General features: G+C 44.4%; 1 long non-coding RNA gene across 1 annotated transcript; it reads right to left on the bottom strand.

The window, feature by feature from the left end:
- Positions 1–40,656: 40,656 nt before the first annotated feature.
- Positions 40,657–51,309, bottom strand: LOC120997854. The gene is made up of 3 exons (XR_005778238.1): positions 51,176–51,309; positions 50,648–50,653; positions 40,657–40,667 (listed from the first exon to the last, which is right to left on the bottom strand). It is a non-coding gene; the product is annotated as an uncharacterized LOC120997854 (long non-coding RNA).
- Positions 51,310–72,089: the final 20,780 nt, after the last annotated feature.

The raw sequence follows: 72,089 nt of genomic DNA, 5'->3' as shown, positions 1-72,089 counted from the left end.
GAGGTCCCGTAACAGAGAATCTGGCTTCATGTCAGCACAGAATCAGTCTTCATGTCATAGCAGAGAATCAGGCTTCACGTCACCCACCACTGGAACAGGCCACTGTCACATATTTAGGCCCCAGCACCCAGACAGAGGAGAGAGGTCCCGTAACAGAGAATCTGGCTTCATGTCAGCACAGAATCAGTCTTCATGTCATAGCAGAGAATCAGGCTTCACGTCACCCACCACTGGAAGAGGCCACTGTCGCACATTTAGGCCCTGGCACCCAGACAGAGGAGAGAGGTCCCATAACAGAGAATCTGGCTTCATGTCAGCACAGAATCAGTCTTCATGTCATAGCAGAGAATCAGGCTTCACGTCACCCACCACTGGAAGAGGCCACTGTCACACATTTAGGCCCTCGCACCCAGACAGAGGAGAGAGGTCCCGTAACAGAGAATCTGGCTTCATGTCAGCACAGAATCAGTCTTCATGTCATAGCAGAGAATCAGGCTTTACGTCACCCACCACTGGAAGAGGCCACTGTCACACATTTAGGCCCTGGCACCCAGACAGAGAGAGAGGTCCCGTAACAGAGAATCTGGCTTCATGTCAGCACAGAATCAGTCTTCATGTCACAGCAGAGAATCAGGCTTCACGTCACCCACCACTGGAAGAGGCCACTGTCACATATTTAGGCCCCAGGACCCAGACAGAGGAGAGAGGTCCCGTAACAGAGAATCTGGCTTCATGTCAGCAGAGAATCAGTCTTCATGTCATAGCAGAGAATCAGGCTTCACATCACCACCACTGGAAGAGGCCACTGTCACATATTTAGGCCCAGGCACCCAGGCAGAGGACAGAGGTCCCGTAACAGAGAATCAGGCTTCATGTCAGCACAGAATAAGTCTTCATGTCATAGCAGAGAATCAGGCTTCACGTCACCCACCACTGGAACAGGCCACTGTCACATATTTAGTCCCGGCACCCAGACAGAGGAAAGAGGTCCCGTAACAGAGAATCTGGCCTTATGTCAGCGCAGAATCAGTCTTCATGTCATAGCAGAGAATCAGGCCTTACGTCACCCACCACTGGAACAGGCCACTGTCACATATTTAGGCCCCGGCACCCAGACAGAGGAGAGAGGTCCCGTAACAGAGAATCTGGCTTCATGTCAGCACAGAATCAGTCTTCATGTCAAAACAGAGAATCAGGCTTCACGTCACCCACCACTGGAAGAGGCCACTGTCACACATTTAGGCCCTGGCACCCAGACAGAGGAGAGAGGTCCCGTAACAGAGAATCTGGCTTCATGTCAGCACAGAATCAGTCTTCATGTCATAGCAGAGAATCAGGCTTCACGTCACCCACCACTGGAAGAGGCCACTGTCACACATTTAGGCCCTCGCACCCAGACAGAGGAGAGAGGTCCCGTAACAGAGAATCTGGCTTCATGTCAGCTCAGAATCAGTCTTCATGTCATAGCAGAGAATCAGGCTTTACGTCACCCACCACTGGAAGAGGCCACTGTCACACATTTAGGCCCTGGCACCCAGACAGAGGAGAGAGGTCCCGTAACAGAGAATCTGGCTTCATGTCAGCACAGAATCAGTCTTCATGTCATAGCAGAGAATCAGGCTTCACGTCACCCACCACTGGAACAGGCCACTGTCACATATTTAGGCCCCAGCACCCAGACAGAGGAGAGAGGTCCCGTAACAGAGAATCTGGCTTCATGTCAGCACAGAATCAGTCTTCATGTCATAGCAGAGAATCAGGCTTCACGTCACCCACCACTGGAAGAGGCCACTGTCGCACATTTAGGCCCTGGCACCCAGACAGAGGAGAGAGGTCCCGTAACAGAGAATCTGGCTTCATGTCAGCACAGAATCAGTCTTCATGTCATAGCAGAGAATCAGGCTTCACGTCACCACCACTGGAAGAGGCCACTGTCACACATTTAGGCCCTCGCACCCAGACAGAGGAGAGAGGTCACGTAACAGAGAATCTGGCTTCATGTCAGCACAGAATCAGTCTTCATGTCATAGCAGAGAATCAGGCTTTACGTCACCCACCACTGGAACAGGCCACTGTCACACATTTAGGCCCTGGCACCCAGACAGAGGAGAGAGGTCCCGTAACAGAGAATCTGGCTTCATGTCAGCACAGAATCAGTCTTCATGTCATAGCAGAGAATCAGGCTTCACGTCACCCACCACTGGAACAGGCCACTGTCACATATTTAGGCCCCAGCACCCAGACAGAGGAGAGAGGTCCCGTAACAGAGAATCTGGCTTCATGTCAGCACAGAATCAGTCTTCATGTCATAGCAGAGAATCAGGCTTCACGTCACCCACCACTGGAAGAGGCCACTGTCGCACATTTAGGCCCTGGCACCCAGACAGAGGAGAGAGGTCCCATAACAGAGAATCTGGCTTCATGTCAGCACAGAATCAGTCTTCATGTCATAGCAGAGAATCAGGCTTCACGTCACCCACCACTGGAAGAGGCCACTGTCACACATTTAGGCCCTCGCACCCAGACAGAGGAGAGAGGTCCCGTAACAGAGAATCTGGCTTCATGTCAGCACAGAATCAGTCTTCATGTCATAGCAGAGAATCAGGCTTTACGTCACCCACCACTGGAAGAGGCCACTGTCACACATTTAGGCCCTGGCACCCAGACAGAGGAGAGAGGTCCCGTAACAGAGAATCTGGCTTCATGTCAGCACAGAATCAGTCTTCATGTCACAGCAGAGAATCAGGCTTCACGTCACCCACCACTGGAAGAGGCCACTGTCACATATTTAGGCCCCAGGACCCAGACAGAGGAGAGAGGTCCCGTAACAGAGAATCTGGCTTCATGTCAGCAGAGAATCAGTCTTCATGTCATAGCAGAGAATCAGGCTTCACATCACCACCACTGGAAGAGGCCACTGTCACATATTTAGGCCCAGGCACCCAGGCAGAGGACAGAGGTCCCGTAACAGAGAATCAGGCTTCATGTCAGCACAGAATCAGTCTTCATGTTATAGCAGAGAATCAGGCTTCACGTCACCCACCACTGGAACAGGCCACTGTCACATATTTAGGCCCCGGCACCCAGACAGAGGAAAGAGGTCCCGTAACAGAGAATCTGGCCTTATGTCAGCACAGAATCAGTCTTCATGTCATAGCAGAGAATCAGGCCTTACGTCACCCACCACTGGAACAGGCCACTGTCACATATTTAGGCCCCGGCACCCAGACAGAGGAGAGAGGTCCCGTAACAGAGAATCTGGCTTCATGTCAGCACAGAATCAGTCTTCATGTCAAAACAGAGAATCAGGCTTCACGTCACCCACCACTGGAAGAGGCCACTGTCACACATTTAGGCCCTGGCACCCAGACAGAGGAGAGAGGTCCCGTAACAGAGAATCTGGCTTCATGTCAGCACAGAATCAGTCTTCATGTCATAGCAGAGAATCAGGCTTCACGTCACCCACCACTGGAAGAGGCCACTGTCACACATTTAGGCCCTCGCACCCAGACAGAGGAGAGAGGTCCCGTAACAGAGAATCTGGCTTCATGTCAGCTCAGAATCAGTCTTCATGTCATAGCAGAGAATCAGGCTTTACGTCACCCACCACTGGAAGAGGCCACTGTCACACATTTAGGCCCTGGCACCCAGACAGAGGAGAGAGGTCCCGTAACAGAGAATCTGGCTTCATGTCAGCACAGAATCAGTCTTCATGTCATAGCAGAGAATCAGGCTTCACGTCACCCACCACTGGAACAGGCCACTGTCACATATTTAGGCCCCAGCACCCAGACAGAGGAGAGAGGTCCCGTAACAGAGAATCTGGCTTCATGTCAGCACAGAATCAGTTTTCATGTCATAGCAGAGAATCAGGCTTCACGTCACCCACCACTGGAAGAGGCCACTGTCGCACATTTAGGCCCTGGCACCCAGACAGAGGAGAGAGGTCCCGTAACAGAGAATCTGGCTTCATGTCAGCACAGAATCAGTCTTCATGTCATAGCAGAGAATCAGGCTTCACGTCACCCACCACTGGAAGAGGCCACTGTCACACATTTAGGCCCTCGCACCCAGACAGAGGAGAGAGGTCACGTAACAGAGAATCTGGCTTCATGTCAGCACAGAATCAGTCTTCATGTCATAGCAGAGATTCAGGCTTTACGTCACCCACCACTGGAAGAGGCCACTGTCACACATTTAGGCCCTGGCACCCAGACAGAGGAGAGAGGTCCCGTAACAGAGAATCTGGCTTCATGTCAGCACAGAATCAGTCTTCATGTCATAGCAGAGAATCAGGCTTCACGTCACCCACCACTGGAAGAAGCCACTGTCACATATTTAGGCCCCGGCACCCAGACAGAGGAGAGAGGTCCCGTAACAGAGAATGTGGCTTCATGTCAGCACAGAATCAGTCTTCATGTCATAGCAGAGATTCAGGTTTCATGTCACCCACCACTGGAAGAGGCCACTGTGTCACGGAACCATGAACCAGACGTACAACAAGAGATAAGTGAAAATAAGAAGGCTTTATTGAAGATAAAGCTGTAAAGCAAAAGTCCAAACGGATGGTGAAACCGAGCAGAGTCTTTGCGAAGCCAGAGGTCAGGAACCAGAAGGGTAGTCAGACGAAGCCAGGATCAGGAACCAGCAGGGTAGTCAGACGAAGCCAGGATCAGGAACCAGCAGGGTAGTCAGACGAAGCCAGGATCAGGAACCAGAAGCAGCAGCAGTCTTAGAAGCATGTGAACACAAGAGGACCAAGCAAGGAACTGAAGCCACAGACCTCCTATATATATGAGCTAGGCATCCAGCTCCTCCCAGTGGGAAGGAGGAGCCGCAGGGTGGAAGGCTACAAGAAACCCAGAAACCAAGATGGCCGCCAGCACATGTCAAACGAAGGAGAACAGCAAGAAGGTAAGACCATGACAGTACCTCCCCCTCAAGGGCCCCTCCTCCGCGGAGCACAAAACGGTTTCTGAGGGAAGCGTGCGTGGAAGGCTCGGAGCAAGGCAGGAGCATGGACATCTGCGGAGGGAACCCAGGAACGCTCCTCTGGACCATAACCACGCCAATGGACCAAAAACTGCAACCGACCGCGGACCAGGCGTGAGTCCAGGATATTGCTCACCTCATATTCCTCACGATTGCCCACTTGGACCGGACGAGGCCGAGGAACCGAGGAAGTGAAACGATTACACACCAGTGGCTTCAACAGGGAGACATGAAACACGTTGGAGATCCGCATGCCAGGAGGAAGCGCAAGGGCATAGGCTACCGGGTTTACCCTGCGAAGCACTCGGAAGGGACCAACAAAGCGAGGCGCCAGCTTGGGAGTGGGCACTCGAAGGTTGAGGTTGCGGGTGGACAACCATACACGGTCTCCGACCTGGTAGGAAGGAGCAGGCGCTCGTCTGCGATCAGCCTGGAGTCTCTGGCGCTGCGCAGAGACCTCAAGGGACTTCTGGATCTGTACCCAAGAAGCACGTAGGACGGAAAGGTGATACTCCACAGCCGGAATATCCTGGGGAGAGAATACCTCCGGTAACACGGCAGGTTGGAACCCATAATTGGCCATGAAGGGAGACGTCCCAGAGGAAGAGTTCACCGCCGTGTTCCTGGCAAACTCAGCCCAAGGCAGGAGGTCAACCCAATTGTCTTGGTGATCGGAGACATAGCAACGAAGGAATTGCTCCAAGGCCTGATTGGATCGTTCTGCGGCCCCATTGGACTGAGGGTGGTAGGCCGAGGAGAAGGAGAGATGAATACCCAACTGGGAGCAAAAGGCGCGCCAGAACCTGGACACAAACTGACTCCCCCGATCCGACACAATCTCCTTGGGCAAACCGTGCAACCGGAAGACCTCCCTGGCAAAAATCGTGGCCAACTCTTGTGCAGAGGGTAACTTCTTGAGAGGAACACAGTGGCACATTTTGGAAAACCGATCCACAATCATGAGAATGACCGTATGGCCTCGGGATGCAGGGAGGTCCACAATGAAATCCATCCCCAGGTGTGACCATGGGCGCTCCCCGGTGGCTATGGGTTGCAGAAGGCCCAACGGAAGGTGCCGAGGGGACTTACTCTGGGCACAAACGGAGCATGCCGCCACATATGCGGCGATGTCGGAACGTAGGGAAGGCCACCAGAACAGACGTGAAACAGCCCAGGACAGCTGATTCTTTCCAGGATGCCCCGCGGTCTTGGCGTTATGGTAGGTTCGCAACAACCGAGTGCGCAACTCCTCAGGCACAAAACATCTGCCGTTGGGTCTCCCAGAGGGAGCACCAGATTAAACCGCCAAAATCTGCTCACCCAGGGGAGAGGTCAGGCTGGTGCGAATGGCGGCCAGGATCTGATTCGGAGGTATGACCGAAGTCGGAATCGACTCCTCCCTGGACAGCTCGGAGTACTGCCGTGATAAGGCATCCGCCCTGATGTTCTTGGAACCGGGTAGGTAGGAGACCACGTAATTAAAACGTGACAAGAACAGAGCCCATCTGGCCTGACGTGGTGTCAATCTCTTGGCCTCAGAAAGGTAGGTCAGATTCTTGTGGTCCGTCAGGATGAGAACCGGAACCACCGAACCCTCGAGCAAGTGCCTCCATTCTTTAAGGGCCTGCACGATGGCCAATAACTCCCTGTCACCAATCTGATAGTTGCACTCCGCGGAAGACAGTTTCCGGGAGTAAAACCCACAAGGAAGCAGAGGACCCTCTGGTGTTCTACGCTGAGACAGAAGGGCGCCTACTCCCGTCTCAGACGCGTCCACCTCGAGGACAAAGGGCAACCCAGGGTTGGGATGCGACAGAATCGGAGCCGACACAAAGGCGGACTTTAGGGCCTCAAAAGCTCGGATGGCCTCGAGCGGCCAGACCTGGGAATTACTGCCCTTCCTGGTCAGATCCGTGAGAGGCTTGGCCAGCATGGAAAAGTCCCTGATGAACTTCCGATAATAATTGGCGAAGCCCAAAAAGGGCTGCAGGGAACGAAGACCACTGGGCTGGGGCCACTGTAAGACAGCCGAAACCTTCTCAGGATCCATGGAGAACCCCTCAGCGGAAATGATGTAACCTAAGAAGGTTACCTGGGATCGGTGAAATTCGCATTTCTCAAGCTTACCGAACAGCTTGTTCTCTCGTAACCGTTGCAAACACTCGTCTGACATCCAGAATGTGGGCCTCCATGGATTCAGAATATACCAAGATGTCATCCAAATAGACCACCACACACTGCTGCAACAGGTCACGGAAAACATCGTTGATGAATTCCTGAAAGACTGCGGGCGCATTGCACAACCCAAAGGGCATAACCAAGGATTCGTAATGACCGATCCTGGTGTTAAACGCGGTCTTCCACTCATCGCCCGCCTTGATCCTTACCAGGTTATATGCCGCCCTTAGGTCGAGTTTGGTAAAGACTGTGGCCCCTTTAAGGCGATCGAACAGCTCGGAAATCAAGGGTATCGGGTAAGCGTTCTTGATCGTGATGCGATTGAGACCCCTGTAATCGATGCAAGGCCTCAACTCACCGCCCTTCTTTTTCACAAAGAAAAATCCAGCCCCTGCCGGGGACGAAGATTTGCGAATGTGTCCGCGTGAAAGCGCCTCCCTCACGTACTCCTCCATGGCCTCATTCTCCGCTACCGACAGTGGATAGACTTTGCCACGAGGAGGAACGGCACCAGATTGTAACTCTATGGCACAATCGTATGGGCGGTGCGGAGGTAGGGCAACCGCGCGCACCTTATCGAATACATCCCGGTACTCCTCGTATTCAGGAGGCAACAGAGAGTCCGAGGAAGTACACAGCAACTTGACAGACCCATGGATGCAACTAGCCCCACACTGCGGTGACCACGAGAGGATCTCGACTGATCTCCAATCGAAAGTCGGATTATGCTTCTGGAGCCAGGGGTACCCCAAGACCACCGAGTAGTGTGGAGACGAAATAACCTGGAGGCAGACCGACTCTCTGTGAACGGCACCAATGGCTATCCCCACTGGAAGGGTCTCATGAGTCACGTGTGGCGGCAGAAGGGGTCTGCCGTCTATCGCCTCAAGAGCCAGTGGGGAACCTCGAGCCTGCAGAGGAATGGAATTGGCGGCAGCGAACACACTATCAATGAACAAACCACCAGCACCAGAGTCCACCAACGCCTGGGTCGTCACCGAGCCCCCGACCCAGGAGAGGACAACAGTGATCAGTGGTTTGTCAACACGGGAAACCGGGGACGAGGAGACTCCACCCAAGATCTGCCCCCGACAGGATCTCAGGTACGAGCGTTTTCCCAGACGGTTCGGACATGCCAACCGAAAATGCCCACCGAGACCACAGTACATGCATCGGCCCTCACGTCTCCGGAGTGCCCTCTCCCCCTCGGACAGGCGAGCAAACCCCAGCTGCATGGGTTCACCCCCAGACAAGTCATCCCCAGGAGGCGTGGGAGGAGAGGGAGGCACGGGTGGGACAGCAAACGTAGGCACCAATCTGTTAGAAGACCTCCGCAGGTTCTCCTTAAAGGAAGGTCTCTCCCTGAGTCTGGTGTCAATCAAAATCAGGAAAGAAATAAGAGACTCGAGCTCAACTGGTAGGTCCTTAGCTGCAACCTCATCCTTCAAGGCATCCGAGAGACCATGAGAGAAAGCAGCGACCAGAGCCTCATTATTCCAGCCCACCTCTGCTGCCAGGGTACGAAACTCAATGGCGTATTCAGCTACGGATCGTGAACCCTGTCTGATGGACATAAGGAGCTTCGCAGCAGAGGCAGCACGAGCCGGCACATCGAATACCTTCCGAAGAGAAGCAACAAAACCGGAAAACTCGGCAACCACCGGATTGTTGTTCTCCCATAAAGGGCTGGCCCAGGCCAAGGCCTTGTCCGAGAGCAGCGAGATCAAGAAGCCCACCTTTGATCTCTCAGTGGGAAAGGCATGTGGCAGCAACTCGAAATAAATGCCCACCTGGTTAAGGAAACCTCGGCACTGAGTTGGCTCTCCCCCAAAGCGCTGTGGAAGAGGGGCAGAACCGGTCATACCCCGAAACACCGCAGGCGCAACAACAGGTGTCGGGGTAGACTCTGGCGCAACAACCGGAGCGGCAGTAGGAGCGAGCCCAGGAGCGACAACCGACCCATCGGCAACGGGAGCGAAATGAGCCGTGCGTTCAAGCAGGGTTTGCAACGCCACAGCGAACCGACCCAACAGGTGATCCTGCTGATCAAGTCTGGCAACCAGCGTGGGTAGCGAGGATGGCCCTGTACCGTCAGAATTCATGGCTTGGTCCTAATGTCACGGAACCATGAACCAGACGTACAACAAGAGATAAGTGAAAATAAGAAGGCTTTATTGAAGATAAAGCTGTAAAGCAAAAGTCCAAACGGATGGTGAAACCGAGCAGAGTCTTTGCGAAGCCAGAGGTCAGGAACCAGAAGGGTAGTCAGACGAAGCCAGGATCAGGAACCAGCAGGGTAGTCAGACGAAGCCAGGATCAGGAACCAGCAGGGTAGTCAGACGAAGCCAGGATCAGGAACCAGAAGCAGCAGCAGTCTTAGAAGCATGTGAACACAAGAGGACCAAGCAAGGAACTGAAGCCACAGACCTCCTATATATATGAGCTAGGCATCCAGCTCCTCCCAGTGGGAAGGAGGAGCCGCAGGGTGGAAGGCTACAAGAAACCCAGAAACCAAGATGGCCGCCAGCACATGTCAAATGAAGGAGAACAGCAAGAAGGTAAGACCATGACACACTGTCACACATTTAGGCCCTGGCATCCAGACAGAGGAGAGAGGTGCCGTAACAGAGAATCTGTCTTCATGTCAGCACAGAATCAGTCTTCATGTCATAGCAGAGAATCAGGCTTCACGTCACCCACCACTGGAACAGGCCACTGTCACACATTTAGGCCCTGGCACCCAGACAGAGGAGAGAGGTCCCGTAACAGAGAATCTGGCTTCATGTCAGCACAGAATCAGTCTTCATGTCATAGCAGAGAATCAGGCTTCACGTCACCCACCACTGGAAGAGGCCACTGTCACACATTTAGGCCCTGGCACCCAGACAGAGGAGAGAGGTCCCGTAACAGAGAATCTGGCTTCATGTCAGCACAGAATCAGACTTCATGTTATAGCAGAGAATCAGGCTTCACGTCACCCACCACTGGAACAGGCCACTGTCACATATTTAGGCCCCGGCACCCAGACAGAGGAGAGGTTCATTCAACTTTGGGTTGCCCCGCAATATAATGGTAAAATGAAAATAGAATTGAATGAGGAAGTGCCCTGGAGTACAATAATATATTGTTAAGGGGAGGTAGTTAATGTCTAATCTGCACAAGGGATGGACAGGTCCTGTGGGATCCATGCCTGGTTCATTTTTATGAACGTCAGCTTGTCCACATTGGCTGTAGACAGGCGGCTGCGTTTGTCTGTAATAACGCCCCCTGCCGTGCTGAATACACGTTCAGACAAAACGCTGGCCGCCGGGCAGGCCAGCACCTCCAAGGCATAAAAGGCTAGCTCTGGCCACGTGGACAATTTGGAGACCCAGAAGTTGAATGGGACCAAACCATCAGTCAGTACGTGGAGGGGTGTGCACAGGTACTGTTCCACCATGTTAGTGAAATGCTGCCTCCTGCTAACACGTTCCGTATCAGGTGGTGGTGCAGTTAGCTGTGGCGTGGTGACAAAACTTTTCCACATCTCTGCCATGCTAACCCTGCCCTCAGAGGAGCTGGCCGTGACACAGCTGCGTTGGCGACCTCTGCCTTCGCCTTGGGCTTCCACTGGTTCCCCTGTGACATTTGGGAATGCTCTCAGTAACGCGTCTACCAACATGCGCTTGTACTCGCGCATCTTCCTATCACACTCCAGTGTAGGAAGTAAGGTGGGCACATTGTCTTTGTACCGGGGATCCAGCAGGGTGGCAACCCAGTAGTCCGCACACGTTAAAATGTGGGCTACTCTGCTGTCGTTGCGCAGGCACTGCAGCATGTAGTCGCTCATGTGTGCCAGGCTGCCCAGAGGTAAGGACAAGCTGTCCTCTGTGGGAGGCGTATCGTCATCGTCCTGTGTTTCCCCCCAGCCACGCACCAGTGATGGGCCCGAGCTGCTTTGGGTGCCACCCCGCTGTGAACATGCTTCATCCTCGTCCTCATCCTCCTCCACCTCCTCCTCATCCTCGTCCTCCTCGTCCTCCAGTAGTGGGCCCTGTCTGGCCACATTTGTACCTGGCCTCTGCTGTTGCAAAAAAACTCCCTCTGAGTCACTTCGAAGAGACTGGCCTGAAAGTGCTAAAAATGACCCCTCTTCCTCCTCTTCCTCCTCCTGGGCCACCTCCTCTTCCATCATCGCCCTAAGTGTTTTCTCAAGGAGACATAGAAGTGGTATTGTAATGCTGATAACGGCGTCATCGCCACTGGCCATGTTGGTGGAGTACTCGAAACAGCGCAACAGGGCACACAGGTCTCGCATGGAGGCCCAGTCATTGGTGGTGAAGTGGTGCTGTTCCGCAGTGCGACTGACCAGTGCGTGCTGCAGCTGAAACTCCACTATGGCCTGCTGCTGCTCGCACAGTCTGTCCAGCATGTGCAAGGTGGAGTTCCACCTGGTGGGCACGTCGCATATGAGGCGGTGACCGGGAAGGCCGAAGTTTCGCTGTAGCGCAGACAGGCGAGCAGCGGCAGGGTGTGAACGCCGGAAGCGCGAACAGATGGCCCGCACTTTATGCAGCAGCTCTGACATGTCGGGGTAGTTGCGAATGAACTTCTGCACCACCAAATTCAGCACATGCGCCAGGCAAGGGATGTGCGTCAAACCGGCTAGTCCCAGAGCTGCAACGAGATTTCGCCCATTATCGCACACCACCAGGCCACTCGTCGGTCTGTTGTTCTATACCCCGCCACAACTCCTGTGCGGTGTGGGGCCTGTCCCCCAAACATATGAGTTTCAGAACGGCCTGCTGACCATTACCCCGGGCTGTGCTGAAGTTGGTGGTGAAGGTGTGTGGCTGACTGGATGAGCAGGTGGAAGAAGAGGAGGAGGAAGCTGAGTAGGAGGAGGAGGAGACAGGAGGCAAAGAATGTTGCCCTGTGATCCTTGGCGGCGGAAGGACGTGCGCCAAACAGCTCTCCACCTGGGGCCCAGCCGCCACTACATTTACCCAGTGTGCAGTTAGGGAGATATAGCGTCCCTGGCCGTGCTTACTGGTCCACATTGTTCCCGTTCACCACAATTTTGAAAATGGAAAATTTGGGAATAGTTTTTCAACCCAGAACAAAAACTGTGCTTTTACGGTCACTACAAATAATTTGACCAGCTAAAACAGTACTGATTTAGAGGAATATAAATGTCAGGGCTATTTTTTAGGCGCTGTGTGACAGGTATACCTTTAATCACAGAATTAGACTTGTATCTGCACTGTAGCGTGTGTGTTAAGTTTTTCAGAATGACACTATCAGCACCTTGAATCTAATATATTCTTTTTGGGATAGATTTAAAGTAGGCCTGATATAGCAGAAACTACTAATATAGAAAATGGCAAATTTGGGAATACTTTTTCAACCCAGAACAAAAACTGTGCTTTTACGGTCACTACAAATAATTTGACCAGCTAAAACAGTACTGATTTAGAGGAATATAAATGTCAGGGCTATTTTTCAGGCGCTGTGTGACAGGTATACCTTTAATCACAGAATTAGACTTGTATCTGTACTGTAGCGTGTGTGTTAAGTTTTTCAGAATGACACTATCAGCACCTTGAATCTAATATACCCTTTTTGGGATAGATTTAAAGTAGGCCTGATATAGCAGAAACTACTAATTTTGAGAATGGCAAATTTGGGAATACTTTTTCAACCCAGAACAAAAACTGTGCTTTTACGTCACTACAAATAATTTGACCAGCTAAAACCGTACTGATTTAGAGGAATATAAATGTCAGGGCTATTTTTTAGGCGCTGTGTGACAGGTATACCTTTAATCACAGAATTAGACTTGTATCTGCACTGTAGCGTGTGTGTTAAGTTTTTCAGAATGACACTATCAGCACCTTGAATCTAATATACCCTTTTTGGGATAGATTTAAAGTAGGCCTGATATAGCAGAAACTACTAATTTAGAAAATGGCAAATTTGGGAATAGTTTTTCAACCCAGAACAAAAACTGTGCTTTTACGGTCACTACAAATAATTTGACCAGCTAAAACAGTACTGATTTAGAGGAATATAAATGTCAGGGCTATTTTTTAGGCGCTGTTTGACAGGTATACCTTTAATCACAGAATTAGACTTGTATCTGCACTGTAGCGTGTGTGTTAAGTTTTTCAGAATGACACTATCAGCACCTTGAATCTAATATACCCTTTTTGGGATAGATTTAAAGTAGGCCTGATATAGCAGAAACTACTAATTTAGAAAATGGCAAATTTTGGAATACTTTTTCAACCCAGAACAAAAACTGTGCTTTTACAGTCACTACAAAAAACTTGACCAGCTAAAACAGTACTGATTTGGAGGAATATAAATGTCAGGGCTATTTTTTATGCGCTGGGTGACAGGTATACCTTTAATCACAGAATTAGACTTGTATCTGCACTGTAGCGTGTGTGTTAAGTTTTTCAGAATGACACTATCAGCACCTTGAATCTAATATACCCTTTTTGGGATAGATTTAAAGTAGGCCTGATGTAGCAGAAACTACTAATTTTGAGAATGGCAAATTTGGGAATAGTTTTTTAACCCAGAACAAAAACTGTGCTTTTACGGTCACAACAAATAACTTGACCAGCTAAAACAGTACTGATTTGGAGGAATATAAATGTCAGGGCTATTTTTTAGGCGCTGGGTGACAGGTACACCTTTAATCACAGAATTAGACTTGTATCTGCACTGTAGCGTGTGTGTTAAGTTTTTCAGAATGACACTATCAGCACCTTGAATCTAATATACCCTTTTTGGGATAGATTTAAAGTAGGCCTGATATAGCAGAAACTACTAATTTTGAAAATGGAAAATTTGGGAATAGTTTTTCAACCCAGAACAAAAACTGTGCTTTTACGGTCACTACAAATAACTTGACCAGCTAAAACAGTACTGATTTGGAGGAATATAAATGTCAGGGCTATTTTTTAGGCGCTGGGTGACAGGTATACCTTTAATCACAGAATTAGACTTGTATCTGCACTGTAGCGTGTGTGTTAAGTTTTTCAGAATGACACTATCAGCACCTTGAATCTAATATACCCTTTTTGGGATAGATTTAAAGTAGGCCTGATGTAGCAGAAACTACTAATTTTGAGAATGGCCAATTTGGGAATACTTTTTCAACCCAGAACAAAAACTGTGCTTTTACGGTCACAACAAATAACTTGACCAGCTAAAACAGTACTGATTTGGAGGAATATAAATGTCAGGGCTATTTTTTAGGCGCTGGGTGACAGGCTCAACTTGCTCCTGATGTAGTATATGGCCAAAAATAACCACACTATTGATGGTTAAATGCACTTGGGTGACACAGGCTCTGCCTGCACCTGATGTAGTATATGGCCAAAAAATAACCACACTGTTGATGGTTAAATGCACTTGGGTGACACAGGCTCAGCCTCCACCTGATGTAGTATATGGCCAAAAAATAACCACACTGTTGATGGTTAAATGCACTTGGGTGACACAGGCTCAGCCTGCAGCTGATGTAGGATATAGCAAAAAATAACCACACTGTTGATGGTTAAATGCACTTGGGTGACACAGGCTCAGCCTGCACCTGATGTAGTATATGGCCAAAAAATAACCACACTGTTGATGGTTAAATGCACTTGGGTGACACAGGCTCAGCCTGCAGCTGATGTAGGATATAGCAAAAAATAACCACACTATTGATGGTTAAATGCACTTGGTGGTAGCTTGTGCTGGCGCACCACAAGCCACAAAATGGCCGCCGATCACCCCAGAAAAAAGTGATATAAAAACGCTCTGGGCAGCCTAAAAAAAGTGAGCAATTCAATATCAGCACTTCAATGATCCACAGCTGGAGATCGATCACTGAATTAAGTCTTTTGGAGGAGTTAATCTGCCTAATCTCGCCCTAACGTTGCAGCAGCAACCTCTCCCTATGCTTGAATCAGCAGAGTGACGTGCAGCGCTACGTGACCCAAGCTTATATAGAGGCTGGGTCACATGCTGCACTGGCCAATCACAGCCATGCCAATAGTAGGCAAGGCTGTGATGGCCTCTTGGGGCAAGTAGTATGACGCTTGTTGATTGGCTGCTTCGCAGCCTTTCAAAAAGCGCCAAGAAAGCACCGAACACCGAACCCGAACCCGGACTTTTACGAAAATGTTCGGGTTCGGGTCTGTGTCACGGACACTCCAAAATTCGGTACGAACCCGAACTATACAGTTCGGGTTCGCTCATCCCTAGTCACTACCTAAATAAATACTGCAATGCAGAAAAAATATATAAACAGGAATGGAATCCTAGCTAATCTGAAACTAAAACTATAATGTCAGTTATAGGTCTAAGATAAATTTTGGAAGTCCCATTTTTTGCAATCGTGACCTCCACCTGCCTAACATTGCCATCCCTGCTTGGTAGAGTATTGACAATAAGTCCTACAGGCCACTCGTTCCTGCTCTCTTGGCTGTCTTTCAACAGAACAACATCACCCACTTTTACGTTTGGGCGATCCTCAGTCCATTTCCTACAGTGTTGCAGATTTGACAGATACTCTCTCTTCCATATTTTCCAAAAGGTGTCTGCCAAGCATTGTACTTGCTTCCATTGTTTAGCATGAACTTGTGCTGTACTTATGGTTCCAGATGGAGCAGACAAAGAGTTCACCTTTTGAGTCAACAACATTGCTGGGGTAAGGACCATAGGTGTATCTGGGTCTGAGGACACAGGAACTATAGGCCTGGCATTCATAATATCTGTAACCTCTGCCATAAAGGTGCTTAAAGTCTCATGGGTCAACTGAGCAGTTTTAGTATGTAGCAACATAGCATCCAAGATTCGCCTGGCAATACCTATAAGTCTCTCCCAGACACCACCCATGTGTGAAGAGTGTGGAGGATTAAAGACCCATGTCCATCCTCTGTCTTGGAGAAAGTCTTGCAATTGTAATTCGCTGGCACAAATGTTAAGTTCCTTGCAGGCTCCTACAAAGTTTGTTCCTCTGTCAGAACGGAGCATTTTTGCTGGGCCACGAATTGAGAAGAATCTCCTTAAGGCATTAATAAAGCTTGATGTTGACATGGTTTCAAGTAGCTCTACATATGTGTACAGCTCGGGTGGACAAACAAGTGAAAAGGAGTGCCCATCGTTTACTGTCTGCGCTGCCTCCTCTAGTGCGACGGGTTAAAACAGACCACGGACCAAATACATCTAAGCCCACATTGGTGAAAGGTGGATGAGCAATTACTCTGTCCTCTGGTAGCTCTGCCATCTTTTGACTTTGTAACCTTCCTCGCAGCTTGCGACAGATGACGCATTTGTGTATAACAGCTGATACCAAGCGTTTGCCACCAAGAATCCAGAAACCTGCGGATCTGATTGCACCCTCTGTGATGTGTCGCCCTTGGTGAACTACTTGTTCATGATAGTACCTAACAAGCAGTCTCGCAATGTGGTGATCATAAGGTATAATGACAGGCTGTTTCTCTTCCTCTGAAAGTTCTGCAAGAGACAAACGTCCATCTACTCTCAACAACCCATTTTTGTCTAAAAAGGGGCTAAGCTTCCTAAGATGGCTTTGTTTTGGGAATGTCTTTAGTTTTTTGATGCAGTCAATTTCCTTCTGGAAATGTTTGTTCTGAACAGAAGAAATTATAACAGACTTTTCCTGAGCAAGTTCTTCTAGATTGACCTGTTCATGGAAACTTCCCCACCTTCTGACCTGATTGCTGCTGGTTTCCCTCTGGTAGGTTTTAGCGACATGGATGAGTCTGGCTAGGGTCTTAACTAATATCTTCCAACAAGAAAGCAATGTGAGTGAAGTGTGGCTTTAGAAGCTTTGGTGCTGAAGCTTGTAATTACTGATCTGATTTCAGGGTCAGCTTCAGGCTCTATGAGTGGATAAACATTAGCAGTGTCTATCTTCTCACAGTGTGGTTGGTACAGAAAGGATGGGCCTGAGAACCAAATAGAGTTCTGAAGGCATGCTGTTTGAGTAGGCCTAGTGGCATAATCTGCAGGGTTTTGATCCTCTATAGAGAGGGCCTGTTTATCATCATCTTTAGTTTTCTGAAATACTGTCATCCCTAGATTGTCTGTCTCAATGTTGGAATTGACTTCTTCTTTACCATATAGTGTAGAAGAGTCACAGTGTTGTGTTGACCTGCCAAAGCTTTCCTTTACAATGAAGTTATTGTGACAGGGACTGAGAAGGGATGTGCGTCCATTTGTTAACACAGACGTCTTCAAAGTGCTAATGTTGTCAGGCTGGTGCACTGTCCCCAGGAAAACTTCTCCTACAATGACCCACCCCAGGTCCAGTCTCTGTGCATCGGGGGCATTATAAGGTCCATTGATTTGCTGGCGTACCTTGTGGACCTGAAGGATATCTCTTCCAAGAAGTAGAAGGATAGAAACATCTGGCTCAACAGCTGGGATAAGGTGAGCAATTGAGTGGAGGTGAGGGTGGTGATAAGCTACTTCTGGAGATGGAATCTCAGTTTTGTCGTCAGGTATCATGCCACACTCTATTAGGGTAGGAAGTGGGAACTGCTTTTTCTTATTGAAGGATTCAATGGTAAAGTCAGTAGCTCTTCTCCCTGTGGTTTCAATTGTCCCTGCACATGTCCTTAGAGTGTATGGAACTGCACTTGCCTTAAGGTTAAAGATATCAAAGAAATCTGACTTTGCAAGGGATCTGTTGCTCTGTTCATCTAGCACTGCATACATTTTCACTGCCCTTTCTCTATTGCCAGTGGGATACACAGTCACTAGACAGATTTTAGAACATGATCGTGCACTCTTGCCTTGTCCACATACTTCGGTGCAATTAGACATTACAGAGGAGAGTGAGGTCTCTTGTGGCTCCCTGCCCTGATTTTTCCTGGGTTATACAGTCTCTAGTGGGGCAGGAGAAGGGCCAGGGTGCAAAGCTGCAATATGTCTCTCACTGCCACATTCAGTACATTCTACTGGTATTTTGCAGTCTTTGGCAATGTGATAAGTAGATCCGCAGCACTTGAAACAGATGCCGTTTTATTTAAGGAAGGACATCCGTTCTGCAATGGGTTTGCTTCTAAAGCCTTTGCATTTCTTTAATGGATGTGTTTTTTTGTGTATTGGGCAATGTCTATCAGGGTTTTCTATGGTGTGTACCTTGTGGGTGCTTTGGTAGTCTGTGACTTCTGAAGGTACAGCTGTTTTGTGTGTGGATACATAAGTCTTACTGTGAGGTCTGTGAGGTTTCTCAGGTCTGTGTGATTGATTGCCTCTGGTGGTGAAGGCGAAACTGGGATCACTTCAGATTTTCGCTTGCTGTCGGACAAACCTAGAAAACACAGAGAAAGGGGGAAAGGCGACTCCATAATCTTCTTTGAATTTACCTCCTACAGACATCCACTTGTCTTGCAGATTTGAGGGTAGTTTCTCTACTATTGGATTAGTGCCTCTAGCTGTATCTAGATACGAAAGTCCTTGCAAGTAGCCATCCTCTTTGGCATATTCTATCTCTAGTAGAAGATCACTTAGTTCTTGTAGCCGCACGTTGTCTCTGTAGCTCACCTTGGGAAAGACTTCAAGTTTTTTCTACAGTGCTCCTTCTATTACCTTTGGGGAGCCATACGTTTCTTCTAGTCTTTTCCAGGTCATGTTGAGTCCTGCTGCAGGGTTGAACAGGTTTGCTCTTCTCATCCTCTTAGCATGCTCTGCTGACTCGGTGCCAAGCCATTTTATCATTAAATTAAGCATTTCTGCTGGTGATAAGTTCAGACCTTCAGTGGCATTCAGAAAGGAAGATTTCCATGCCCAATAGTTTTCAGGACAGTCATCAAATTGGAGAAAGCCTGAGCTAACCATTTCTTTGCGGATGAGATATTTGGTGACATCCACTGCACATTGTTGTTCGCGTATGTAATCTATAGGTTGAGGTGATGGGAACACTTGTTTTTTGTTTCTGGTGCTTCATTCTTGGTTTGCTGGCAGCCGCTGACCTCATGTGGTTGATTGGGCCTGCTCAGGGGGTACGTTTATCTCGGCCTGAATTCCTTTGCTTCAGGTTTAAGAGGCTGTTCCTTTGTATGCGCATCAGTAAGGTTCTGGACGTACTCACTTGTACGATCTGCAGAGAATAGAGGTTTTTCTGGAACCTCTGAGTCTTTATATGATTTTTCACTTCCTGACTGACTTGTTCCCATGTAGGCAGCGGCCTCTGCTTCAGAAGCTGCAGTCTGTCGCTGCAGGATGAGCAATTTTGATTCTAAAACCGCTTCTTCTTGTGCTATGGCAGCTTCCCTCGCTGCTCTCTCTTGTGCCAGGGCAGCTTTCTTTGATGCTAACTCCTGCATCATCATGGGTTCTTTTTCTGCGTACTGTAGCTGGACGCGGGCAGTATCTGCCTTGGCACGAGCTCTAACTGCTGAGGAACTTGCTGAGGACATCTTGCTAACCCGTGAAGTTCTGGACACATGCGACTTTGCATCGTCTTGCTGGGCACTGGGAATGTTCTCCCTGCCTTGCTGTGTCGGCGGTACCGTGGCATCAGCCTGGTACTTTGTCCCTGATCTTAGACTCATGCTGCAGTAATGGCGTCTCAGTTTATTCCAGACCACCACGTGGGTTGTCTTTTTACTGGCTATTCCAGACCGCCAAGTGGATTGTCTTTTTACTGTTCTGCTTCGCGTTATTGAACTGTTGTATAACACTAGTCAGAAAGCTTAACAATAATTCAGAAGTCAAGAAACGTCAGACATCAGATCTGTATGTATTTTCTTTTCTGAATAACTTTGTAAAACTACAATATAAACATAAACAAACCATATGTGTCAGTACATTACACATAATACAGCAGCCTCACTCCATCAGTGAGAGTACTCACAGACAATTCCATCATTAGTCCAGGAATAGATCAAGAGCTCCTCTGCATGTAGCCTGCTAGATCCAGGAGCAGTGATGAAATGGAGGAAATACAGTTCCAGGTTAAAGGTTACTGCCTTTGACTCTGAGAACAATACACTTCCTGTAAAGTTCTGGTGAAGTAGAAGCTAACTTTGACCACTAGATGGCAGCAACGTCAAACATAACATTTCACTATAATCTTTACAGCACATTACACCCATTTATTATGCCCAAAATGGGCACCTCCTCTTCCACTTCCTCACTTTGATCATCCTCCTGATTTGTTGACCTAACCACAACCTCAGTGATTGACAACTGTGTGTCATCCTCTTTCTCAACCTCTTGAGACAGTAATTGCGGTTGAGTCATTGGCAACTGTGTCTCATCATCATCCACCTCATTGCACACTAATTGCCGTTCCCCAGCGTCATGTTCTTGTGACTCTGGATGCTCAAGAGGTTGGGAATCGGGGCACAAGATCTCAGGTCCCTCTTCAAGCATGCTTGGCGAGAGGGCCAAATCAATTAATGGCGATGTAAAGAGGTCCTCGGAATATACGAGTGTGGGATCACTTATTTGGCCAGACTGTAAATGGTGGGAGGAAGAAGGATCAGGGTGAGGATTTTGTTGACCAGACTCCTGGCTCCTGAGACTGGACTTGGTGGAAGACAGGGTGATGCTTAACCGACTGGAAGCACTATCTGCTGCAATCCAACCGACCACCTGCTCGCACTGGGCTGACTTCAAGAGTGGTGTCCTGCGCCACCCTGCAAACTGGGACATGAAGATAGGTATCTTGGATGATTGTTTTTCTTGTGCTCTTGCAGCAGGGACAGTTTCACCGCGCCCAGGGCCACGGCCTCTGCGTGCACCATCAGCATCATGGCCACTTCCCTGTCCCTTAATGCTCGCCTTCTTCATATTAAATGTTATATGTTATAAGGGACCATTTATAGGCAAAGTGTGGATAAATTATGGAAAATATATATTTTTTGTCAGTAATATTTTTCCCAATATCTGGCCCTGACACACACACACACGCTTGCAGCGCAGATGTGACGATTCGCTGCAGACACCGTTTATAGGTAAAGTGTGGATAAATTATGTAAAAAATATATATATATTTGTTGTTAGTAATATTTTTCCCAATATCTGGCCCTGACACACAGAAGGTATTGCAGCACAAATGTCACAAGTCACTGCAGACACCCTCTATCAAAAAAGTATTGTAAAGTATTGAAAAAAACAATTGCTAGCTAAATTATATTGCTGCCAAAGGACTTTTGGGTCTTTGAAACGTTTTTCTATCGAATATATTGCGATCACACTCCCGAAACTATCTGTCCCTTCCTAAGCACAGCTCTCCCTGACTCACAATGAGCCGAACCCGTGTCATCGGGTGCTATATAGCACCCGATGACGCGTTCCGGCCAGCCAATCACTGTAATGCCAGTAGCCAACAGTGATGGCAGCACTTACCTGCACGTTTATTGGCTGCTTAGCAGCCGCAAAACGTGCGGGAAGGAAACTCAAGCATGGCGCTCGAGCACATGCGGTACTCGGCCCAGTACCGCCATGTGCCGAGCATAGCAATGCTCGAGCCGAACAGGTATTCGGCTGAGCATATGTCACACCGGTGACGGGTTTTAGAAGATCTGAAAGATTATCTGCACATTTGTGATCTGACAGCCTCTTTTGATTTTGGTTTCACTTTGTCTGTGTGTTGCTTGTATGTCCACACCTCCTGTTCAGGTGTGGATCATGTGACCTTTACCTCCCCCTATTTAGTTTAACTTTACCCATCACTCCTTGCTCTGGATAGCTTCATTTGGTGTTTGGAAGAGCTGGAGTGTGGGTCTAGTTGAAGTCCTGTTCATCCATCATCCATCATCCATCAGCCTCAGAAGTTAAGTGTTCTGCTTGTTGTATTTTGTATTCCCCCCACCTTTGTTGTTTACTAGGCCTCAGCAAGATGCTGGTTACTTCACCAGGGAAGGCGCGGGTTGTCTCTGCCCTGTCATTACCATTAGGGCATCCGAGGGCCAACAGGGTTTTCTAGGTTCCTGTGTATGGGCATCTCTACCATCGAGAGGTGCCCATACGGATAGAAGTTAGGGCCAGGAGCAGGGTTTTATAGGTGGTGACCCTTTTCCTTCCCTAGCGGTGAGGCCTAGTGTCTTTTCCCTTTCTTCTTGTTGTCTTTTGGTGTTTTTCCCCTACTACATCCGTGACAGCATGCTCACTCAACACTAGTGTTTACTCCACTGCAGCTCATGCTTTGCATTTAGATGCCTGTTCATGCAAGTGGTGTATGCAAAGAGAAAAAAAAAGTTTTGGAGACGGAATATTCTGCACGGATGTACAAAAATAGGGGGGTTGAGGGAGAGGGAAATGAATAAGGCGCCAAGGGATAACCACAAATTGGTGGGACGAAAGAACAGGATTGAGAGGAGTGTATATAGGATGGAGAGAAATAGGCAGCTCCCCAAGGGCCCCCTAGAAAAAAGGGGGGAAAATTCTGTACCAACTGGTGGACTGAAATTAGAATAAGGTTGCTGGTGAGCCGGTATCACAGGTGTCCCGATGATACCCAGGGGGCGCCACAAAAACTTCAGTGCTATTGATAAAATTGTGCAGTTATAGTGGAATACACTATTGTTATCTTAATAAAAAGTTGTACTTACTTCACCGGGGAGGAGGGCATAGGATAAAGCTCAAGACACCTATACCTCAACCTCCCCCGCCGAGGTCGCTTCAAATGATGTAGTAATAGCTTCCTGGTCCCCAAAAGGATGACACCGGGGCTCCAATGTATATAGGAAGTCGTTTATTCAGCTCGACGCGTTTCGGGAATATATCCCGTTTTCAAGAGCATATACATATACATATGTATATGCTCTTGAAAAAGGAATATATTCCCGAAATGAGGTGAAGGTGAAAGAAAGATGCCCATGGGCTGCAGGTGCCAATTCTGCGCTTTCAGCAGGGGACCGGGTGGGAGACAATGTGAAGGTACTGGAGGAACTGTCAGCTACCCAATCTACTACCGCCTCTACTTGTTCTGGCCTCACCATTCATACACCGGTATTTGGGCCTACAAAATAACGCTGAACGTTCTGTCGCCTACGTGCACCTGAGGAAGGCGATTCATTTGGTTGTGTAGCTGGCACAGATCGACCACGTCCTCTCCCTGCAACAGGAGCTCCACCAACCCCAGCAGCACCACGACCAGGGCCACGTCCCTTATTTGATGCTCTTCTCATTCTTTGAGGTCACCCATTGAACTAACAGACAGATTAACTATATTATTTTTCCTGTCACATATGCAATGCAGGTGTACTTCACGCAATAAATGGGTATATGACGTGCACCTAACTAACAGTCGGATTAACGATTATATTTGTGTGTCAGGGGTACAAAGTACAAGGCTGCATTGCACCCACAAAAAAAATTGCTGTAGGTCACCCACAGAATTAACAGCCAGTCTTATGATTATCTTTCTGTGTCAGGGGTGCAAGATGGTGTCTTGCACCCACAAAAAAATTGCACTAACACTGTCCCTCACTTCAGCTGCCTGCTTTCTGTCCCTTCACTACTGAGAGCTGATGGGCTACACGTGATCCAGCTTATATATAGGCTGGGTCACATGATGCACCGGCCAATCACAGCCATGCCATTAGTAGTCATGGCTGTGATGGCTTCTAAGGGCACACAGCTTAAAAGCTTGTTGATTGGCTGCCTTGCAGCATTTAAACAAGCTTTATTAAATGCCCAAACACAGAACTCGAACCCAAATTTTTCCAGCAAAGTTTGGGTTCGGGTAAGGGTACCAAAAATCGTAAATTTCGGTACGGACCCAAACTTTACAGTTCGGGTTCGCTCAACACTGGTTGCTATGGCAGACCCGATGCCTTACACAGGCATCGGAGCCTGCCATCTATCGCTGGGTCTCCTAGGCAATTGTCAGCTTCTTACACTGTAATACAATGACAGTTCAATACAGCACAATACAGCATTTATTGTATTACATTCAAACAGGGATTAAACTCTATTTATCTAAATTTATCTGCTGTTCAAAATCCATATGGCGCTCTTTCCTTTCTTCACCCTGCAGTGTGCCCATACTGCAGTTTATGACCGCATATGGGGTGTTTCTGTAAACTGTAGAATCAGGGAAATATATATTGAGTTTTGTTTAACTGTTATACCTTGCTGTGTTACGGGGAAAAAATGATAAAAATAAAGGATGGATCTGCAAAAAAGTGAAATTTTTGAAATTTCATTTACATTTTCTTTCAATGCTTTTGGAAGACTAAAAGGGTTAACAACAGTTTTGAATAATTTGGGGGGGATAGGTTCTAAAATTGAGTCATGTATGGATAATTTCTACTATGTAAGCCCTACAAAATGACTTCATAACTGAATTAGTACTTAAAAAAGTGGGTTTGGAAATTTTCTTTAAAAATGTCAAAATTGTTTTTAAATTCAAAGCCTTCAAACATCCTAAGAAAAAAAATTACACCAACGTAAAGTAGACAGATTGGTAATATTAGGTAATAACTATTTTATGAGTTATCACTGTTAGTCTTAAAAGCAAAGAAATTCAAATTTAGAAAACAGTGAATTTGTCATGAACCAGCGGATGTGAACCCAATGTGCCATGTGTCCCACCTCCACTAAGGGTATTGTCTAAGTGTACTCCTTGATTCTTTACAGTACCCCTGATGGTGGGGATAGACTTTTGTAAGGGGAACACCAGGTCGCTTTCTCTTGAGGAGGGTAGGCACATGAGGCAGCTGGTCCAGGTGCACCAGGAGGTACCTGAGTAGGTACCAGAAGTACAGGCATAGTCAGGCAGGCGGGGTTGTTACCAGGAGCAACAGCACAGGACTGAACGATGAGGCAGAGGCGTAGTCAGACAGGCAAAAGGTCAGGGCAGGTGGTACCGAAACAGGTCAGGCAATCTGGGTCGGCAACAGGAGAGTCAAGGTAAGCAGATAGGGATCAGATGAGAAGCAGAATACAGGAACAAGGTATAAGTCAGGAGCACACGTAAGTATCTGAAACTTAGCAAACATAAGGACCTTGACACTAAGGCATCTGGGAAGGGGGCCACTTTAGTACCTGCAGGAGAGCCTAGGTTGGTCAGCGAGGTCACATGACCCAACCCATGCAGCCCAGGGAGTGATGCACGCCACCCCTAGGGCAGTTGTACAAGAAACCAACAGCAAGCATGCTGTGGCCAGGGCTCAGTGGAGCCTGTGAAGCTGAATCCTCAGCACCACTGCACGTACAGCGACAGAGCCCAGGACTGCATCGGTGGATGTAAGGATCACCACTGAGCACGGCACCCAGGACCATGGTGGTAAGCAGGGGTATATGCTTCCTGGCTGAAGTTTTGGTCACTTTTGATTGCTGGCGGTGCTTTCACTCTAGTGGTAGCATGAGACAGAGTCTACAACCCACACAAGTGGCTCAGGTAGTGCAGCTTATCCAGGATGGCACATCAATGCGAGCTGTGGCAAGAAGGTTTGCTGTGTCTGTCAGCGTAGTGTCCAGAGCATGGAGGCGCTACCAGGAGACAGGCCAGTACATCAGGAGACGTGGAGGAGGCCGTAGGAGGGCAACAACCCAGCAGCAGGACCGCTACCTCTGCCTTTGTGCAAGGAGGAACAGGAGGAGCACTGCCAGAGCCCTGCAAAATGACCTCCAGCAGGCCACAAATGTGCATGTGTCTGCTCAAACGGTCAGAAACAGACTCCATGAGGGTGATATGAGGGCCTGATGTCCACAGGTGGGGGTTGTGCTTACAGCCCAACACCGTGCAGGACGTTTGGCATTTGCCAGAGAACACCAAGATTGGCAAATTCGCCACTGGCGCCCTGTGCTCTTCACAGATGAAAGCAGGTTCACACTGAGCACATGTGACAGATGTGACAGAGTCTGGAGACGCCGTGGAGAACGTTCTGCTGCCTGCAACATCCTCCAGCATGACTGGTTTGGCATTGGGTCAGTAATGGTGTGGGGTGGCATTTCTTTGGAGGGCCGCACAGCCCTCCATGTGCTCGCCAGAGGTAGCCTGACTGCCATTAGGTATCGAGATGAGATCCTCAGACCTCTTGTGAGACCATATGCTGGTGCGGTTGGCCCTGGGTTCCTCCTAATGCAAGACAATGCTAGACCTCATGTGGCTGGAGTGTGTCAGCAGTTCCTGCAAGACAAAGGCATTGATGCTATGGACTGGCCCGCCCGTTCCCCAGACCTGAATCCAATTGAGCACATCTGGGATATCATGTCTTGCTCTATCCACCAACGTCACGTTGCACCACAGACTGTCCAGGAGTTGGCAGATGCTTTAGTCCAGGTCTGGGAGGAGATCCCTCAGGAGACCGTCCGCCACCTCATCAGGAGCATGCACAGGCGTTGTAGGGAGGTCATACAGGCACGTGGAGGCCACACACACTACTGAGCCTCATATTGACTTGTTTTAAGGACATTACATCAAAGTTGAATCAGCCTGTAGTGTGTTTTTCCACTTTAATTTTGAGTGTGACTTCAAATCCAGACCCATGGGTTGAAAAATTTGATTTCCATTTTTTTTTTTTTGTGTGATTTTGTTGTCAGCACATTCAACTATGTAAAGAACAAAGTATTTCAGAAGAATATTTAATTAATTCAGATCTAGGATGTGTTATTTTTGTGTTCCCTTTATTTTTTTGAGCAGTGTAGTATTTGGTATCCCTGCAATCATAATAACCTATACAATATAGTGAACTCATTATTTATTATAATCAGTAAACAGAGTAAATACAATTGTCCAGTTGTTGTTCCCTTCATTTTTAAACATCCGCGTGGGTGCAATGTGTGAGGTGAACGCATTGCACCCGGACTGAATCCGGACCCATTCACTTCAATGGGGCTGTTCAGATGAGCAGTGATTTTCACGCATCACTTGTGCATTGCGTGAAAATCGCAGCATGTTCTATATTCTGCATTTTTCACGCAACGCAGGCCTTATCAAAATAAATGGGGATGCGTGAAAATCGCAAGCATCTGCAAGCAAGTGCAGATGCAATGCGATTTTCATGCATGGTTGCTAAGGAGATGAGGTATGAGTTACCCGGCACCCCATTTATTTTATTATTTTCCATTTTGACATGGTTATAATGGAAAATAATAGCATTCTTTAATTCAGAATGCTAAGTAAAAGGTCCATTGTGGGGTTAAAAATAGAAAAAAATGTAACTCACCTCATCTTCTATCTTCATTCAGCAGGACCTGCGCTGACGTCATCGCGCTCACTACGTGGTGAGCACGATGACGACACCGAAGGTCCTTTTCCATCCAGGTCCTGCAAGAAGAAGAAGAAAGAAAACCAGCCCGGCTGCACGATCAAATGAATGGCATTAGTTACATTATTATTTTTTTTAACCCCACAATGGACCTTTTATTTAGCATTTTGAATTAAAGAATGCTATTATTTTCCATTATAACCATGTTATAAGGGAAAATAATAAAATATACAGAACACCTAACCCGAACTTCAGTGAAGAAGTCCGGGTTCGGGTCTTGGTACCACAGTCAGTTTTTTATCACGTGCGTGCAAAACGCATTGCACCCACGCGGTAAAAACTGAACATCGGAACGCAATCGCAGTCAAAACTGACTGCAATTGCGTACCTACTTGCACGATTTTCCCTGATCGCAGACACAACACATCCGGACCTAATCCAGACACGCTCATCTACAAGGGGCCTAATAAAGACTATGGTATACTAAAGTACAATTATAAGCTTTCATAAATTTTTATATATTGTCCAATACATCAAGTTTATGTTAACTTGATTTATTGGATAATAACATTTACAGTGTTGATGCTTCTTTACAAGACTTCTGCAATTTACTCTGGCTTGCTCGAAATCAGCTTCTGGCCCAAATCCTGATGGTAACGTATTCTTGCCTAATCAGTGTTTGGAGTTTATCACAATTTCTGTCTTTTTGTTTCTCCAAACACTTTTTGAGGATTGACCACAGATTCTCGATGGGATTTAAATCTAGGTAGTTTCTTGGCCATAGGCCCAAAATTTTACTGTTTTGTTTACTGAGCCACTTAGTTATTAATTTTGCCTTGTGACATGGTGCTCTATCATGCTTTAAAAAGTATTGAGCATAACCAAATTACTCCTGGATCGTTGGGAGAAGTTTGTCTTTGAAGATGTTTTGATACCATTCTTTATTCATGGCAGTATTCTTAGGCAAAATTGTAAGGAAGCCCACTCCCTTGAATGAGAAGCAACCCCACACATGATTGGTGACAGGATGCTTTACTGTTGGCATGACACAGGACACATGGTAACACTCACATTTTCTTCTCCAATCATTTTTTCTGATGCTTCAGTCAAAGAAAATAACTTTACCTGAGTCATCTACAGTCCAATGCCTGTACTTCTTGCAGAATGTCAGTTAGTCCTTGATGTTTTTCTTGGAGAGAGGTGACTTCTCGCTGCACTTCTTGACACCAGGCCATCCTCCAAAAGGCAGTGTCTGCAGATACACTCACACCTGCCATTCCTGAGCAAACTCTGCAATGATGGTGGTGGCCTGATCTCATAGATGAACCGTCTATAAAAGATGGTGCTGGCAATAGTTGGACTTTCTTGGGCATCCTTCATAGCAATTGTACGACTATTCAATATATAGGGCTCTTACCTTGTTCTGTGGCTTAGTTTTATTAAAAATCGAACTTTTAAAATATGCAAATTACTTCACTACTTGCTGGTAGCTGCCACATCCTCCTTTTAAAAAAACACCCCCTCCTCCAGTTGATTTACAGGGCCAGCGAGAGCTCTCCTCCTCCGTCTGGCCCTGTCTGCAATTCAAATCCCGCGCCTGCGGCTTACGTGTCTTCATTCGGCGCAGGCGCTCTGAGAGAAGGACGCTCACTTCCTCAGCACTCCCTCAGTGCGCCTGCGCCGATGACATCACCTCTAAACCCGAAAGAGAAGACGTCGTCGGCGCAGGCGCACTGAGGAAGTGCTGAGGAAGCCAGCGTCCTTCTCTCAAAGCGCCTGCGCCGAATGAAGACAAGTAAGGCGCAGGCGCAGGATTTGAATTGCAGACAGGGCCAGCTGGGGAAGGAGAGTGCTCGCTGGCCCTGTCAATCAACTAGAGGAGGGGGTGTTTTTTTAAAAGGAGGATGCGGCGGCTACCAGCAAGTAGGCGCCCTACTTGCTGGTAGTGAAGTAATTTGCATATTTTAAAAGCTCGATTTTTTATGTAAAGAAGCCACAGAACAAGGTAAGAGCCCTATATATTGAATAGTCATACAATTAGGATTTTAATATGCCCAAAAATGAAAAATTAGTTTTGGGGGGTGACAGAAGCCCTTTAATCTCCTGCCTGCCAAACAGAAGGCCTGAGATTTGATTCCAACCAAAGACCTGTAAAATACTTTATTTAGTAAAGTCCATGTGCTAGCAGGGCCCCTTCCCTAACTCATATGAAAGGGAAGGGCCCGACAGCTACAATATTATTCACTACACTGAAGGGAATATTGATGCGGATTATAAAAGGCCAGGGCCTATGACTTTGGTACTGACATGATAGTGGCCCTGTTTGGGTTGTGTCTCTACACAGTTTGTTACTATCCAATCAATGCTCACAGTTTCATATTTTTTAGGAAAACACTCCGTTGGCACTTGTAAGTTATATACTTCATGAGGGAACAACAGTAATTTTTGCATAGGGAATACAAATCTTTAGCTAAAATTCAGACATGCCAGGAGAACTGACAGGCCCTATTAACCTAGTCTTACAAACCAGAATTATGCAAGCCATTGACAATTATGCAACATATTCAGGAGATCATTGAATATATTACACCCTTCCTCATAAAATAAAAAGTAACTCACCACTAAAATTTTGCATCTAGACAATTGTAATTGCCAAATTTGAAAGGGTCTGGAGGACATATATTGATATAAGCAGTGATACAGTTTTCTATAACCCTCTCCAAACATGCATATTTGGCTATATGTTGGTTTTACAATAGTTTTGAGTGCTTTATCACAATAAAGCAATTTAAAATAACTATCCAATAGTGCATAGAACTTAGCAATGTGATCAATACTTCAATATCTACCTCCTAGAGATACTGTAGGAACAGAATTGATGTCAGTAATCCTGTTCCATCTCCCATTGTTGTAAATTCATTAAGGTCTACAGAGGTTTAACACATCTTTAGTATGACATTACCTTCTATTGACTAAGTGATCATTCCTGTGTTATGGCCAGCATTGTCCATAACATTGAATTTTCCCAGTGGTGTTCTTTTAACATTGTCATGTAATTGCTGTGTCTTATTGACACATATAATTGCCACATAAATTTAGATCCTAGGGAGAGAATAATCAGATTTCACACAAAAATGAAAGACTATAAGAAATGGTAACATTGCGAGAAAACCTCAAATAAAAAACAAGTGTATGCTTAGCAAGCATGACTACATGCATTGTATGAGGTCACTTCTCCACTTCTCCACTTCAGACAATGATTCCTGATGAAAATACAGCAGGAGATTTTTTATTTCTTTGTCTAGCTCTCCCGAAAAGAAATAAAAACACATAGAAAAAAATGAGGGAAATTACCAAATAGGCTAACAATATTCTAGATTGGTAATGTATTAAATGACAAGGCCTGAAAAGATATTAACTCATTAAGGACCGGGCTCATTTTTACCATAAGGACCAGGCCATTTTTTGCAAATCTGACTAGTGTCATTTTATGTGGTGATAACTTTAAAACGCTTTGACTTATCCAGGCCATTCTGAGATTGTTTTTTCGTCACATATTGTACTTCATGACACTGATAAAATGGAGTAAAAAAAAATTCATTTTTATTAATAAAAAAATACCAAATTTACAAACATTTTGGAAAAGCTGCAAATTTCTCTACTTCAACAATACATAGTAATACCTACAAAAATAGTTATTACTTTACATTCCCCATATGTCTACTTCCTTTTTTGATCATTTTGGGAATGACATTTTATTTTTTGGTGATGTTACAAGGCTTAATTCTTGTTTCACACTAAACAAGCTAATAAATTCTTCAGGCTATTATGGTTGTGTGGATACCTAATATGCAGCTTTTTATCCCACTTAACTGCATTGATGCCAAAAGATGTCACTGCAGACTAAGGACCTACACTGCCCACTATCAAAAGACATTGAGCTGTTGTTAAAGGGGTTGTCCGGGAACTAAGAAAATGAAAATACTTAAATATTACTTTATTATAAATATATTCCCAAAATACCTTTCATTAGATAGAATGGCTTGTTTTGTCTGGGGAGCAATAATTAGGAGAAATAAAATGGCCGCCATCCTTTTAGAACAGACAGAACCTGTCCTAATCACACAACAGGACAAGTTACTTCACAACACTGAGCTAAAGAGCTGCCTGATCCTCCTCTCTGCTCTGCGTGTCAGGGATTATAATCCTGAATACAGCTGATAAAATGGAGTTCATGAGGAGACATGAAGTACAGAGAGGACAGAACTGCTCATTACTCCCATCCTCCTCTCTGTACTCTATGTCCCTTCATGAACTCCATTTCTACAGAGATTCAGCTGAAGATCATATTAAACTGTATTCAGGATCATAATCCTTGACAAGCAGAGCAGAAAGGAGGATGAGGCAGCTCTTTAGCTCAGTGTTGTTAAGTAACTTGTCCTGCTATGTCATTAGGACAGGTTTTGTGTGTACTAATAGGACGACGGACATTTTATTTTTCTTAATGACTGCATCCTAGACAAAACAAGCCATTCTAACTAATGAAAGGTATTTGGGAATATATTTATAATTAAGTAATATTTAAGTATTTTCTTTTTCTTAATTCCCGGAGAACCCCTTTAAGGAGTTAGACCTATGACTTATGTAGATATCGCAGAATTTGATTCTCCAGGTTTTAGATTGGCATTTTGAAGATTCAGTAGAGAATATTCAGTCATCTCGTGATAATGTGATTTACATTGTAAATAGAGTTGAGCGAACACCTAGATGTTTGGGTTCGGTGAGTTCGGCCGAACTTGATCCGAACTTGGACCCGAACCCCATTAAAGTCAATGGGGACCCGAACTTCACTTTATTATTTTCTGTTATAACTTGGTTATAACGGAAAATAATAGTATTAGCTTTTTCAGATCTGAGTTTTCACAATCATGAAAACTCAGATCCGACAGTATATTCTAACACAGAGGCGTTCCCATGGTGATGGGGACGCTTCAAGTTAGAATATACTAAGAACTGTGTACATAACTGCCCACTGCTGCCTGGCAGCCCCCGATCTCTTACAGCATCTGATCAGGAGGTGTGTCCTGTACCTGATTGTGATCACCTGTTCTCAGTGGTTCACTATTTAGTCTCGACTTCACCTCCTACTGATGCACATCATGACTAAGGATCCACATCTATAGTGATCCGAAACCGGTCGATTTTCTGCATTGCTGTATGTTGGTTTTTATCTGCACGGGATTAAATAAAGCCTCAAGTATTTTTCAGTGAAGCTGGACCGTCTTTCTTTTTATTGGAATTTCCTATATTAGGTCCAAACTACCCCGATCTGATACTGATGATGTCCACTATAAAACAAAAAAATCCCAAATTAGCAAAATTATAGTGTTGTGATCAGCACATTTATTGATCACCAAATACAATCTTAAATTTACTAATTTCTTAATGAAAGACATGTCAATAGGATGAGAATCCAGTATATTTCCATTGATAAAATATGTCTTATCTAGAAGGCAATGGTCTAATATAGTTTAGTTATGATTTGCATTGCTTTTATATTATTATGATTATCCTACCAGTATGCACAGTGTATAACCTTTACTTCTATGCCTTATTACTGACCAGCAAGTCAGCATTCCTTGAATTTACTAAGCTGACAAATGCCACATAAAGAGTAAAATGCAGCTACATTTATACAGGCCATTTGTCATTTATGGTTCATGAACTGCCTACATTATGCTTAACCCATCATTCTTGTCAAGTGTATAGTTTATGTTTTTTCTCACGTTGACCAAAAGTATAATAAGATAGATAGATAAATAATTAGATCATATATACATAGATAGATTACAGATAGATAGATAGATAGATAGATAGATAGATAGATAGATAGATATGAGAGAACTGATTATAAACATCTGATTTGCATTCGAATATTTTGTGATTCAATTTGAGTAGAAAATGACCTGAATCTAATCGGTCGACCCATTCAGCTGAATCAGACCAATAGATACACAGATATGAAAGTTTTTTTAATCAGTGTGAACAAAAATGTAATTCCAACATTTCTTAAACATTTCATTTTTAAAGTGTTCACTACACAGTAATAATTACATTTTAACTTTATTCTGCTGGTCAGTACGATTTTCAAGACAGCAAATTGACATGTTTTTTCTTACATTTTACTACTCAGATTTTATAGGATGAGCAATAGATTTTATTTATATTATTTTTAGATACATTGGACCTTTTAGATAATTTTTTGTTTATTTTTTAAGGAGGCAAGGTGCGCAATCATCTTATTGGTTAAATAATAAGGTTTAATTGATTAGGTCATTGTGGATGTGGCAATACCGGGTTTGCTTATTTTTTTTGATTTATCTATGAGAAATAGGAAAAGTTTTTTTTTTTTTTTTTCAATATTCTTAAAAACTTTATAAAATTTGCTTGTTGTATACACTGTAATACTGTCACGGCTGAGGATGGGGGAAATCCTCAGCCGTGCGTTCCGGGTGATGTTATGGCTGCTCAGCCAGGAGAACAGGATAGGGAGCAGGTCACCTCCTACAGCGTCCCTACCCTGACCCTAACTCCTAACTGCATGGGCCGACCTTAAAGGTAGGAGGACCCATGCGCCGGTACCTCGGATCCCTAACTCACCCTCCGTCCGGTCCCTGCGCTAGGAGTCAGGGTAAGACGACCTACTCCTCCTAGGCACGGAGGAGCAGGAGTCTCACTGGCCAAGCTGTTGGGAAAAGGGGAACAAATGCAAGCCGATGTATATGGCAGGTGCTGCACTAGTTCCAGTCACCTGCCACAGCCCTGCTGACTGGATCCGTGTGCAGGAAAGCTGAAGTCCACAAATAGCAAACAGAAGTCAGCACAAACTCATCCACACACCGGAACCCAGATACATGGCAGCACTGAATAATACAGGAAAACATAAACCGAACATCATACAGACTTAGCTAAACTTAAACTTAAACTTATGACCACAGTGGTGGCTCTCACAGGCAGATAGAAAAGACAGGAGGCTGCTCCAGATAGCAAGACTGAAACAACCTACTGAGCTCTGCTAAAGAGAGGGTCTATATAGGCCCAAGTGGCCACACCCAAGGGTTGGACACACCCAGTGACATCACACACACACTGGGAAGGAAGTTAACCCTTCCAGTACCACAGAAGGGAAAGACACATAAAGGGGAAGTGCACACAATACAAAATACACCATGCACACAACACACACACCTAACATAAAGAAAGTCAGGTGAGACCGCATGCCAGGGCAGCAAGCTGCCTAGCGATGCTCAGGCTGCTCTGCTGCTAAATACAACACTAGTTGCCCGCGGAAACCACAAGTGAGGCCACAAACAAGCGGCCCTCACCCGTGGTAGAACACCCATACAAAACCGCAGGCAACTGCATGCGGTAAAGAAGTCACAGTCATGGGCATGGCCGTGACAAATACTTCTAAGGCAGGATGTGTTAGTTGCCAGGACATAGCAGGTCTGGGGCCCTTCAGAAGGCCTCTGCCTGTCATGCCAAGTACTCAGCATCCCATGATTGTGTTTGTGGGGTGCCAATCTGAGGATAGAGAGAGCTCCCTCCCACTGTCTAACCGCTCATATGCTATTGACCACAGCATCTCAGAGGTTAAACTGCTGGGATCAGAGTTTTGTCCACTCCAGGTAGTGAATCCAATCCAGTCGGCATCAGAAAGTGATGTTATGTTGCAGGCCCATCTCCTGAGTCCATGCCATCTATGGCACACAATTTTAACTCAGCACACTTTGATGTTATAGTACATCAGTGAGAGGGAATGAGTTAAGGATGAGGTCTATATTGGACTGCCACCATTGTGGGGTAAATTTAATGTACTGTATAACTTTTATACATTTTTTGAGGTGATAGCATGAAATTCTGCTTTTCTGCAATTGATTTTAGGACTTTATTTTCATGACAGTCACAGTGCAATATAAGTTCTAGTAAAAGCAGGGCGGCACTACCTTCTTGAATTCGCGGTGCACGTGTCCGTGGAATGGCGTCCAGACAAACGTTTCAAAGAAGAGGACCGGCACTTCGCAGATGTAGATCACAATGTAGATTTATTCAGTCACATATTCAAGTGGCATAGTGACGCGTTTCAGCACAAGTGTGCTTTCATCAGCAGTCTGATGAAAGCACACTTGTGCTGAAACGCGTCACTATGCCACTTAATTATGTGACTGAATAAATCTACATTGTGATCTACATCTGCGAAGTGCCGGTCCTCTTCTTTGAAAAATGCAATATAAGTGACATGAAAACCTTTTTATAGTTTTTATGCTTTTCTACTTATTTTTATTTATTACAGCAACAGCTGCCAACCACAAGTGAGTCCAAGTACAGCAAGGTACTATCACGGCACAGAGTGTTAAATAAGTACTTGCAGCAATGTAATAGTATGGCACTGCAGGATTTTATGGTTTTTGTTTAAAAATATATTGACATGGGGGGCGTGGTCTGCCAGGCATGTGAGCGGACGTGATCTCCGGAGCTCCTGCACTACCCCGAACTTTTATCCGCCTAATATACCTGTGTATCGATATTATATCGGGATCTCAGCGCTCACAGCATAGGCAACACTGCCGGAACAGAATCCGGCCCTTTCAGTGTCTTTTCAGCGGCCACCATGTCCAGACGGGGGACCGGGAAAGGAAACAGCAAGGCCTCACAAGATGGCGCCAGGAGCGCCACACCGCGACGCAAAGACAGAGTGACGGATATGCAGCAAGAGGTGGCAGAGCGGCTGAGTCAGTTTGCGCACACACCGGAGCCTCTCAGGGAGAGTTGCACCTCTGGCACCGGTCACAGTGAGTCCTCCTTGACTGGAGCGGGACGGGAGTCTGAAGGGGAAGGGCCTGAGGAAGTGATGGGCCTGAAACAGCACCCTAACAGATTCGCTGCCATTCAAGACCCAGATGGCGCTGGGGACTCTGATGCAATGTACTCAGATGTAGAGGAGCCCACTATAAAAGACGTTCTCCAGGCCATTTCTAAGTGGGGCAAGTCACTTACTATCCTGACCATGCAGGTGGGGGCTATTAAAGAGGACATCTCTATTGTCAGGCATGATATTAGAAAGCTGGCGGACCGCACTACATCCCTGGAGGATCGCATGGGAGACATGGAGGATGAGGTGCAGCCGCTAAAAAGAGCAGCAGCGGAACATTCTCGCCGGCTTGACATTATTTCTGCCAAACAAGATGACATGGAAAATCGCCTGAGGCGTAATAATGTGCGGTTAGTGGGTGTACCTGAAAAAGTGGAAGGCCCAAATCCCACCGAGTATTTTGAGAAATGGCTCAAAGATCAGTTTGGAGAGGGCGTATTGTCTCCCTTATTTGCTATTGAAAGGGCGCACAGAGTTCCGTCGCGGCCATTGCCACCAGGAGCGCCACCAAGACCTGTCCTGATGAAAGTACTGCACTATAGGGATAGAGACTCTATTCTACGCAAGGCCAGAGATATGCCTGATCTCTCCATAGATGGTCGCAGAGTCTCGTTCTTTCCTGATTTTTCTATGGAGGTCCAGAAAAGGCGCGCCCGTTTCCTGGATGTAAAGCGACGTCTGCGGGTACTTGGAACATCGTACTCAATGCTATATCCGGCGAAGATCAGAATAGTGGCTCTTGGAACCACAAGCTTCTTTGAAGACCCGAAAGAGGCATCCAGATGGTTAGATCAACATGAGCGGCAGCTCCGGGCGGAAGGGAATCAAGGCGACTGAGAGGCCCATTTGGAAGAAGGGACAATGCACCCACTGTAGGGTGAATATGTTCTGTGTAACAGCGAAGTTTTGAATCTTGCTAAATTTTCATATTTGTTTTACATGTTTTTATATGATTTAGTAAGAGGTCCAGCTGCATATACGTGATACTAGGTTGGTGAGCAATGCTAACATAGTCTATTATGTTCAACTATACTTGGGGTTAGTGCAGGAAGGTACACAGTTTTATACGTTCCAGTTACTTGATAGGGTGTGAGTGTACCTGGCGTGATACAACAGTTTGAGATTACGCCAGACGTCACGGGTTTGGGAGGCCAGCTTTGCTGACAGATTTTAGGAATACCCACGGGCCTTAATATTAAGGTATATTAGTGGGGTCTGTTAGAAGGCGAGACTTCCAGGGTTAGGTAATGAGGGAGGGAATGTTTGGGGATGGGGGGGGAAGGGGGGAGTTAGGGAAAGGGGATCTTAGGTCCATGATGATGATCCAGGGAAGACCGACACTGAAGAAGTATGTTTTACAGCATCCGGTACATATATGGGTTTGCATGTTTGAATATGGCTAGTCCAGTGAATTTCCTGAGCTGGAATATTAGAGGGGTTAAAGACGCCATCAAAAGAAAGGCAGTAATGGAAACGATAAAGTCATATTATCCCATAATTTGTTGTCTACAGGAGACGCATCTCCTTCCGGAGCAATCCCACTTATTGTCCCCTAGTTGGACATCTCAATGTTATCATTCTACTTACTCCTCATATGCAAGGGGGGTAAGTATTTTGATTCATAGACAGCTAAGTTTTAACTGTATAGATAAGAGGATGGATCCGAATGGGGGCTATGTCTTCCTATATGGAACACTTTTTAATGTTCAATGTATTATTTGTGGGATTTATATACCGCCACCATATTCCCCGACTGCCCTTAAAAAGCTGATAGCCTTTATGTCAGACTATCCGAGTGTACCTGCATTGATCTTGGGGGACTTTAATAATGTGATCTGTACGGAATGGAACAGGTTGCAGACCTCTGATGTTCATTCAGGGGGGCAAATTACGCCATTTGGGAGACTTCTGGAGGAGGCATCATTATTGGATTTCTGGAGGCTGCGTAATCCCTCTGTACGGCAGTATTCTTGCTGTTCTAGTACCTATCAGACACTGTCGAGAATAGATCTAGCGCTGGGGAATGAGGCGATGGGGTGTCGTATCTGCAACATTGAATATTTACCTAGGAAAATTTCTGACCACTCCCTCATTTTGGTGTCAGCTAACTTCCTTACCCCCTTGAACAGTGGGAGACCACTGTGGAAATTTAATCCATTCTGGTTGTCAGTGATACCTACAGTATCATATATTGGGACAGTGCTGACAGAATTTTTTACCATTAATCTTGTGGGATCTTCTCCATTGATAGTATGGGATGCCATGAAGGCATTTCTGCGGGGAATACTAATTGCAGAGGTCAATAAAAAACGGAATGAGTCTCGAATAACAATTAGGAATTTGGAGCGCCTGTTGGTGGATGCGGAGACCCAATACGTTCGACAGCCCACGGAATTGCTCAGGGAGCAGTGGCAAGAAACACAGCGTAAACTAAATGATAAGATTCTCCTCAGGGCAAAGAATAAACGTTTCTTTCAGAAACAATCATTTTATGAAGAAGGGGAAAGAACAGGTAGATTGCTATCACTGCTTTCTAAAGCACAGCAGCCTTCTGCATATGTCGCTGCTCTTTGCGACAATGAGGGGACTGTCTGTACTGCTCAGGATAGGGTAGTGGAAATTATGCATACGTTTTATTCATCCCTTTATGAGTCCAAGACCAGTGCAGGAGTGCCAGAAATTGTAGGATTCCTGGATGGGATACAACTCCCCACGTTAGGGGCAGATCAGGTGTCAGCCTTGGACGGACCCATTACAATTACAGAGCTGGAAAGGGCCCTGAGTGAAATGTCAAATACCAAGGCGACAGGGAGTGATGGATTACCTGCCGAAATATTTAAAACATTTGCCCCTATTCTGCTCCCCCAGTTGCTGGAAGTGTTCAAGGAGGCACAATGTCAGGATGGGTTGCCTCTTAGCATGAATGAGGCGATCATAGTCGTTATCCCTAAGCAGGGTAAAGATCCTCTGTTAGCTGAATCATATCGGCCTATTTCATTATTGCAGGTCGATGTGAAGATATTGGCTAAAGTATTAGCGAATAGGCTCAATACTGTGATCACATCACTAATACATACGGATCAGGCCGGATTCATGCCCAACATGTCAACGGCTGTTAATATTAGACGCCTCTTCCTGAATATACAGGTGGGCCGATTCCACGGGTTGAATGCGGCGGTCGCGTCTCTGGACGTGGCCAATGCATTTGATAGTGTGGAATGGGATTACCTGTGGGCCGCACTCAGGAGGATGGGCTTTGGATCTGTCTTTATCCAATGGATCAAGCTTTTATATAAAATCCCCACTGCTAGGATTAGGGTTAATGGAGTTCTTTCTCACTCCTTTCCGTTACACAGAGGGACAAGGCAGGGGTGTCCATTATCGCCCTTGCTTTTTGCAATAGCTATTGAGCCGTTGGCAGCGGCATTGAGGGAGGCGCGGGAGGTTCAAGGTTTTAAATATGGAGGGATAACTGAAAAGGTGGCCCTCTATGCTGATGATATGCTTCTATTCCTTGATGATTGGAACTCCTCCCTTCCGGCAGCCATGAGCATCATAAATGGGTTCAGTAGGTTATCGGGACTGTGCATTAACTGGTCCAAGTCTGCACTTATGACGCTTTCGACTGAGGAGGGGCGAAGTGGAGGCTCTACGGAGGGCTTGCAACTAGTCAAATCCTTTAAATACCTGGGTGTTCAGGTCACCATTGATGTAGCGGACTATGAAAAATTAAACCTGACTCCGTTAATACAGCGATTTCGACAGAAGGTGCAGACGTGGACTAAGTTGCCACTCTCAGTAATAGGAAGAGTTAACCTTATAAAAATGATTTTAATGCCACAGCTCCTATATTTGCTACATAATGCACCTGTATGGGTGCCTGCCAGATTTTTTGTCACAGTTAATGCTATATTCAGGGACCTGATTTGGAAGAGAGGAGTTCCACGTATTAAACTAGCAACGCTGTGCAGATCAAAAACGGATGGGGGACTCGGGGCTCCGGATCCGTGGATTTATTATTTAGCTGCCTAACTTCAACAATTGCGGGGATGGGGAGTGGAGGAAGGAATTGATAAAGCAGGAAGAATAGTGGGTCACTATCTTAAAGGCAAGAATCTGATGACGGCACTGGAAGATGGATCATTGGATAAAATGGGAAGCGACATCCCGCTACTACGGGTGATTCATAAAGTCTAGTGGAAAGGCAAGTCAATAGCTGGGGTACAGGGTTATACTAGGTTCACCGCAATTTGGCCTAACCTTCTGTATGCAGAATTACATAAAGTGCCTGGTGTCCAGGTTTGGGGTAGGTACGGACTCACTTACATGCACCAGTATATGAGGGGAATACTCTGAAAGAATATGCCCAACTTCAAAAGGAATTTATGCTCCCACACTCCCAATTTTATTTATACTTGCAGATGCGACACGCTATACGTGCTCAGGATGCAGCAGGGGGGGGGGTTGCTCCGGCCTCCAGAAATCTGATGATTGATTTAGCTAGTTCCGGGGGTTCCACCAGAGGGGTCATATCATTGCACTATAGCAGCCTTATGGAAATGAAGTTTAAAAAGCAACCTCTTCGGTTGTATGATAAGTGGCGGGAGGATATTGACGACCTGACAGAAGAGCAATGGCGTGCAGTATTGGAAGGGTTCACAGATGTTGCGGTTAGCGAAACGCATAGAATGTCGCAATTACTGTTGCTGCATAGAGTTTATCAAACACCTGTCCTTTTGAGGAGAATGGGGTACAGGTCGGATGACATGTGTCCTAGATGCGGTGCACCCAATGCTACGTTGATGCACCTTATGTGGAACTGCCCTAGGTTGAGGAGATATTGGGAAGGCATAATAGATCTAATACGGAAAGTGTTCGAGATAAGAGTGGAGGCAGATGCCAGATTATGTGTATTAGGTTGCACTGAGTCCGTACAACTAGCTGCTGAGCAAAAATTAGCGGTAACCCGCATATTGTATCAAGCAAGAAAGGTGATTGCGTTCCATTGGGTGGATCATGATCCTCCGGAGGTGGGGGAGCTTGTTCGTAAGGTTCATACACTGTTACAAATGGAAAACTTTGTATACCAGAAGAGAAACAACAGTAAAAAGTATGAGAAGATTTGGGGAAGGTGGAGGCAATACTACAATATTGTAGACTAATGTTGCTTAAAATAGATACTGGAATCCACATTGTCCCGGATCCACTCATATTTTTAGAGGTCACACATAGGAGACAGCGGTGTCATAGATTACTGGGAGCAGGTACGGGAGGTGTGCTGCCAAAGGGTATGGGGTATAGTCTACTGGAATGTGGAATGGTATATACGTTCTACTATGCTGTAATGTAATGTACTGATATATTTGAATTAATGACATGCAAAATGTGTCTGAGGTGTATGTGCCGGATGTCCAGCTAAACTGTATAACTGATGCATTTCTATATTGAACGCTTTCTGGAATAGACTTTTGGAGGGTCTCTACCTGGATCCAGGACGTTGGGGTATGGGGGGGGGGGGGGGGACTGTTTCGTTTGTCTTATAAAATGTTTTGAAAATCCCAATAAAAACAATCTGATTTAAAAAAAATATATATATTGACATGAGAAATTAAATTTTTTTTAAAATATGTTAAACATAATGTGATTTTAAAAAATTGGTCATTTTCTGATGAGACATTACCTTTAACCATATACAAGCTAAGGTAAGGGTAGACACATTTGTAGAAGATATATAAGAAGGTAAGGTTAGAATTAGAGTGAATAGTTCACAAACCTAAGGTCTGAAGGTTCGGTTAGATAACCTGGATAAAAAGTTGTACTGAGGTGGTCGCACATGTACAATTCCATCCTTCAGCTACCACCAGTCATATCTACTGTTAATAGCTGTGAGAGTTAGACTACTTTTACATATGAGTACAGCCATTCACCAAGCTGTTCTGGAACAGAATACTGGTAATCGGCCAGACAAAAACTGATGCCTGCAGCTTGTTTTTTTCTGCTGAATCCTGGCAATTTGGTGGGTATCAGCTGGATCTCTATAGTTAATGGGGCCGGTGGGCATTCCAGTACCCTCCGGCAATGCAGAACCCAGAGATCTCTTACCATATATGTGAAACTACCTTTACAGGACGAGAGCTGCTACAGAAAGGACAAACCCCCTAAAAAAGGATATGCCCACTGAAAATGACATGCCCTTCGAGCTGCCAACCTGAATAAAATCTAGCAGAGGAACTAAAGCAATAAATGAGGAGTGCTCTGTATCTATTTGTGGTAAGAAGTTTAAAAAAATGCATCCCACTATCTTAACTTCAGTTTCCGTAGAGGATAAAGGGGCTGTATGAAATCGGATAAGAAAGGGTCTGTCCTTTTTCCAGCAACAGTACCATGTTGTGTTTAACCTAACTCAAGTGAATAGGGCTAAGTGGCAATACTAATGAGACTATGGACAAAAGCAGCTATGTTTTTCTATGACTAACCACTTAAGTACTGGGCCCATTTTTTTTTAATTTACCATGTCTGTTATGGGAAAACAGGATAAAATTCTCTGTGGGGCTAAATAAAAAAATAAAAAAATTGCAATGGCCAGGATACGGGTTGTTAATATTCTGTATTTGTCATGACGCCAATTGCAGCGTGTGCAGGGTACTATCCCAGGGCCCTTCCAAGGTGATATAACGCACGTCCCAGATTAGGAATGCCAGAGTAGTGTAATGGCTTATAGTGTCTCTGTAGAGTAGTGATAATTGTGTCACGGTGTCTAACTGAGGAGGAATTTGCTTCTCCTAGGACTCTGGACTTATCTCACAGATGGATTCTCAGGGGATGCTTTCTTCCTGGAATTCTGTAGTTTGTCTTTAGTTTTCTGTTTTCTTCTTCCAGCTGAGCTGAAGGTGCTCAGACTGGGTATATGGCCAAGTCTCAGTTGAGACTAGGTCCTTGCTGTCTTCCCTATACAGGGGAACTCCTCACACACACACCCTACCCCTAGCAGGGTGTGGGCTACACTCACTCTAACTTTCTACTCCACCCATGCTGCAGGATGTGGAAACTGCTCATTTCTCTCACAGAGGGGATACACTAAACTGGGACTTGTACTTGCCAATGAGTTGCTGCCACCTACTGGTAACCAGGCAAATTACATGAACAATTACATTAAACATAGTTTATATGCACATTTGTGAAAAACATAAGCAAAATCACATCAAATAGAGGCATGTAGTAACACAACTCTGGGGTAAACAACAAAATGAGCCCTAGGTTGGAGGATGAAAATTCACTTATTATACAAAAGGTCATCCAGACCAAAAAATCCCTTTAGGGGTCCCAACAAAAAAGTTTAATGTATATAAAACAAATTCTTTAATTGTACCTTTAAAATTAAACCTACAGACGACAGATCATGAACAAATAAAACTATTAGGGACTGGCAATATGTCACTTATAGTCTTGGAATTGCTGGGAGGACTGAGTGGGTGCTTTATTTATCTGTGTGTTTATGGATATTATTACCACATTGTGTAATATGGAACAGACTCACTTCCATCTGTCACCATCCACAGTAGCCACTGGGGACGGTTAGGACTTATCACAAATTGTTCATGATCGTTATTTAATTTTAAAGGTACAATTAAAGAATTAGTTTTATATACATTAAACTTTTTTGTTGGGACCCCTAAAGGGATTTTTTGGTCTGGATGACCTTATGTATAATAAACAACTCTGGGGTGTTACACATTCCACCAAGGTTTTTGTTTTGGGGGTTTTACATATTGGAATCCATGGTGCACTACAAATGACATGAAGGTCTTGTTTTGTGGCTCAATAAGAATACAGCAAAACTAACTTGTATATATTTTTTTTGTTTTACTACTTAAAAAAGAAAATTCTTTGCATTGCCATTTTCTGCCATAACTTGTATAAATGTATAAGGGCTTGTTTTTTGTGTGTCGAACTGTAGTTTTTGATCACTGTTATTCATTTTTTTGGGGGGTAAAGGTGACTAGAAAATGGCAAATTGTGTGGATTTTTTTCCATTATGGCATTCACTACACAGGTGAATTTTAATTAAAACATTTTTTATTGGTCAGACATTTTTGGATGAACACCATACCTATATCCCCACCTATAATCAACCCATATACACCATAGAATAGAATAGAAGTATATGTGGTTCAATAATAAACACAAGCTAGTCATACATCCATCATGATTATAGTATCAAATTTTTATTTAACATATATTACAGATTGGAATACAGAAATAAATTAAAACGGTTAAATACACCAACACAGTGGTGGTGACCACACAGCTGGAAAAATGCAATAAAGTGCAAGTACATTTTCAGATGTGACAATACCTGATATGTTTATTTTTTTTAAATATATATTTTATATGTAAAATTAGGAAAAGGGGAGTGATTTAAACTTTTTAACTTTTTTTTTACTTTTGCATTAAAAACTTTTAACTCCCCCCCAATAAATATCTGTTAGGGTGAATAGGATTTTGACACTCTCCCTACTGAGCTATGCTTCATGCACAGCTTAGCAGGGAGCTTCCCATGGCAGCCTGGTAAGCCTCAGAAGTGTCAAGGCTGCCATAGTAACCGATCGGAGCCCACAATTTCACTGCAGGGGCTTCAATCCGAAGGTAGAGAAATCCGCATCCGACTGTCTTGCCTCACAGATGCCGTAATCGGTGTAAAATGATGGGGTTAGGCGTGATCACCATTCTCTGTTATTGCGCCGGGTGTCTACTCCATACATTACCTCAGTCAAGGTGATATACTGGTATGTCATGGGGTTGAAGGGGTTAATAATATCCTCACTTATCTAATTTAATAAAATCCTTTAAGGAATTGCCAAATAACAGTTTTAGCATCAGTCATGAAAAAGGGTTATTCCATGATTGATGTAAAAAGAACCAGTCTTAAACCTCACATGAGCTCTCCTCATTCATTGCTCCAATTGCTCCAAATCTGTGAGATTTATTTCAAGTTGGCAGCTCAGAGGGCACGTCCTTTCTGCTGCTCTCCCTGTAACTGTCATAGCTTCTAACAGTAAATATGACTGGTGGCAGGGTGAAACTGAACATATGCATCCAACTTAGCAGGTGATGTGGAAATTAAACTATTACTATTCATATTGAATTATATTAAAATAACATTTACAGGTGGCACAACCCCTTTAAGTGTGAAATTGCTTGTAGTTTTAAAAGTAAATGACCATATTACAGGCATAGTCATGGTTCACTTTTACTACTGAATATTATAAAGACACATCTGAAAAAAATGCTTAAGTTTCAGCTTTTGTCAAATTGATTCAAATTAACAGAGCATGACAATAGAGAATATCATTAGAAAGAAAAATCTGAGTAGAGCTGTTTATCAGTAAGTATGTGATAGTTAGTGAAGCATAATTACAGTGAAATAACTGACAGTGATGCACTCTCTTTTTATTACTGGGTTCAAAAGAGCAAATCAACATAATGTAATGACTTTATTACTTTTTACTGTTCTAATATTGAGGAACTAACCAAATATGCATTCTTTTTATCATGATGAATTACCTAGACATCGCTATATTAAGCGGCACTGAAAATAGTGGTTCGGAGAACCTTTGATGGTTTTTTTAACCAATTTTGAGGTAGTTTAAAAACCAATTCAACATATGTACAATATGAGATTGCCTATATAATTTTTTTTAATTTGGCATCTTTGTAACATTTTTGGGGATTAGTGATGAGCGGCAGGGGTCATATTCAAATTCATGATATTTTGCAAATATTTTGTAGAATATTCATTGCATATTCGTGAATTCGTATATTCTTTATATTCTACATTCTTTTTTTTTTTACGCGAAAATTGGCAAGTTAATTATCGTGTAATATGTGAATATTTTAAACGCTTAATACAGGCGTGGGTCAAAAACGAATATATAGCACTATAGAATATGAGTCATTTGCCCACAAGCAACTTAGGCAGGGAGGAACCATGACTTCAGATGGAAAAAAATGATGAATATTCTAAAAAACAAATATATAGCACTATTTTCAATATAGTGCTATATAATCGTAATGACGAATATTCATCATTTCTTTCCATCTGAAGTCATGATTCCTTCCTGCTTAAGTTGCTTGTGGGCCAATGACTCATTGGCCCATAAGCAAGAAGCACGGAGGAATCATGTGTTCAGATGTAAAAAAATGAAGAATATTCGTCATTACTAGGGTTGAGCGAACCCAAAGTGTAAAGTTCGGGTGCGTACCAAACTTTTGGATTTTTGGACCCGGACCCGAACCCGAACATTTCAGTAAAAGTTCGGGTTCGGGTTCGGTGTTCGGCGATTTCTTAGCGCCTTTTGAAAGGCTACAGAGCAGCCAATCAACAAGCGTTTAACTGTGTGACCTTAGAAGCCATCACAGCCATGCCTACTAATGGCATGGCTGTGATTGGCTAGTGCAGCATGTGACCCAGCCTCTATATAAGTTGGAGTCACATAGCGCTGCACGTCACTCTGCTGTGCTTAGTGTAGAGAGAGGATGATGCTGCTGCTGTGAGGGAGAGAATAGGACAGAATCTGTTATCAGAACTCCAATTGAACTCAGCGATCTACATAGATATAGTTGTGTGGGTGCAGTGCACAATCTTTTTACCCTGCCCTGAGCCCAGTGCCAGAGAAAAATAACTTTTATCCGTCTGGCGGCGGCCATTTTATGCAAGCTCAGTACACCAGCACTGCATCTGTGCTTTTGTGACATTCAAATCCAAGCTTGAAATACTGCAGTAATAATCTGGCTTTGAAAAAACACCCATTTTTGGCAATATCCAACATCTGGTGCCTTTGCAGGATTAGTCAGTGTGCAATTTAAGCTAGAAAAACAGCTATAATTTTCAAGGTTTTTAAAAACACCCTTTTGGGGCAAAATACACTATTTTACAGCCCTTGCTGCATCTGCACATGTGAAATTCAAGTGTTATATACAGCTTTCATATTCTGTTAGTAAAAAAACACCCTTTTTTTGCAATAAACTTAATATCGCAGCCATTGCTGCATCTGTGATTGTTGAAAACAAGTTTTAAAAACTTCAATAATTTTCTGGCTTTCAAAAAACACCCATTTTTGGCAAAATCCAACATCTGGTGCCTTTGCAGGATCAGTCAGTGTGCAATTTAAGCTAGAAATACAGCTATAATTTTCTGAGTTTTTAAAAACACCCTTTTTTGGCAAAATACACAATTTTACAACCCTTGCATCTGCACATGTGAAATTCAAGCATTATGTACAGCTTTTATATACTGTTAGTAAAAAAAAACACCCTTTTTTTTTTGCAAAATACTTAATATTGCAGCCCTTGCTGCATCTGTGATTGTTAAAAACAAGTTTTAAAAACTGCAAATATTTTTTGTCTTTAAAAAAACACACCCATTTTTGGCAATATCCAACGTCTGGTGCCTTTGACTCATTAGTCAGTGTGCAATTTAAACTAGAAATGCATCTATAATTTTCTGGGTTTTAAAAAACACCCTTTTTGTGCAAAATACACTATTTTACAGTCCTTGCTGCATCTGCACGTGTGAAATTCAAGCATTATATACTGCTGTCATATTCTGTTATTAAATAAACACCCATTTTGGGCAAAAAACTTAATTTTGCAGCCTTTGCTGCATATATCATTGTGAGATACACCCTTTAGATACTGTGGTTCTATTCTGTTATTTTAAAAACAGACATTTTGGGCAAAAAAATTAAATTGCAGCCTAGTCTGTATCTGTACATGTGAGATACAACCTTTACATAAATATGAGGAGAGCGACAAATAAGGGACGTGGCCCAGGTCGTGGTGCTGCTGGTGGGCTCCGGTTGCAGGAAGAGGACGTGGTCGATCTCTGCCAGCTACACGCACAAGTGAAACACCTTCCTCAGGTGCGAGTAGGCGTCAGAACCTGCAGCGGTATTTGGTCGGGGCCTAATGCGGCTCTACAAATGGTGAGGCCAGAACAAGTACAGGCGATAGTAGATTGGGTCGCTGACAGTGCCTCCAGTTCCTTCACATTGTCTCCCACCCAGTCTCCTACTGAAACATCAGAGTTGGCACCTGCAGCCGATGTCTATCAGTCTTTCACCTCACCCCCTTGCAAATCAGCCAAGCAGTCAGAGCCCCAAGTCATGCAGCAGTCTCTTCTGCTTTTTGATGACTCCTGTTAGCAGGGTTTCCCAGGGCCATCCACCTATCCCTGACCGAGAAGTGAAAGAGATTGAGTGCACCGATCCCCAACCACTAATTTTTCAAGGGTGCAAAAGCGGAGCGGCCGTCCCCTAGACAATACGCCTGCTACTGCACACCCCAGCAAGGGACCGAGCACACCAAAGCCAGCTCCAAGGAGTTCCCTGGGGTGGCAGTTCTTCAGACAATGTGCTGACGACAAGATACGAGTGGTTTGTACGCTGTGCAATAAGAGCCTGGAGCGAGGCATAAATGTTCTCAACCTGAGCACAACCTGCATAACCTGGCATTTAAGTGCAAAGCACGAGTTGCAGGGGAGTAGACACCTCAAAAACCAAGAAAGGTCTCTGGCTCCTCCTGCTTCCTATTCTGCTGCAGTCTCGGCCTCTTCATCCACCTCTGGAGTGACAGTGCCACCTGCCACCCCGCAAACAGAGGATCTGCCAGCAACACCACCACCTGGGTCACCAAGCAACTCCACAATGACCCACAGAAGCGTTCAGCTTACCATCTCCAAAATACTGGAGCAGAAGAGGAAGTGTTCTGATTCTGGTTCTGATCCAATAGTCAGGCTAGGTTGATGTACTGCTCCTAATCAATATCAAATGGAAGGCATACGTACGCTGAGAGAAATCACACACAGACTGTCACAGAGAAGTCAATGCTAGATGTTCCGATTATTATTAGCGATACATGGGTTTATATAGGGTAATAAGAGGAACTTTATGACTCAGCTGGTTGATCTCATTGTCACATTATTTGACCAGTGGTCACGTATCACATATCACAAGACAATAGCAAAAGTCAGCAATATCATAAAGTGTTTAGTAAGGGATTAGTGAGGGTGTTGGCAGTTTCATCAGGGGCCATTTTGTTAAGCAAACTTTTAGTCATTATACAAGCAAGTATACACTGAATATACTGAATATATGATTCCACAACAGTCCCCCCTTGTAGACTTGATTGTAGACTTTCCCTAATCCTAGCGAATCCACAGTAAATATCATTCGTATCCTCTTCACCGACAGTGGCGACAACCTATCCCTTGTGGATAAGCTCCCGGTTAAGCGGACTTCCGATAATACCCTGGGATTCATCTGTCCCTAATTCGTGTGTCTTGGATCTTCAGTCTTGGGTGGAGGAGGTACATCAGCTGGAGAAGGCGGAGGCGTTGGAAATGGAGGAATCTTTTCCATATCATCTACTGCTGTGCTAGCCATTTGTTCATAGAGGAGCAGTATGGGTTCTTCAGCGGTTTTCTTTTTCCGGGTGATGCGGTTAATGCAAGAAACAACAACTTTGATCAGTAGGTAGCTTACAAACAATATGAGGGCTATCTGTAATATCCCCTCAAGTATTCCCATCAGCCATCCACCAATTCCCTTGAACCAGTTACTGGGATTAAGGAATGAAAAAGTGTCAGACCACCATGTTGATTTGTCTGCTCTATGGGCCTCTAACCATTTATCACGTATCTCACTCATCTTTTCCAGGCCTGCTTTTACTTGTAGATTACCTTGTGGATCGATGTAATGGCAGCATGCGGTGCCTACTATCTGACACATACCTCCATCCTTCGCAGTCAAATAGTCTAATACTAAAGTGTGTTGGTTAGTAACTATTATAAGCTGATTCTGGACAATATTAGATGTGTTCAGCAGTTTCATTATCTCCCAAATCTGGTCATCTAAATAATCAGTAGCCATTACTAGTTTGTCATACGTTTGCATAATCATAGGATAGATAAACAGGGTACTGAAGAATTTGTTGGCACCACTCATTTCCACAAGATGAGGTTTTCCATTTGGTCTAGGAATGTTGTCTGCAGCTCTTTTGTACAAGGTGTGTTTGGGGATAACATTGACATTCAGGTTTTCATGGGGCAGTAGAAAAGTGGCTGGCGTGAGTCTGGCAATTGTACACAAACCATTGAAATCCGGGGGAAGCCATTTATATGCCCTGTGTCCACATACTATGTATATGTTTTCTGGAACAGAGACCACTGTGGTATTGAACAAACGAGTGATTAAGTAGGCTAATACGACACCTTCTGCTAGTTTTTGACCCTCTTTCTGGCCCTCTGTGGTGTTACTCTTTATCCCTGTTATTAGGTCACCTATACTGCGGCGGGCGCACGCTAAATCACCACTTGCTCCAGCATATATGCCAATGCACTGTACTGGACTGTCCGGGTTGGAGTCGTTACAGCCTGATTTGTTATGGGAACTAAAAACCATACCTTGGGTCTGGACCTGTAGACAGTGACAGTGCGTCCAATTTGGAAAGCAGGATACATTGCTCCACATATAGTCATTCCAGGGCATATTGCTATACTCAGCTGAGGGTCCAGTTCTGTTTATCATTAGCCATGGGGACCCATCCCATGCTACCACCATTAGGGAGGCTATCCTGTTGTTATCTTTAGGCGTTACCTCCTTTATACTAGAAAGGAAGATAGCTGATCCTGCCAAAGCTTTCAATTCTAGGAGGGTTAGGGGTACAGCTAAATAAGGCATAGCCCTAGCATTTACTGGGCCATGTGTACATATCCAACAATCTTTCAGTGAGGAGGTGGTGTCAGATTCACCTTCCTTCAGGCTCTCATACAACACCTGATGATGTTTGACAAACTTATTGTCCCACCCGTCATCCTGTGGGGGAGGCGTATATGCACTGGTGAGTGTTAATAGTGCTAACAGACAGAAGAAAATCATTTTATTAGCTCTGGATCTGGCGGGTTCCTTATCCTTTTGCAGTGGGAAGCGTGGATCCAGGTGGGTCTTCCTTCGAGCTTTACAGAAGTCGGAGTGGTCAGTAGCACTTGGTAGGGCCCCTCGAAGCGTGGTTCTAAAGTACTTCTGACGTGTTTCTTGACTACTACCCACTCTCCTGGTTTTAGAGTGTGACTGCCCTCTAGGGAGTTAGGATCTGGAATGGAAGAAGAGACTTGTGCATGGATGTTAGACAACTGTTTGCTCAAAGCTATCACATATTTTGCAACAGATTCATAATGCATTTGCAATTGTTGTGGGAAGTACAGTCCCAACCGAGGTCCTGACCCAAACAATATTTCATGTGGAGTCAGCTTGTGAGGAGGTTTGGGAGTGTGCCTGACTGCAAAGAGTGCTATTGGTAAACACTGAACCCAGTTGAGCCCTGTTTCCCTAGTCATCTTCAGCATTTTCGATTTTAATACCCCATTCAGCCTTTCGACCTTGCCACTACTTTGGGGTCTGTAGGGTGTGTGAAATGCCAGGTGTGACCCTACCATCTTCCAGACCTCTTGGGTTAGGTTAGCAGTGAATGCTGGGCCCTAATCACTCTCAATTACCTCAGGTACCCCGTACCTACAGACAGTTTCCTGTATCAATTTCTTAGCAGTAGTTATTGCTGTCTGATTCCTGACGGGGTAGGCTTCTGGCCACCCAGAGAACATGTCTACCACTACTAACACGTATTGAAATCCTTGGCACATTGGCATCTGGATATGATCGATCTGGATCCTCTGGAAGGGGTATAAGGCTTTTGGGAGACATCTTTTGGGCGTGGGCTCAGTCCTACCGGGATTGCATTGGGCACAGATTAGACATGACTGGACGTATTTCACCAGGACAGGGGTAATTCCTGGGGCTACCCATATTTTATCAATGAGCTCCTTCATTATTGTCTTAGATTGATGAGTGGGTCCATGGGCCACAGAGGCAATTACTGGATAGAGCGCTCTAGGCAAGCACACTTTCTTCCCTTGTGTCCAAAGTCCGGATTCTTCTTCAAGGGCTGACTCCTTTATCCAGGTTTCCTTTTCTGAGCGAGTGGCCTGCTTCTGCATTTGTTTCAGTAGATCCCATGATACTTCTTGTTGTTTGAGATCCTCTTGTGCCAGCATGATTTTATCTGGCTGTGCTCCTTCCTCTTTCATTGCTGCCTGTTTAGCTGTTTGGTCAGCCAAGGCATTACCTTTTGCTTCTGGTGTATCAGCATGAGTATGCGCCTTTACTTTGATTACTGCCACTTTGGTGGGCAGGAGTACTGCAGACATTAAAGCCTCCACTGCTGGAGCATGTTTAATTGGAGTTCCTGCGGCCGTGATGTAATCTCTGGCCTTCCATATTACTCCAAAATCATGAACTACTCCAAAGGCATATCTGGAGTCTGTGTAGATGTTGGCAGTGGAGTCTTTTGCTATGAGGCAGGCCTCAGTAAGGGCTATGAGTTCAGCCTCTTGTGCTGACTGGTCTGGGCGCAATTGCCTTGCACACAGCACTTCGTACTCACTAGTGACTGCCATGCCTGTATGGAATTTTCCTTTGTCATCGGCATACCTTGACCCATCCACAAACAGTGTCCACTGGGGGTTTTGCAAAGGAGTATCTTGTATTCATGGTGCTGTTCCCACTTCAGCTTCCATCATTGTAATGCAGTCATGATCTGGTTCCTCATTAGGTGAGGCAGTAGCTGTCCATAATTCCTCTTCCTGGAGATCCTCTTCTGCATGTAAATCAATAAAATCCACAGAATCTCTTTCTGCAGTATACTCCCCCCTTGGGAGAGGAAGGAGTGCAGCTGGGTTGAGGATGTTGCATCTCTGAATGATGACATTATCTGGCAGAAGCAGGCTACACTGAAGCCTGAGGTGGCGTTGTGCAGTGAGGTGTCTTGGTTGTGTCTGTTGGAGGATAGCCGAGATGTCATGAGGAGCCATGATGGTGAGGGGGTGTCCTAGGATAATGTCAGCGGTGGCATTCAGAAGGGAACTAGCAGCATGAACGGCCCTGACACAGGAAGGGGTGGCTCTGGCTACAGGGTCTAGACGTTTTTAAAAGTAACCTAGAGGTCTATTACGACCTCCATGGCTTTGGGTGAGAACTCCTGTTGCATGACCCTGGCGTTCCATGACATAAAGGCGGAAGGGAAGTTTATAGTTAGGAATGCCAAGAGCTGGGGCAGTGATAATGGCTTGTTTGAGAGATTCGAATGCTTCTATGGCCTCTGCAGTCATTTGGAAAGGAACAGTAGCAACACGGGGTATGCAGTCATACAGTGGCTGCATCAGAACGGATGCATCAGGGATCCACGGCCTACAGTATGAAATTAGACCCAGAAAGGTCTGCAGTTGGTGAGGGGTATCCGGCAGTGGGATGTCTGAGACTGCTTTCTTTCTGGCATCCGTAAGGTGCTTACTGCCTTGTGAGATGCAGTGGCCTAGGAAAACAACTTTTGGAAGACATAACTGCAATTTGGAACGTGAGACTTTGCACCCAGCATCTGCCAGGAATTGGAGAAGTGAGGTAGATGAGTCCAGGCAGACGGGGTGTGAGTCAGCACAAAGAAGTAAATCATCCACATATTGTAAGAGTTCCACCTCAGGGTGAGCTGCTTGCCATGGGTGTAAGATGGAAGCTATTGCTTTGCTAAAGCAGGAAGGACTATTCTAAACTCCTTGAGGCAAAACTGTCCAGGTGTATTGTTTTCCATCATGGGTAAAAGCAAAGAGAAATTGAGAGTCAACATGCAATGGGACAGAGAAAAAAGCATTCGCCAGATCAATGACTGTGAAGAAAGTGGCCGTAGGAGGAATGCTAGCAAGCAAGGTGTGGGGATTTGGAACAATGGGGGTTTCAAAGACCGTAGCTTCATTGATTGCTCGGAGGTCTTGGACCATGCGATATACAGGAGGCTGTCCTTTTTCCCTTTTCTTTTTGACTGGATATAAAGGTGTGTTACACGGTGAAGTGGTAATTTTGATAGCCCCATTTGCGAGAAGAGCCTGTATCTGGAGGGTGATAGCATCTCTCTGGGAAATGGAAAGAGGGTATTGGGCTTTGTATGGTAGCAAGTTGGGATCCTTCAAGGTTACAGTGACTGGCTGGACCTTGAGACGCCCAACGTCCTGGGGACCCTTTGTCCAAAGGGTGTCAGGGATAAGGTGCAAAATGCTTTGCAACGTATCCCCTTGTTCGGGTAATTCAGGGGGCTGAGCTACTAATGCCATCATGAGGCAGGTTTCTTCAGGACACAGTGCGGTACCTAGGACAACTGTACCATTTTCTTGGAATTGAATGTTAGCCTGGACTTTCTGAAGGAAATCTGAACCTAGTAAATTAAAAGGGCATGTCTGGCTTACAACAAATTGTGACATTACTCCAGTGGGTAGATGCAACTGTGGGGATTGGCCTCGGGACTTAGTGGAGGGAGTAATCAAGAGAGGCTTAGTAACAGGGTTGTGTTGGGTGACCCCTTCTAATCCAGAACAGGGTAAATGGATATCTGTGAGCCAAGAAGGGAGTATGGCAGTCTCGCATAACACACTGCGGGCTGCACCAGTGTCTACAAGGAATGAGAGTTCCTTCCCCGCCACATCGAGGGTGATTCGAGGGGCGGGGCCAGCAGGAGGGGCAGAGACTGCCATACACGAAGTGTCCCCTCCCAGCAACACTGGTTTGCCAACATCCTATTGGGGTGGAGCTGGCCATGTGGGAGGAGTTCCTCTTTGACTTTGGGCTGCTGGCCACAGATGTCTGGAGCGGCAGTTCCTCTTTATGTGTCCTGGCTTGCCGCACCCATAACAGACACGGGGTGGGGGCCTTTCCTCTCTCTCCTCTTCTGTCATGACAGCCATAACTGCTGTGCGGGTTTTCTTGGTATTGCTCTCTAGCCCTTTTGCAATTTGTTCTAAGATTTCTAAGGTTAATGATTTCCATTCTGGGCGACAGGTAACAAGAGCTTTGTTTAGGTCTGGCCTAAGGCCATCTACAAATGATCGGGCCAGAAGTCTCAGGTGCACAGGTTCATTTAGACTGAATCCCATATCTTTATAATTCTGTCTAACTCTCTGAGCAAACTTCTCTACTGACTCTGCTTTATCTTGTACCATATCTTGTAGAGTGGTGGATTGTTCTGCTAATTTATCCTTTGCCCACTTAAATAATTGTTGGATGAAAGGGTCACCGGATTCTGGATCTCGAGTGTCAAAATTTGCTCCACGGAGCTCCGGCTGGCGTATATGATCCATTATGAGTGAGGAATACTCGCCAGTCTTATTTTCTACAATACTTTGCAAGTCTGACCAAGTACACCCGTATGTCTGATATACTTGTGACAATTTTCTGTAAAAAGGCATAGGGTGCGTATCTGGGTCTGGCATGAGGTTCACTATGGTGAACAACTGCTGGGGGGTGAAGGACACATACTTAGGTGGCCCGACTGGGCGGGTGTTTAACAATGCTTCCTTTATAACTTCCAAATTCCCTCGTTCTAAATCATGGACGTCTCTTTGCAACTGTTCAATCTGATTTTGGAAATAGTCATTTGCTCCCGGGGTAATTGGGGAGGAGACATCAGAGAAGTGCTGAAGACCCGACCCTCGTAACGGAGTTTGTCCCAGACCAGGGTTTGTTGTAAAGTCCACCGTCACCTGCGATTCTTCCCTTGCCTCCTCTTTAGATTCCTCCCCATCCTGATCCTCCTGACTTACGCCGTCCTTTCCTAGCATCATTATATGAGCAGGCACCGTTGGTCTGAGTGGCGGCATGTAGGTGCCGTCAGAATTTATAATGGGAAGTATATTAGTGACTCGGGGTTTGACAGACGGGACAGGTTTAGGGGAATTTACAAGTCCAGCCTTGGGCGTTGGCTGAGGACAAGATGGCGTCATTGCCGGGACTGGTGGGACGTGCTGGGGAGCTAAAGGGGTGTGGTCATGTGGGCGTGGAGCACCACAGGCTAAGCACGTAACGCGGAGGGCAGGCTGCTGCTGACCACACACTGTACAAAACCAACTTCCCCTTTCCTTCTCTGCGGCGCCATTATAGGGCGGTGGCTGTTCCCACGCTAATACTAGGCCAGGTCGATAATAATGGCGTCCTGACTTTTCATCAAACATTACATCTCCTTTTGTCTGTTCAAATTCTTTGCTACAGTCCAGCCACACCCTGACTGTATCTATCAACTTGTCATCTTGCAGTTTGCCTCTCTTTTCAGTCAATAATGTCTGCCATGTAGCGGAACACAATATACCCCCTTTTGCAATATCATAACTTTTTTCTAACTGGTTCAATCTTTTAACATGACGTTTTCCTCTCCGGTCCGCCACGTATTGTTCAGGTGAACAATAGCCCTTCGGGACACTTTCTTGGTTACCCATTATGCTAAAAACACGTTCTGGAGCCTTCTCTTTTAACACGTTCTGGAGCCTTCTCTTTTTGTCTCTGATAATTGGATAGCACAGACACTGACAAACAAACGCCTTGAGCTTGAGATTAACACGCACTAGGTTATCAGCAAGCCGTCTCCTTCCCTTCTACTATTTCTTGGGGTCACACACCGGGGTTACCCCTCAATGTAGGCACTTGGGAGACTTCTTTTCTGTTGTTCTGTCAGTCTATGCCTCTCCTCACAGAAAAACCAACCATACACATAAAAATAATAAAACACAGTACATCAAGCTTTATCAATACAATATGGGGTTCTTACTATCATGCCCCGGAGGATACTTCACTGCCGGTGCACCCCTCCCTAGAACGAATATGGATAGACTAGGCCAAGGGACACAGATGGGTAAGATGAATATATTTTCTCACCTCTTATTACGGGCTGCAGTCCCGGTGTCCGTTGGCTCGTCTCTCCGGGTCCAGTCTCTGGGGGTACCTCAGCAGGAGGCCCAATCCTTTCGGGCCCCACATTGGGCGCCAAATGTTCTGATTCTGGTTCTGATCCAATAGTCAGGCTAGGTTGATGTACTGCTCCGAATCGATATCAAATGGAAGGCATACGTACGCCGAGAGAAATCACACACAGACTGTCACAGAGAAGTCAATGCTAGATGTTCCGTTTATTATTAGCGATACATGGGTTTATATAGGGTAATAAGAGGAACTTTATGACTCAGCTGGTTGATCTCATTGTCACATTATTTGACCAGTGGTCACGTATCACATATCACAAGACAATAGCAAAAGTCAGCAATATCATAAAGTGTTTAGTAAGGGATTAGTGAGGGTGTTGGCAGTTTCATCAGGGGCCATTTTGTTAAGCAAACTTTTAGTCATTATACAAGAAAGTATACACTGAATATACTGAATATATGATTCCACAACAGAAGTACCCCCCTACCCACCCGCGATCCCTGACCCTGAATGCCAGCTTTTCGAAATTACTGGCCTTTGAAATGCTGTCATTACATCTGGTGGAGACGAAGAGTTTTAAAGTGGCTGTCCCACAGTACATCGTGCCTAGCAGCCACTACTTTTCCAGGCGAGCCATCCCTTCCCTGCACAACCAAGTGGGGGACAAAATCAGGTGTGCACTGCGCAACGCCATCTGTGGCAAGGTGCACCTCACTACGGATATGTGGACCAGTAAGCACGGTCAGGGACGTTATATCTCCATAACAGCACACTGAGTAAATGCAGTGGCAGCTGGGCCTGAGGCGGATAGCAGTTTGGCGCATGTCCTTCCACCACCGAGGATTGCAGGGTGCTTCAGTTTGCCTCCTGTTGCTTCCTCCTCCTACTCCGCTTCCTCATCCTCTACCGGCTCCTCATCCGGTCAGCATAATCTCATAGCAGCTCTTGGACTAGCCGTTTTCCGCACATCCCTTGCCTTGCGCATGTGCTGAATTTGGTGTTGCATATTGTATATATATGTTGTATATTTGTGAATGTTGAGATGTTATATTGGTTTCACTGGTAAAAATAAATAATTGAAATGGGTATATATTTGTTTCTTGTTAAGTTGCCTAATAATTATGCACAGTAATATTCAGCTTTGATATTAATGAGTTTTTTGGGTTCATTGAGAACATGGTTGTTGTTCAATAATAAAATGAATCCTAATAATTCTGCACTCCCTGTAAAATGAACCATGCATGGATCCCACAGGACTTGTCTGTACCTTGTGCAGAATAGACATGTATACTGTCCTTAACCAGCCATTGTTATAATACAGCGCAATTGCTCATTTTTGTATTTTGGATATTTCACACTCTTTTGGAGTGTACCCTAATTTAAAAAAGTTAAAATTAAAACCAAAAACCAGTGTTGACTACCTTGTCCTCCTCCAACGCTGCTTCCACCTACACCGCTATGTCCACCTCCTCCTGAAACTCCTACTCCATATGGACCTCCACCTCATAAATCAAGTATTTTTTTATTTTTATTTGTACGTATTTTATTTTATGTCATTTCACTAATTTATCTGTTACATTTTAGGGTAAAATTAAGCAATTTTTGGGTGTGATATGCCACTGCTATACCTAGTAGACAGGTTAAAAATTTCACAAATTTGTCTGTTAAATTTCCGGGTGAAATTCACCAGTTTTTGGGTTTGATGTACCACTGCTATACCTAGTAGACAGGTAAAAAAAAATCACTAATTTGTGTGTTTCATTTTCTTGTGAAATTCACCAATTTTTGGCTGTGATATACCACTGCTATACCTAGTAGACAGGTTAAATAAATTCACTAATTCGTCTGTTATATTTTCAGGTGAAATTCACCAATTTTTGGGTGTGATATACCACTGCTGTACCTAGTAGACAGGTTTAAAAAAATCACTAATTTGTCTGTTACATTTTCAGGTGAAATTCACCAATTGTTGGGTGTGATATTCCACTGCTCCACCTAGTAGACAGGTTAAAAAAATTCACAAATTTGTCTGTTACATTTTTGGGTGCAATTCACTAGTTTTTGGGTGTGATGTACCACTGCTATACCTAGTAGACAGGTAAAAAAAAAACCACTAATTTGTCTGCTACATTTTCTGGTGAAATTAACCAATTTTTGGCTGTAATATACCCCTCCTCTACCTAGTTGACAGCTTAATAAATTTCACTAATTTTTCTTTTACATTTTCGGGTGACATTAAATATTTTTTTTCTGTCATAGACCCCTGCTCTACCTAGTAGACAGGTTAATAAATTTCACTAATTTTACTGTTGCATTCTTGGGTTGACATTTTACAATTTTGGATGTGAATAAACCCCTGCTCTGCTTAGTTGACATGGACAGAATTTTTTTTAAATAATCTGTTCCATTGATGGGTGACATTAACCCATTTCTGGCGATGAAAAACCCCTACTCTGCATAGGTGACAGGAACTTAAATTTCTAAAATTCGTTGTTAATTGGCCCTTTCATTCGATCCTTCTGCTTTAATAATTTGTCCCACATTTCTGCTTCATCCCATTGCAGCTATTGACCTCCCTTGGATGAGATCTCCCTTTTTTCACGTTCCCTCTCCGGCGTGGAACCCTGATTCGCCGATAACCGTGATCAACATGGTAGGCTCGGAAAAGAACATTGAAAGTTGATAGAGAAGATATCCAAATGGATGGTGGACGTCACGGGGGCACGTCTGCATAGGTGACAGGAACATAAATTTCAAAAATTCGTCTGTTACATTGTCAGGTGACATTTTACAAATTTTGCCGGATAGAAACCCCTGCTCTGCATAGGTGACAGGGAATAAAATTTCAGAAATTATTTTTTAATTGATGCGCGCCACCTTTCATTCAATGCTTAAACTTTAACAAGTTGTCCCACATTTGCGCTTCAATAATTTGTCCCACGTTTGCGCTTTAATAATTTGTTCCACAATTGCGCTTAAATAATTTGTCCCACCTTTCCACTCTATCATATTTAATTTGAAACAACCTCCCTTGGATGTGGTCTCTCTTTCTCACGCTCCCTCTCCAGCGTGGAACCCTGATTCGCCGATAACCGTTATCAACATGGTAGGCTCAGAAAAGAACATCGAAAGTTGATGGAGAAGATATCCAAATGGATGTTGGACGTCACAGGGACGTGCGATCAGACAGAAGTTATCTAGAGTCAACAAAGCGGCAGCAGGGCCTCTCCTGGCTAACGTTTCCAAATCCAAAATACCACAGTGACATTTCCTATAATTTTTTATTAATCATTCCAATAACAGGGCATAATAAGAGTCCTGTATTGTTATTTATCGTCACTACCTCCCCAAGTCGGGAGTGGAAATTGCCGCGTGCCCCCTCCTTTCCTTCAATTCTTCAGTTTTCATAGCTTTTCCCACATTTCCCCTCGATCACAATTTCTTTCTCACGCTCCCTCTCCGGGGTGGAACCCTGATTCGCCGCTAACCGCGATCAACATGGTAGGCGCAGAAAAGAACATAGAAAGTTGATAGAGCAGATATCTAATTGGATCGTGAACATCACCGGGACGTGCGACATGGTGGGGCAGTATGTTTGCACACGCTTACATGAACTGACTGATGGGTCTGCCCCCTGCAACTTCTGGGTCTCCAAATTGGGCACATGGCCTGAGCTTGCCCTTTACCACTTAGGGGTGCTGGCCTGCCCTGCAGACAGTGTATTGTCTGAACGTGTGTTTAGCACGACTGGAGGGGGTTATCACAGGTTATATTTCCCAATGTTTTGGGGTGTACCCTAATTTAAAAAAATATAAATAAATTTAAAACCAAAAAGAAGTGTAGGCTATCTCCTCCTCCTCCACCGCCGTTTCCACCTACACCGCCACATCCACCGCCTCGTCCACATCCTACTCCATTTGGAACTTGTCCTCCTAGATCAAGATCATAATTTTTTTATTTTTACGTATTTTATGTTATTTAAAGTCATTTCCCTATCCACTTTTGTTTGCAGAGCACTTGCCATGCTCTTAACCACATTTTGCTGGCATTTGCAGCCCTCTAGCCCTTTCCAAGACATTTTTACAGCCATTTTAGTGCTCAAAAGTTCGGGTCCCCATTGACATCAATGGGGTTTGGATTCGGGGTCAAGTTCAGGTCACGAACTCGAACTTTTTTGGAAAGTTCGGCCGAAACCGTCAAACCCGAACATCCAGGTGTCCGCTCAACTCTAGTCATTACGGATACAATTGTGTTCAAAATTATTCAACCCCCAATGCTGTAAAGGGTTTTAGGGAATTTAGTGTACATTTGTAATTGTGTTCAGAATGAAATCTTACAAGGACTTTTTGAAGAACCAAATGCAACTAAAATTACATCAATTGTTTCTGTAATACAGTATTAAATGTTTTTTTTGTGATTTCTTCATTGACACAATTATTCAACCCCTTAAAGACTACCACTCTTTAGAATAGAGGTTCATTCAAGTGTTTTCGATCAGGTATTGAAAACACCTGTGGATGTCAAGGAGCAGCAATCAAGCATAATAAGCACCAATTAGGCAGATTTAAAAGGACTGTGATACTCAGCTCCTTCTAGACATTTACTGGTGTGTTTACAAACATGGTGAAGTCAAGAGAATGGTCCAGGAAGACAAGAGAAGAGGTGATTTCTCTTCACAACTGGCTATAAGAAGATTGCAAAGATGTTAAACATACCAAGAGACACCATAGGAAGCATCATTCGCAAATTCAAGGCAAAGGGCACTGTTGAAACGCTACCTGGTCGTGGCAGAAAGAAGATGCTGACTTCAACTGCTGTGCGCTACCTGAAGCGCAAAGTGGAGAAAAGTCCCTGTATGACTGCTGAGGAACTGAAAAAAGATTTGTCAGATGTGGGTACTGAAGTTTCAGCTCAGACAATAAGGCGCACACTGCGTAATGAAGGCCTCCATGCCAGAACTCCCAGGCGCACCCCCTTGCTGTCTCCAAAGAATGAGAAGAGTCGACTGCAGTATGCCAAAAGTCATGTGGACAAACCACAAAAGTTTTGGGATAGTGTTCTGTGGACTGATGAAACAAAATTAGAACTGTTTGGGCCCATGGATCAACGCTATGTTTGGAGGAGGAAGAACAAGGCCTATGAAGAAATGAACACCTTGCCTACTGTGAAGCATGGCGGGGGGGTCAATCATGCTTTGGGGCTGTTTTGCTTCTACAGGTACAGGGAAGCTTCAGCGTGTGCAAGGTACCATGAATTATCTTCAGTACTAGGAGATATTGGATGAAAATGTGATGCAGTCCGTCACAAACCTGAGGCTTGGGAGACGTTGGACCTTTCAACAGGACAATGATCCCAAGCATACCTCCAAGTCCACTAGAGCATTGTTGCAGATTAAAGGCTGGAACATTTTGAAGTGGCCATCGCAGTCACCAGACTTAAATCCAATTGAGAACCTCTGGTGGGACTTAAAGAAAGCAGTTGCAGCGCGCAAGCCTAAGAATGTGACTGAACTGGAGGCTTTTGCCCATGAAGAATGGGCGAAGATACCCGTAGATCGCTGCAAGACACTTGTGTCAAGCTATGCTTCACGTTTAAAAGCTGTTATAACTGGAAAAGGATATTGTACTAAGTACTAAGATTGAATGTCACTTGGGGGTTGAATAAAACTGATAATGATGTGAGCACAGAAAAGACATTTGTGGTTATTTCATTATAAATGTTATGTTATATTTGTCTGACTTACAAGTGCAACTTAAAAAATGTTCAAAAACATTTCACAAAAATACAAGTAAAGGCCTCATGCACACGCCCGTGTCTGTATTGTGGCCCGCAAACAGCAGGTCTGCAATATAAGGGCCCCAGCCGTATACACACTGCATCATGGATTCGGACCCATTCAATTGAGTGGGTCTGCAATCCGGAAGGTGTGATATTAAACGGTAGCACGTAATCCGACAGAAGCACTACGGAGTCTTTCCGTGGGGTTTCTCTCCGTGCCTTCGCATGGCAAAAAAATAGAACTATTTTTTTGCGGTGCGGACGGATCATAGATACATTCACCTTCAATGAATCTGGATGCATTTGCGGCAGATGCATGGATGGTGCCTGTGCATTGGGGACCGCAAATTTCTGTGTACATGAGGCCTAAATGCTGCTTGGAAACCATGGTGTTTTTACCTGTTTATTAAAACATACAAGAATGTGTTTGTGTGTGTGTGTGAAGGGCCTAAGGTTATATTCATACATGCTGGTTTTGCAGTTAATAAAAACAAAAAACAACAGTTTTAACCTTTAGTGACTAAACTGTTTTGGGAATAAATGACCAGGAGATGTCGCCTTCCAAGAGCTACAATTTTTTTATTTTTACATCTACAGTCAGGTCCATAAATATTGGGACATCGACACAATTCTAACATTTTTGGCTCTATACACCACCACAATGGATTTGAAATGAAACGAACAAGATGTGCTCTAACTGCAGACTGTCAGCATTAGTTTGAGCGTATTTACATCCAAATGAGGTGGACGGTGTAGGAATTACAACAGTTTGCATATGTGCCTCCCACTTGTTAGGGGGCCAAAAGTAATGGGAAAGAATAATAATCATTAATCAAACTTTCACTTTTTAATACTTTGACTGCAAAGAATTTGCAACCATTACAGCCTGAAGTCTGGAACGCATAGACATCACCAGACGCTGGGTTTCATCCCTGGTGATGCTATGCCAGACCTCTACTGCAACTGTCTTCAGTTCCTGCTTGTTCTTGGGGCATTTTACCTTCAGTTTTGTCTTCAGCGAGTGAAATGCATGCTCAATCGGATTCAGGTCAGGTGATTGACTTGGCCATTGCATAACATTCCCCTTCTTTCCCTTAAAAAACTCTTTGGTTGCTTTTGCAGTATGCTTTGGGTCATTGTCCATCTGCACTGTGAAGCGCCATCCAATGAGTTCTGAATCATTTGGCTGAATATGAGCAGATAATATTTCCCTAAACACTTCAGAATTCATCCTGCTGTTTTTGTTAGCAGTCACATCATCAATAAATACAAGAGAACCATTTCCATTGGCAGCCATACAAGCCCACGTCATGACACTACCACCACCATGCTTCAATGATGAGGTGGTATGCTTAGGATCATGAGCAGTTCCTTTCCTTCTCCATACTCTTCTCTTCCCATCACTCTGGTACAAGTTGATCTTGGTCTTATCTGTCCATAGGATGGTGTTCAAGAACTGTGAAGGCTTTTTTAGATGTCGTTTGGCAAACTCTAATCTGGCCTTCCTGTTTTTGAGGCTCACCAATGGTTAACATCTTGTGGTGAACCCTGTGTATTCACTCTGGTGAAGTCTTCTCTTGATTGTTGACTTTGACACACATACACCTACCTCCTGGAGAGTGTTCTTGATCTGGCCAACTGTTGTGAAGGGTGTTTTCTTCACCAGGGAAAGAATTCTTCGGTCATCCATACCGTTGTTTTCCGTGGTCTTCTGGGTCTTTTGTTGTTGCTGAGCTCACCGGTACGTTCCTTCTTATTAAGAATGTTCCAAACAGTTGTTTTGGCCACGCCTAATGTTTTTGCTATCTTTCTGATGGGTTTGTTTTGTTTTTTCAGCCTAATGATGGCTTGCTTCACTGATAGAGACAGCTCTTTGGATCTCATCTTGAGAGTTGACAGCAACAGATTCCAAATACAAATAGCACACTTGAAATGAACTCTGGACCTTTTATCTGCTCATTGTAATTGGGATAATGAGGGAATAACACATACCTGGCCATGGAACAGCTGATAAGCCAATTGTCCCATTACTTTTGGTCCCTTAACAAGTGGGAGGCACATATGCAAACTGTTGTAATTCCTACACCGTTCACCTGATTTGGATGTAAATACCCTCAAATTAAAGCTGACAGTCTGCAATTAAAGCACATCTAGTTTGTTACATTTCAAATCCATTGCGGTGGTGTATAGAGCCAAAAATGTTATGATTGTGTCGATGTCCCAATATTTATGGACCTGACTGTATGTAGTAGTGATGTGAGGTTTTGATTTTGTCAGGACAAGTTTAAAATTTTTAATGGTGGCATCTTGGGGTATACATATCTTACTGATTAACTCTTTCTGGGAGGGAACTGGGAAAAAACAGCAATACTACCACTGAGTTTTACATTTATTTTGCAGAGTTCATGTGTTGCCATGAATAACACAATAAATGTATTCTCTGGGTCAGTGCAATTACAGTGATACCCATATTTTTTCTTTTTACCTTTTTACCACATTTGCACATTAAAAACCCTTTTTAAAAAATAATGTTTTTACATCGTCGCATCCCAAGACCCATAACAGTTTTTTTTTTATTTCTATGGAGCTGTGTGTGGGCTTCATTTTAGCTGGATGACATCTAGTTTTCATTGGTATCATTTTGGGATACATAACACTTTTTGATTTGTTGGCAAATAAGAAAAAACTGAAATTGTGGCATTGTTTTATAGTGATGAGCGGCAGGGGTCATATTCGAATTCACGATATTTCGCAAATATTTTGTAGAATATTCGTCGAAAATTTGCAAATTCGAAAATTTGCAATTTTTTCTTTCCCTCAAAAAATCGGAAGGGTAATGATTGTATAATATGCGAATTTTCGGAATTCTAATTTAGACAAAGAAGATTATATCACTATATTAGCTAAATTGCTCTATTCGATTTTTTCTAATATTCTCTATATTGCTATAACTTCGTTTTTTCGAATATTCGTAATATTCTAAAACAAGAATATATAGCAATATAGCGAATATAAAAAAAAAACGAATATAGAGCAAAATTCGCAAACACTACTACTCCTAAAGTCAAGTATATTGCAGCCTTCTTATTGGCCCACAAGCTAGAAGCAGTGAGGGATCATGTGTACTGATAAAAAAAAATAGAAAAAAAAAAAATAGAAATTTTCGCGAATTTTCGAAGTACCTATATTCGCAATAAAAATTCAAAATTCGAATATTCGTGATCAACACTATTGTTTTATTACAGCGTTCACTGTATGGGATACATTATGTGATAATTGTGTAGAACGGGTTGTTATTGATGCGGCAATACTAAATATGTGGAGATTTGATTTTTGCAATTGTTTCCAAAGACAAGCATTTGAAGCAATCTATTGATCACTTCTAAGATACTTTGCACTATGCATGTAGTACAATGTATTTTATTGTCAGTGCTATACTGACATTCCTCAGCAGGATGCGCCACAGAGCACTGAAGACAGGCCTTGAGCTTTCAGTATGCCTTGGCCTGCCTGATCTGACATTGGCACCGCATGATCTTATTTGCAGGGTGCTGATAGGAGACACAGGGAGTTGACTCCGTTTTGTAACCGCTCACATGCTGCTGGTGCTATTGCCTGCAGCATGAAATGAGTTTAAAAAAAAAACAGATTGGTGCTCCTGCCAGTTCATGCCATTGCAGCAGGAATTCAGCTGTTAAGTCACAGCTGTGCCCCATTCTCCTCCGTGGACCGTTTAGACTAGGAAGCCGTAAAAGGGCAGCAACTCACCTTAACCCCTTAAGGACACATGACGTACCGTTACGGCATGTTTCCCGAGTCCTTAAGGACACATGACGTACCGGTACGTCATGTGTTGTTCCGATCACCGCAGCCCGGCGGGAGGTGATCGGAACAAGGTGTCTGCTCAAATCATTGAGCAGGCACCTCGGCTAAATGCGCGGGGGGGTCTCGTGACCCCCCCCCCATGTCGGCGATCACAGCAAACCGCAGGTCAATTCAGACCTGCAGTTTGCTGCGCTTTCTGCAGTTTCTGATCCCCGCGGTCCCTGACCGCGGGATTAGAAACTTTAATATGCCAAAAATAAAGATTTTTTCCCCCTCCTGCACCCCTAAATGATTTTACCCTGAATGATTTTATGCCGGCGGGTGGTGCAGGGGGGGGTTGCAGGAGGTGCGGGAGGCGGGTGGTGCGGCAGGCGGGATCGCGATCCCCCGCCCGCCTCCTCTTGAATATTCATTGGTGTCAAGTGGGTATACCAGAGTGTCAGCACATTGCTGACACTCTGGTATAAACGGCTGACATCTGTGCTGTGATGTCAGCCGTTTAACCCTTTTCATACCGCGGTCCGTACGGACCGCAGTATGGAAAAGGTTAACAGTCAGGGAGCTCCCTCCCTCTCCCATCGGGGGGCTGCTGTGCCTTTGCAGCCCCCAGACAGGATGGGGTCACAGAGGGAGGGAGCCCCCCTCCTTACCCTTCCCCGTCTGCTCAGAGGTGGCCACAACTGAGCAGACGGGGAATTGCCAATCAAACCGTCATCTCATCCCACAAAAAATGAGACCCTACCTAAGATAATCGCCCAAAAACTGAAAAAACTATGGCTCTCAGACTATGGAGACACAAAAACATGATTATTTTTGTTTCAAAAATGAAATCATTGTGTAAAACTTACATAAATAAAAAAATTGTATACATATTAGGTATTTCCGCGTCCGTGACAACCTGCTCTATAAAAATACCACATGATCTAACCTGTCAGATGAATGTTGTAAATAACAAAAAAAAAAAAACGGTGCCACAAAAGCTATTTCTTGTTACCTTGCCTTACAAAAAGTGTAATATAGAGCAACCAAAAATCATATGTACCCTAAACTAGTACCAACAAAACTGCCACCCTATCCCGTAGTTTCTAAAATGGGGTCATTTTTTTGGAGTTTCTACTCTAGGGGTGCATCAGGGGGGCTTCAAATGGGACATGGTGTCAAAAAAACCAGTCCAGCAAAATCTGCCTTCCAAAAACCGTATGGCATTCCTTTCCTTCTGCGCCCTGCCATGTGCCCGTACAGCAGTTTACGACCACATATGGGGTGTTTCTGTATACTACAGAATCAGAGCCATATATTTGTTTGGCTGTTAACCCTTGCTTTGTAACTGGAAAAAAAATATTAAAATGGAAAATCTGCCAAAAAAGTGAAATTTGGAAATTGTATCTCTATTTTCCATTAAATCTTGTGCAACACCTAAAGGGTTAACAAAGTTTGTAAAATAAGTTTTGAATACCTCGAGGGGTTTAGTTTCTTAGATGGGGTCACTTTTATGGAGTTTCTACTCTAGGGGTGCATCAGGGGGGCTTCAAATGGGACATGGTGTAAATAAACCAGGCCAGCAAAATCTCCCTTCCAAAAACCCTACGGCGCACCTTTCCCTCTACACCCTACTGTGTGCCAGTACAGTAGTTTACGGCCACATATGGGGTGTTTTTGCAAACTACAGAATCGAGGCAATAAATATAGCATTTTGTTTGGCTGTTAACCCTTGCTTTGTTACTGGAAAAAATTGATTAAAATTGAATATTTGCCCAAAAAATTGAAATTCTGAAATTTTAGCACCATTTGCCATTAACTCTTGTGGAACACCTAAAGGGTTAACGATGTTTGTAAAATCAGTTTTTAATACCTTGAGAGGTGTAGTTTCTAGAATGGGGTGGTTTCTATTATGTAAGCCTCACAAAGTGACTTCAGACCTGAACTGGTCCCTAGATTTGCTTCTAAACTTCTAAGCCTTGTAACATCCCCAAAAATAAAATATCATCCCCAAATTGATCCAAACATGAAGTAGACATATGGGGAATGTAAAGTAATAACTATTTTTGTAGGTATTACTATGTATTATAGAAGTAGAGAAATAGAACCTTGGAAATTTGCAATTTAAAAAAAATGTTTGGTAAATTTGGTATTTTTTATAAATAAAAATGATTTATTTTTTTTACTTCATTTTACCAGTGTCATAAAGTACAATATGTGACGAAAAAACAATCTCAGAATGGCCTGGATAAGTCAAAGTGTTTTAAAGTTATCACCACTTAAAGTGACACTGGTCAGATTTGCAAAAAATGGCCTGGTCCTTAAGGTGAAATAAGGCTGTATCCTGAAGGGGTTAAGGCCCCTTAATGACCACCATAAAAAAGCATATTGGTGATTACTGAGAAGTTAAGTTCTCAGCAATAGTGCAGGAGTTTGTGAAATCCTGAATTATTTTTGCCGTCTGTTTGCATCAGTGGCCACCTTTATGCAGAAAAATTTTGTTAATACTTTGGCTCTTTTTATATCATGTCTGTGATCTACATAAAGGGCACTTTCCAACAGAAAGAAGCAAATTTCCCATAATTTGTTTAAGGTGCAGGCTGATTAAGGCGAAGACAGCATAAGTAATGTCAAGGTTGCAGTGACGGAATCAGATGAAGCAATGGCTTGTTCTGAACAAACCATCCAAAAATGATCCCTTGTTTTTTGATCTGTAAAATGGTGGCCGACATTTTGAGCAACTTGTGTAAATTACAAAAGTTTCCAATAAGAATCTATTGTGAAATTTATAGCAAATTAGATTCCTACTTCTCAACATATACAGTATGCATGAGTTAGGTGGCATGTCCCTGAAACTTTGTGCTAGATGGGATAAGAAAACTTAGTGCAATGATTGACCCATGAACTTTTGTGCATGAAGATTGCAAAAAAAGAAAGAAGGTTCTTTATGTACCGGATGGACTGTGAATAATTATTATATTTCAGGAGGAGGTTTAAATGGGCCCTTTATGTTTGTCCGTTTCTATGTCTGTTCGATTATATGTTGAATGTTATGTTTGTTACTCATTATATGTGAACCAATAATCTAACCTCATGCATTGATAAATAGAAACTGATCAATCAAAAGGGACATAGAGGGGAGAGATGAGAAAAGGTGGACAATACAGAACACAAGGACAAAATCTTCTGCTCCTCCCTTAACAACTCCTCCCTTATTTTTTCATATTATGTGCTTTCTTTTGTATGCAAGGCGTACACTTGATTTGGCACATACACTCAGTATATGAGAGTGTCAGGTGCATTATAAATATATATTATTATTATATGTGTTCTTATGGCAAATGACACAGCATTTAATTAATTATATAATATTGGGAAAGCTGGTTACATCTGCAAACAATTACCAAAAGATAGGAAGGACGAACCAAAATACAACATTGGGTGTATTAAAATATTCCTGAATAAATGTGTAATATTAATGGTGCTATGCAGGGGCATTGCTAAGTTAAAACATTCGGGCGAGGGACCCAAATGTACTGCCTCCCAGATAGATAGAATTGAATCTAATGCACTTCAAGAGCTGAAGGACCTGTGATGAGATCACAGCCATGTGATCAGTGCTAAAGGCAATGGTTGAGAAGGACCTGCGATGATGTCACCGACATGTGACCAGTGCAGGAGAAGACAGCGCTCAGAATTGAAGAGGATAAGTGCTGGGGAAGAATCTGTGGTGAAGTCTACTACATGAGGAGAGGTAAGTGAAGGGATAGATTCTCAATGCGAGAGGCAGAGTAATGCTGGGATTTGTGGTTATTTAACTGAGACGGTATGTTAGGGCTGAAGGGAGGGATGTTATTTACATGGGACTAATTCTTGAGGGGGTGATGTTATTTACATAGGACTGCATGTTGGAGGTGGCTTGGGCAGGGTGATATTATTTACATAAGACTGTATGTTGAAGGCAGCCTTGGGGGGAGTGATGGTGGAGGGGCTGAGGAATTATAATTTCTGAGGGCACTAAAGGGAGGAATACAACTACAGGGGGCACTGCAGTGGGCACTATAAATACTGGAAGCACTTCAGGACAAGCATTATAACAGTAGGGGACAATATAAATACTGGGGGCACTGTAGCGACGTTTTAGACCCAGTGGACATTATAGGCATTCTAATTACTACTGGGGGCTCTATAGGAGAGACTTATAGATCCGCCTTATTTCTACTAGTGGGGGAGTTATTACTACTGAAGGGTCTCTAGAGAGCTTTATTTCCATTGGGGGAACAATAGGGGAGCATTATGTTTACGGGGGGCTCTATGAGGGCATTATTAATACTGGAGGGCTCTTCTACTAATGGAGGCACTCTTGTGGAGCATTATCACTGTAGGGGGCAGTATTACTAATGATGGCATTCTAGAAGGGAATTGCTACATGGGACTTTGAGGAGCACTATTACTATTTGGGGACCATATGTATGGCACTAATATTTCTTCAGGATAGTATTTGGGGGTATTGGGGAGCACAGCAAGCAGCAGGATAACACTGTTGGGAATCAAGGTTTTGGGATGATGAGAAGATCTAAATCAGAGGAGACGTCACCTGGGAGGCACTGGATGTCTTCATTGCTACAGTCTGTGGGGAGGGGGGTTGACTTAGAGAATTGGGCCATATGCATTGGGACTTGGGCCCCGGATCTTTTGAGACCCTAGCAATGCCCCTGGTGCTATGTGTAATTATCAATAATTAATGTTGTATGATCAAACTGATATTATTGGTTATCAAAAAAGGTTTATATTAAAAAAGATATGAACAAATGAAAAGATATTTAAATAAATGTATGTTTTTATTTTATACAACAATGTGTTATGATTATACTAAAAGGAAGTGATACAGGTTACAGTGTTAGCATGTGACAAAGGCCATTGAAGATCACTGAAAAATAATGATTGCCATTGTTTATTTAATGTGTTAAGAATGAAGATAATGAAAACTATGAAGTATAACTTACTTTATGTATACATTTTTATTTTTAAAATGTTATTACATATTAGGCCAAAAATTGAACAAATAATTGAGATTGATAATACACATATATGTAAGTGTACAATGAGACTAGCTGTAGGGTTTAAGTTTTTGCTTTGGCAGGGGACAATCAGCTGCTCACATTGCCATAGACTCTTATTTTTGGACAGTTTGGAGTTAATCCCAAACTGAAATTATTTTGAAGCACAGTTATTTCTGCTAGTATATGTGGAAATATTTAAGTTTGTGTTTAATTCCATCTTCCCTAAGTGCTTCTTGTATGACAGGTTTAGTAAAACATAGCTCTTGCTGCCTGCTTGCCTGCCACCCAAAAACAAAAGGCTTTAACCACCAGTATTCCA

This window comes from Bufo bufo, chromosome 4 (genome assembly GCF_905171765.1).
Source record: "Bufo bufo chromosome 4, aBufBuf1.1, whole genome shotgun sequence".
NCBI lineage: Eukaryota > Metazoa > Chordata > Amphibia > Anura > Bufonidae > Bufo > Bufo bufo.
The sequence above is the reverse complement of the archived record's forward strand: the minus strand, read 5'-3'. Positions and strand labels throughout refer to the sequence as shown.